This window comes from Triturus cristatus, chromosome 5_2, assembly GCF_964204655.1.
Source record: "Triturus cristatus chromosome 5_2, aTriCri1.1, whole genome shotgun sequence".
Lineage (NCBI taxonomy): Eukaryota > Metazoa > Chordata > Amphibia > Caudata > Salamandridae > Triturus > Triturus cristatus.
Window position 1 is genome coordinate 306,078,247 of NC_140588.1, and position 72,089 is coordinate 306,150,335.

Below are 72,089 nucleotides of genomic sequence, written 5' to 3' on the forward strand. Positions count from 1 at the left end.
TTGGCTATATATATTTCACTTGACATCAAAGGTAAACCTAGGCATATTAAGTCTAAATCTAAAAACTGTTTAGTGGTTGAATTGACTTCACCAAATTGTAACCCTATTTTACTTGTCAACTTTTATAATTCCCCGACCAGTCAATTTTTAAACGAGCACTTGTTATCCCTTGAGGACCTCTTATCCACTTATATCGAAAATAGTTGTCACGGGTATGAGGTGATCCTCATGGGAGATTTTAATATTCATCCCTGCTTGGCGGGTTGTCAGAGGGAAGCTGAGAACTTTTCTTTGTATTCCTCCTCGCATCATTTTGAACACACACCTAGCGGAGAGGCTTTGGAATTGCTCTTGGCTACCCTCAATCTTTATGAATCATGTACCTGTTCAAAAGATCTGATGTTACCGACATATGTGGGTAACGATTCAGGCTCAATCATTGATTATATTTTTGTTTCTTTAAGATTTCTACCTGAAATAGATGCTTATAAGGTAGAAACTTCTGTTTTTAGCGATCACAACCCCGTGATTTTAGAGGTTTTAGCTCAAGGCGTCTTGGGAACTAGGAAGATGGACACATTGTGTGCGACTGATCTTGTGCTAAGAGATCAAAATCGGAGGCTCAAATGGGAACAAGTTACCCCAATAACTTTCCTACAGGAAACTCTGGCCAAAGTCGCCGGTGAAATTGCTATCTGTCTAGATAATACAAACCCCAGTGTCACTATGGTCGAGGCCTTTGGTGTTATTTGCCATCAAGTCAACTTAGACCTGACTGTAAAGGCAAAACTTAATAAAATAAAAGGCCCTAAATGGTTTGACACAAACTGTTCTAGGGCCCATTCAACCCTTCTTAAGGCCCTAAAACTTAAACCTAGAGACAGAGCGCTGATAGCGCTACTGAGGAAACAGTACAATCTAGCTATTAGGAAGAGGAAATCTGAGATAAAAGACGAGGCCTGGAATGATTTATTACTGCCCGAGACACAGAAAGATAGCGCTAAATTTTGGGCAGTTATAAATCACCCATATTTTGTGGGATTAGATAATCAGAGAGCTGATTGTATTATTCCAGATGAACAGTGGGTGACACATTTTAGTAACATCTATAGTTATACTCACACCACTATAGAACGTGAAACTCCTCTCCTAAAATCGCTAACTCACATCTCACCTTTTACTCAGGAAGAGGTGAAACAAGCAATTAAAGACACACTCTGTAAAAAGGCACCGGGGCCAGATGGGGTCCCTGCAGACTTTTTTAAGAGCGCTCCTGAACTTAGCTCAAAAATTTTAACTAACATTTTTAATGCTACAAGGGAATTTATTTTCCCCTCTAGCTGGGCAAATTCGACCATTGTGCCAATCTTCAAGAAAGGACAAAGGACAGACCCGGCCTGCTATAGGCCAATCTCTCTTATTGACTCGAGCGTTAAAATCTTAGGGAGAGTCCTCTTAGGTAGATTGACCTTGATTTTAGAAAGTAAGGGTATTTTATCTAATGCACAATACGGCTTTAGAGCCAATAGAGGAACTTTAGACCAGTGCCTAAACCTAGAATTAATCCTAAATAAATATGTAATCGCCAAGGGGGGTTCATTGTACATGGCCTTTATGGATCTCTCCTCAGCTTTTGACCTGGTCAATAGGTCGAAGCTGTGGGGGATCCTTTTGGCTGTGGGACTTGACCCCCCTTTGGTTGAATACCTAGCTGAGCTACACAAGGACCTTATGACCTCAGTTAGAGTCACTAGGGAAGGAAGATGCACTTGTCATTTCAGGTCAGAGAGGGGGGTTAGGCAAGGGTGTATACTCGCCCCCCTCCTCTTCACTTTATACATAAATGACCTTGAGGCAGTAATGTCAAAATCTCATAGTGACATCCCGCGTGCAGGTGAGACAAAGATACCCGCCCTCCTGTACGCGGACGATGCTGTTCTTTTAGCACGCTCCGGAGTTGCGTTGAACAAACTTCTTACTTCCTTTGGAGTTTTCATGTCATCTTTGGACATGAAAATTAACACAGAAAAATCACATGTAATGATTGCTGGATCCGCAGGTAGGAAAAGAAAGTCGCTAACATTTTTTTGCGCAGGGAAGGAGGTTAAGAGAGTCCCCTCTTTTCCATACCTAGGCGTGACCTTCGATGAAAAGGGCACCTGGGGCCCCCAGCTTTTGGTTAAAAGCAGCGCTGTCGCTAGAGCGGCCGCAGGGCTGCTAGGTTTTGCTAAAAAACTGGGCGCCCGCCCCATGGAAAGTATCATCAAAGTTTATAAAGCAAAATGTTTGTCAGTCGCCCACTATGGCTCTGCTATTTGGGGATATACTAGCTCTGCCAAAATACAGAACGTAGAAAATAAATTTTTGAGATCTCTACTTTCTGTTCCCCAATCAACTCCGATCTTTTCACTACATACAGAGTTAGGTTTGGGCTACATATCTGACACCCTAAAATTAGCTCCAGTGATTGGCTGGTTAAAAATTTGGCTCAACCAGGAGCTTACTCTAAATCATATCATTTTAAAAGATTGTTTAGCCCTGGATAGAGCCCTTAACATTCCATGGGTAAGACATGTGAAAATCCAGCTTACCCTAGCAGGTCGTCCGGAGCTTTTCTCATCTCCAGATGGAATAACCCATGAAGACTTAAAATCAGTCAAAAACACTCTGTCAAACTTATATTGTCTGGAGAGGGAAGAAACAGAGCTGAAAAAAATCATGGTAAGGAAACACTGTATGCTTTCCTCTGCCCCAGGAATGGAACCATACCTTTTGTCGGTTACAAACCCTTACCACCGTTTTCTCCTAACAAGATTTCGTTTTGATTTAATTCATTTTATTCTGGGCGATTTTAGAACCTGGGCTAGACCTGATGATGCTGAACCATGTGACTGCGATCATTTTTCAACGCAGGACACAATGCACTTTATTATGTTTTGTGGTCATTATATTGAGATTAGAAAAAGATATTTGTTCCCTATTTTACGTAATCAGGGCTTCATTCAGGTAAAACCAGCCCTGCTGTTTTTGCAACTTCTTCCTAACACAAAAGTAGCTTTTTCAGTTGCTAGTTTTCTAGTTGCAGGAGCACGTTTAAACAAGCATCGTACAAGGCACAGGCACTTTATCTCTGAAAAATGAATTCTCTCTTTACTCATTCACTTAAATGAGCTTGTATTTTAATAAACCCTTCTTTTTATCTTTTTTAAATATTTATGCACATTTTATTGTAAAATTTAGTGTTTTTTTATATAATGATTGTTTGTAAAAATTTGTGATCTGATGAAATGGTGACATGTACTTTTGCTCGTTCTTTTATGATTTTTAATAATCGAATAAAGATAATTGACTGACTGACTGACCTCCCCATTTTATCCACATCTAACCCTAGAAAAGATTCTAACATGCATGCACATCAGGGTCCTTAGTAAAAACTGGTGAACCTTTAAACATGCAGGAGAGCCATAGAGTATGTTACCAGGGTATTATAAAAAAGTGAATTATAGATGGACCATAGCCAAGTACAGAGATAGCTTTCTAATTGGAACATAGTTCTCCATTGCTAAAACCTAGACCACCGGATCAACTGTGTGAACATTTTCCTTAAACCCAGCCTGGAAGTGCAAAAAATGTTCAAATGCTGAGAATGTTAGTCTCTACAGGATATCTTTTATGTGCAATCAATTAAACCAGTTGGTTGAGAGTTCTCCTGGTTATTTCTACTACCTTTTAAAAAATAAATCCCTTCAGTCCACTGAGGGTGGATTAGAGCTCCTCTCGTAACTGCCTTCAATAATTAACAAATGCAATGACCCCGAAATCACTCTTCAGACTTATAAAGGTCTGCAGGAATTTTGTCAGGTTCTTGTGTATTCCCCCCATGTTGGCTGTGTGGAGCTCTCAGCACCTTATCTAATGTGAATATATCATCTGGTTTGCATTCAGTGTACTGCAAAGGATATATCAGCTTCTTATTTAGTTCCTCTGAGGAAACAATCTGCTGTAAAAGTCACCTGCCACCTAGTTTCCTATATGTGAGTCTCTTGCTGTATTATGAAAAAGGCCTTTTCAATTAAAAATCTAAATAGGCATCTATTATTAATCCTGGCTATGGCCACAAAATCAAACACAGTCTATGTTCCCAGACCAAGTTCCTTTAATTTCTCAAAGATTTATAGGATTTTATATGCTGTCTTACATCTGGAACAGACCCAAATTGTAATGCTCCCAGTGGTTTCAAATTAGTTTGCCTGCTTTCTCATTACACCTTGGTGGAGGGCTAATCCCTCTTTTAATATTTGCTAAAAATGTTTAGACTTTACGAGGAGATGGGATCAACCAACAGATTGTGGGATAGTGTATACTGGATGGGTTCAATTGGGTTATAATGAAAACAATCCGAAATGAGGTAGGCCAGTTAAAAAATCAGCGGAAGAGATTTAGCAATTTCTCTAGAATCCTGTATTCTTTTTCTGTTATTGATTACTTACAAATTAGCCTATCTTTTAAACAACTTCCAGAGTTAAAAACAGGCTTTCTTCCGGATACAAAACGATAAACTTATGGTTGCTTTTAGCAAATGTATTATGACTCAAATGTCAGCCTGCTTGGTTTATCATTCTGTAATCAATTTGGGGATGGCAGGAACCTAAGTTAAAAGTGGGATGTGGAGTGCTATGGGATGCTTTGCTACCATTGCATGCTAATAGATCTTGGGCAAGAGTCATAACTGTTAACTGGAGAGAGATTTTAGAACAGCTAGATGTATAGGGCCCAGAAATTCCCTATACTCTGTATTCATCTTCTATTAACATGTTAAGTTCATGTATCTGTGGTGTTTGTTTTACTAATCGCAATTGTTGTACACTCAATACTATGGGCCATGGGCCTGGCTACAGGACCACAAGCTACTGAGATTAGTTAAAGTAGGTGGTTCCTCATTATGTCTACCCCCCCCCCGTTATACATTGAAAATGAACAATGTGCCTTATTTTCAATGGAAGGAGCAACATTTCACTATCTAGCCAATTGGTTTGAGCACACCAAATTTGAAATTTAAATCAATTTGTACTCAAATTGTCCCTCCACAAGGGGTGACCCTATGAACTCCAAATGGCATGAACACTGGAAGTGAAAACCTTACGTATAAATTGAGTCTAGTGCCCAGGGTTCTTGGGACTAGCAGATTGTATCACTTGAAAGGAATTAATTCAAATCAGGTTCATTTAATTTCACATAGATACCTTGCATATTCCAAGACTAAATTATTAACCTCCGAGGGTTATCCATAGCTTTCTGTTCTCCCGCAGTTAAATAGCTCTTTTTTTAGACTACTGACAAATACTTCTAATATATTTTGTCTTGATAATTTGCTTACTATTAAAGGGGTCTACAAGACCATTTACAGGTAGATCATGTCTCTCTACATTTTGTAGTAACTCCTTTGTTCCTACTGTATGAACTTCTCCTAAAAGAACTTTACTTTCATTAGATATAGTATGAAGACCTCTATGTCAACGTCTTCACTAACCACTAATCCACTAGAAATTCTGTGATTGCTGCATCACAGGCTGCCATATTCTTTGCTTGTCTCAAGCAGTTGATTTTCAGATTTAGATTTCTGGCAAAAGTGATGTTTCTGGGCTGCTATAATTTATAAGATATCTGCTTAGCATATCCTTGAGTGAAATTGGCTTTTCCTTCTCAACATTGTAATTATTACCTGACGATCTTAACAACCTTAGCAAGTTCAATATTTTGTAAAGGATTCTTACTTATTAAAATACTCTGATCCACCAAAGTTTCTAGGTGACCTTAGAGTCCTGCAGTTCTTGTGTAATCTATGTGTGAGACGGCCCTGCTGGCAGAACAAATTCAATTGAAGCAATGTAACTTGATACAATTCCCTCAAAGCCTCACAATATCTCAATAAACATAAAAAATACATTGCCTTTGTTTAAAATATTATGGAGAGCTGACATTTTTGTAATTTTAGGCACTTGTTTTTCCTCCAGTGCTTTTTGTTATCAGTACACTCATCACTAGCTTCATTTTGCTTTTCCTCAAGAAGAGACTGAGAAAAAAATCGGCGCTTTACATTTTTTACATTTAAATGTTGTTTAGATGCCACATTAAAGTTCACATGTGGATTGACTTACAGCTCTATAAGAATATAAAGGCAATCTCTTAGGCCATTTATGTTAATATCATCAATGACATACATTGACAATAGACCTTTGCTTGTGGCAGGAACTGCTACATTGGCCAACTGATGTGTGTATCGCACTGCACTTGTGACACCCCCAAAGATGCGCTGTTCCAAACTGCCTAATGATGATGACTTCATTTTCTATAGATAAAGTTGCGCACAGTGGAGGAAAACCCTGCTTTTAATACTTTTGATTTTTACAACTAGGAAAACCCCACATGGTCTCAAACTATTGGTAGCCCCTTCTTCGGCATGCAAAGCAGCAGTCAACATTACCATCTACAACAATGGCATCATCCTTATTCAGGCATCGGATGGCCACCTTAACCTATTCAAAGAATTCTTTCCACACATCAAGATATTGGTGCCGACCTCTGTCAAACCTCCACAAGGTGCCTTGACAATAATGAGCACATTGCAAGACAAAAGTCATGGCCCAAGAGAATGAATAAGGACGAGGACCAATGGTTGGACTAAGCTGAACCGAAAAAGGCACTCTAAGATGGCCGCCGCCTTCGAATCGGCGGCGGTCTAGTTTATTTCCCCACAGGTGTTCAGAGGCTGTGTGAAGCGCACGCGCTGAGTCAAACGCGCACTTCACTGAAGATTCAACCGAGTATGCACGTTCAGGAAAGGCTCCACAGAATTTTAGTACTAGAGAAATAATTAGTCGGGAATTCGTCCGGATATCGTCCGCTAGTCCCGTCTGGAGTAGTTTAGGTCAGCGCAAAGATTTTCCAGCTTCGTACCTGGTGTTTCTTCCTCAGTATTCTCGTCAAAGGGAGAAGGAGACCTGGTGGCTAGAAGTTCACTCAAAGTTATCCAGAGGAAAGAAAGAAGAGAACAAATAAGCTAAGTGAAAATACAGTTGAATAAAGATAGAATATTTCTTAAGCATAACGTAAATAGAAAGACTTGCACTAAGTTAAATGGCTAAGGCAGATACTTACCCACAAGGCGTATCCGGCCGTTCCCTGTTCTAAATAAGAGGAAAGTTTATCGAACCTGAGACAAAATGTTAGACGATGTATAAAGTCAAAGATTTATAACAGATACTTACCAGTACAGAGTTACAAAGCAATAACCCTACAAGAAAGTAAGAGGAGAGTTACATTTAAAACATTGGACAGTTTAGAAAAAGATACCTTAGAAGAATAGAAGCACCACTCAAGAAGTAAGTGAAGTAAAAGCCATTCAAATATACTTACCCAATGTGAGGTAGGAGGTTGAAGGGGCCAAAAGTATTATTTGTTTGATAGGTGAATTGGTCTGGTGTTTAAACAAGAAAACAAGAGCAAGCAACACAACGAAGATAGAGGAGAGGCACAGTACTTGAAAACTTGGGTAGGCATAGACTCTAGGAGAGAAAGGAAAGAGCGAATAAAAGTAGAATAAGTGATTAATTAATCTTGTTTGGTATTTAGATTCTCTCAGACAATATTCAGTCTGCAGTTTGGAAAAAGAAGCAGACGAAGGAGAGAAGATGAGTTTCAGGACCAGTCTCTTCTTGGTTTATTATTTTATCCACTCCCCCTTCCCCCCAGAGGGTAGTCTTGGAGTCTAGGTATCTTACTGGATCTCCGGAGTGCCTTTGAGGGGGAGTTGGGAACCAGCATCTCTGTTCCTGTGTAAGACTCAAGTAAGAATTCCTCTGCATCTTGACAACCTCTGACTCTTCCGCCGCTCCACCCCATCCCACCATATTTGACATCTGCAATACACCCTCTTCCACCATGGCTTGGTAACCATTGCCCACCACACTAGATCCCCTACTCTTCCCACACCAAAAGTAACCACCCCATATCTACACAATCAAACAACCCTCTCCATCTCTACCCCCCGCTCAACCTTGGTCTCCCCCGAATGCTGCTCCGCCTATAACACCCAATGACACTCAGTTAGCATGTCCCAGCACCCATCTCTTGAGCTCTCCCCATCCTAATTCAGACTGTCACTCAGCCCACAATCCACCCATTCTCATGCCTTCTGCCTCAATACATCTGCACCCCAGCCCCATCCTCACACCTATGCCCCCTTGTCCAATACCTCATGACCTGTCAACCAGCCCCTATACCGCAAATTGATTCCAAACTGGATGAGATTGCAAAAAGCCTGCAAGACCACAAATCAGACCTACACAGGTGCATTCACTTCACAGCTATGGCAACCAATTATCTGGAACATAATAAGAACCACATGACACATACCCCCACACATGTCCAACCCATCAACCATACCACCACAACCCCAACATGCCTTCCTACCAACCAGACCTCTCCCTCCACTCTGCCCTCGCATTGGATTCTGAGAACGAAAACCTACCCAAGCATACCTTCATGACCAACTAGTTGTAAAGCTCCCCTCTCCGACAGCGATAGCCAAACTCTACTACTATCATAAAATTCCTCTCACCCTCAGAACACGGATAGTCAGCAAACTATCCAGGTCATCACGACTAACCCTCTCAGAGCCCTTAGACTCAACCATACCGCTGACAACAAACATAAACTCAGACGAATTAACCTCACACATTCTAACCCATTCTAACCCAGCACTCCACAAAACCCAACTGAAATGCATGCTAATCAACTTCAGATCTGCTTAAAATCATGCTGGATATACTGCTGACCGGATCCTTGCACATGATCTTGACGTCCTTATCCTAATGGAAACCTGGCTAAATTACTCCTCAGCCAACCAACTAGATCAAGCTAGTAACTGACCCAAAAAACTATTTGATCTCATAAAAGCACAATAGAATTGTGCTCCCAATCAGTCACTGGTGGGAACCAATCCACTACAAAACTGGGAGGAATTTGCCCCCTTCTTTCAGCAGAAAGCAGAAACCATGACAAATGACCTGCCGCTGGCCTTGGAACATTCTCCTTTCCCCCTCAACCATGCTCATCCCCTCCCTGGCCTTTTGTTCCAGTATGCTCTCCCAGCCTTTTACCCAAAAACAACGCCTCAGGGGACTCTTTCAGAACCTTTGATGAAGCCACCTTCATAAAATCTTAACTAGGCTGAAACCTTCAACCAATTTCAATGACCCTCCTCCCTCAAAATTCTTCAATAAAATCATACCCGCAATACTTCCAATCTGGACCAAGATTGTCAATTCCTCCCTCCTTCAAGGCTCCATCCCTGACTGCCTAAAGTCCAGTCAAGTTACCCCCCATTCTGAAAAAAACAAAATCGAACCAAAATGACCTTAGCAACTTCCGAACTATTTCTAACATCCCTACCCTGGCGAAACTCCTGAAAAAAAGTGTTCACATTCGAATCTGTAACCATAGTAATCATTTCCACCTATTAGACCAATTTCTATCTGGCTTCCGTGCACATATTGTAGACAATGCACTAAAAATGCTAGACCAGAACGAAGCCTGTCTATTGGTCCTCCTATCATCAGCATTTGATATGGCTAAGCACGTAAATCACCCAGACCATTTAGAACACTGTATGGGCATTACAGGAGTAGTCCTTAACTGGTTCTCCTCATACTTCATAAACAGATCTCAAAGAGTCAAGCTTAATATCTCTCTCTATCCCAGTCCATGCTGATGACACTTGGGGTCCCACAGGGATCACCTCTTTTGCCCACCCTCTTCAACCTATTCATGGAGCCCCTAACGGAAATTCTTAACTCATCCATCATCCACTACAACATGTACACTGACGATACCCAACTATACCTAAAATTCTACTCCACAGAAGACAACAACTCCCTCAAGACAACGCTAATGGAAAAACTCAAAATTGACTAGCAACTAATCACCTCAAACTAAATACTCAAAAAACTGAGCTCCTTCTAACCGCCCCATCCAACCAGGCCCTGGTTGTCGAAGAATGGTTGAAACAGCTTACAGCCCTCAACTGCACTCCACAAATCATTGACTCTGCAAAATCACTGCATGTTACTCTTGACAAGAATCACAACATGCGGAAACACATCAGTGCCTCCACCAAAGCAACAAATCATCAAATGAGTATCTTAAGAAAATTAAACCTTTTCCTCCCCACAACGACTTCAAAGATGCTGTACAAGCCTTAGTGATACCCAGGTTGGATTATGTTAGTACAACCCAATCTGGACTGCCCAGATCCAAACTTGCTCCTCTAAGGCCCTCTGCCACTAGACTCATCACTGGTTCAAAAAGATACAACCATGTCACCCCAAATCTCAAATCCCTCAACTGGATCCCATTTGAAGCAAGAATCCAGCAAAAAACTGCCTGCATGATGCACAAAGGCCTCCACCACAATACCCCTATCCATCTCATCCAGAAGCTTTAACTTTCTGGTGGTTACAGAGCATTCAGAAGCTCCAACACTTTTCTTTTGACACCTTCGAGATTCAACAAGAAAAAAAACTACAATTGTGCCTTCTCGGGGATTGCCCCAAATCTGGAACTCTTTACCTCCTGAAATCAGAACAAATCCCTCGATCATATCATTCTAGAAAGAAGTCAAAGAATTCCTTATGAACACATTTCTTCCCTAGATCATCTGACTCTAATCTCCTCAGTAGCTCACATGACTATTTATCTCTAGCAACCTAATGTGTTCTTCCATGCAGTACCGACGTTACCCCCTGCTACTCAGCACTGCCTGGTATTTGCATTGGCCAACTATGACCATATGCTGTTATTATTGATGGAACTATGTTATTTGATTGTTAGTGAATTTGTAGTGAATGTGATGGTACTGCTTTTACTACTCTGCATGCTGTAATTCTTTAAAGTGTTCTGATACCCTCAAGGGTCATGTTCGAGCTATTATAAACTAATAAAATAAATAAATGTATCACAGGCCTTCCCTTTGATGGTATTTTTCTGGGTACCCAAAATACTTGAAACACCGTTTCCAGGGATGCTATTCTTATGGTTCTCTCTACCAATGGGGATTTTTTGTTTGATATAAAACAGCACGTGAATCCCTACTGTGACTACCTCCAGATTTACCTCTTTGTGATTCACATGATAGCCTGATAGCCCAAACTTTTTTAATTTCTTCTAAAAATTTTCATTTTCTTTTTACTATGCAATAAAATAAACCTGTGTTCCACAGGAATCACCTCATCATTAATGAGCATGTCATTTGCAGCTAACCTTGTCATTTGTGGCATGTGTCACATAGGGTCCATGGGTGAGGAAAAGAGAACTGCATCTTCCTTGAAAGAAAGATCCCCTTTTATGTGGTCCATTAACCTCATTTGTGACTAACAACTGTACATGAGAGCTGATATTATCAGTCAGGATCTGTGAGTCTGCTGTAGCGGCAGCTTTCTGCAAATATGTTATCTCCACCTTCCGTTGTGTTAACTGAACACACCATTGCCTTGAGGTTCCCTAAGTTATGTGGGACCAAGAGGTCCAGGATAGGTGCACTTATATATGGATACCTTAACTTGACCTACATCGAACATGTCTCTTCTACTACACTAGCAAAAACTATCATGGAAAGCTTTAACTATCCTATTTCCACAGTTAGCTGAAGATGTCCTTTGTTATGGTAAGCTTGTATTATTGTATAGCTGATCGAACTGCAAGTCTGCCTGCACTGATAATGTCTCTTCCACTGGTTCAAGCATATTGAAAATAGTGTTCATCTCTAGCACACCTGGCTGGATAGTAGGGGTGGGCGGAATTTGCGTAGTCGCGCTACGTAAATATCCGCGAAATGGTTAGAAATTCCGCGAACACGCGGAATTGCTTGTTCGCGATGCTTTTTTCCTGTTCGCGACCACTGTTTGCGTGCTCGGGGGGAAATATCTCGCGAACACGCATATTGAGATCGCGAACAAGCAAAAAATTCCGCGAAGCTGCGGAAAGCAGATTTTTGGGCAATTTCGCGTTCTCCGCGGAACGCGAAATTACTCACATTCCACAAATTCCGCGAGCGGGACGGAATTTGCTGCCCAGGCCTACTGGATAGGGGATAAGCAGGGCCACTACTGTTATGTGATTCTGTGGCCATGGTGTTTTCTGAATAATTATGCATTTTGCGCATTTGTCACATAATCCGTTATCCTCTGCATAATTTGCAGTTTTTAACAAAATAAAAATAGTTTCTAGGTCAAACCGATCGAAAAGATTACAGTGAAGATACATGGCACCTTTCCATTACCGATTGTTGCATTTAGGTGATAAACTGATACTAATGAGGTGCTACTAGATGCCAGATAGTATTAACAATGTACAAATGTAAACATAATGGGTAATACTACCACAAAATGTTCTGTGTTACGCCCCATAATTTGTCTTTTTTGTAGCATAACCTTGTCAACCGTGATGCATAATTTGTTCCTCCGTGCCGCATGATTCCAGTGGCCCTTGTGATGAGTGATCATCAACCTAAACACAAATGTCACATTTCTTTAGCCGTGATGCTTGCTCAGCCAAGATTAATGTATATCCTAGCATCAATTCAGAACAAGCTTTGGTTTCTGATAGCATTTATTTGCAAGGCCTGTTTGTAAGTGATCGATCGCGAAAGCTGGGCAGGAGCAATTACACAGAGGTTGACCCTAGAACCTCTGTCATTGGTTTAATCTATGATCTTGGGTAGAAAAAAGGTTTGAAGGGACTACTATTCCCACAGTAGCAGAAGCACTATTTAAGTTAACCTGCAAACTGGAGACAAAATAAAAAGGTGTATCTATTAAATTTGCATCTAGACTTGTTTTTCTGTTGGATGCTTCCATTGCTACCGACTGTGAAAATATCAACAGGAATCCTCATGTTGAGCTTTTTTTGTCCATTTATAGCCATGAAAAATGTATGGAACCTCCCAAATAATTATCATTTCCAAAAATAGTAAGTAATCCCAATCGGCCAGGCTTTTACTTTTCGCTGGATTCAAGCCCCTGTTCTCCAGCATTGTGTGTGAAAACTGGGCACACCGATGTGCCCAAAAAGCAAAGAACAGTTTGTCAGGTTTAAAGTGTAGGACATCAGCTATGATTCAATCTAATGTCATAAAGCAGGTACAAGTGTGCCAGCCCTTCATGTCCTCAATAGCAGGTTTTTGTACATTTAAAACATATCGCTGTCTCCTCCTTTCAGGTTAAAAAAAACAAGGAGGTCTATTCACAAAGGTAACTTTGCCACATAAGTAAATCTCCACCTCCAAAGGTATTTTAACACTTTTATTTTTACACTTGTGAGTAACTTTATACATTTATTAATCCCCATGTATGAATGAAAAGTTACTCAAATGTGTATACTTACATGTCCCTGGTCACTGAAATAGGCGATGGTGTCAGTGAAACACAACAATAAAGTTACTACTAGTAATGACTTTACAACCATATTTGAAGTTCCGCACACTTAGCGGATACCTCAATAATAGGAGCGGGGATCTGCCTATGGTAAAATAGAGGGAACTTAATAAAAATGTACTTAAGTATAAAGAAATAATTAACATATGTTGAATGTTAAATGTTAATTATAACTACTTTTATATATGCATTTTAAATTTGGAATATTTTAATCTTTAAAGTGACTGCACTATTAACAACATTTTACATTGTTTTTTAATGAATGTAATTATATTGAATACCATTAAAACTATTTAACATTTTGTTTAATAAAAATTAAATAAGCCTAAAGCAAAATGTTTGCATTTATTGAATATAGATTGAAATGAACTAACTGTATGAATAAAATTATTTCCTAGTTCTACTTTTGAAGTGAAAAAAGCCATTCAATAATTTTAAAATAAAAAAAGATTTATTTATAAATGTATATTTAATTTTCGGCAATGCAATAATTTTATATATGTATTTTTAAAATGAAAATATTTATTTTAACACTATTTCCCATGGGGTTCTATTTTGCGTACCTACATCTATTTATTTTGTATAGGAGATTGTTGCAGTGCCTGTGAGTGGCTGTGGCTGGAGCTGGACATACACTAGCTCTTAATGATAGTACATTTGGGACTGATTTGGGGTCTTTGTGGCTGTAGAACTTTACAAGTGTAGTTTGACAATAGAAAGGAGTTTCCTGTTTTTATACGTGAGTGAATGTCCTTCCCTAAATTCCTGACTAGCCTTCCTTTAAATCCTTCCTTACTCTTCCTAAACCCCTCCCCTTTAGTCATTAAAGTTCCCCATTTGCCAGCCTCTCCCCAATATATACCACATTTATTATTAATATGTATACCTACGTGTGCAGACATCTCATCAGTCGGGGCTGATGCATAGACCTTTGCATGTAGCTTAGTGAATAGCATGTTGTACTACATTTAGTAGTATAATTGTAGTATTTGTAAACATACTACACAATGCAGTATGTGAATGGACCCCCAGATGCATGTGTGCAATAGCTTTAAAGAGCCATACAAGGAGACCAAGGAGCAGAATGAAAAAGATGAGGCTCAAAGTGCTAGAGTGCGGCAGTACAAATGCCACATTCAAGTTTTTTCTAAACATGTTAAAAGCAGCCACTTTTAGATTTATAATCAATAAATGAATTTGGGCCACAGGCCACCTGGAGGTGGTAAGGCCTGTAATACCTTGTTGTTGCAGATATTTTTACCAGACAAAGTTAAATAGACTGCATAAAAGACTCCTTAATTAGGTTCCTTAATCAGCTAAGCACTCGAAATCCAAAATCTGCTGAATTGTAGGAGGAGAAAATCCCTACATAACTTCATTTACCCCTGTATCATATGCCCATGCCTTGATCCAAGCTCTGATGTCAGCCATTAAACCGCTGGATGGCTGTGATGGTGGCAGTAGTGGAACCCAGTGCTGAACTCGAGGGCATGTATCCATGTACATATGATGGCTGCAACAAGGAAGGAGTCAGAACAGGGATGTCATAGTACCATTTTAGGAGTCAAATCTTTTCTTCAACAGACCTTGTGTAATGATGGTAGTTTGTGGCAGCAATTGTATGACAGTGCCTGTCAACTTAGGGTCAGTGGTGTGGGTTAATGGGATGAGGGTACTAAAGCCTATGGACTGTTAATTTTTTCTGACGATGCTCAAAAGTATTATACCACGTTGAACATTGAGTAGCAGGAATATATGAATTACACTTATGTCTGCCCCTCTAAATGCAAGTGGAGGCTTCAACAATATGAATAATGGATAGAATGAGCAGAAATCACACTTTGAGGGTTGAGTGTGTATTGAATGAGAAGTTTGAATGCACAGTTATATAGAAATATATTTTGTAATATATAAGATAAGGAAATATTAAAGTGCTCTGACAGTACGGAATGGTGCACGTGTCTGATCTGCAACTGTGTTTTCTGTTCCACAGATTGTGTAAGATATCGATTACCCTGTGACAAAGAGTTCCTTGAAACTTGAAATTCTTTGGAGATTGCATAAAAAGAAAAAATGCACATGTACAAGAGACAAATCAAATTATAAATTGGTTGTGAATAAAGTATGACTTTAAGAAGCTGCATCAGCAATGCATGGTAGAAGATTCATTACAAATTATAAATACCAAAAATTGCTTGAAATGTAAAGTTACAGCCAGTAGTTGAATTTGCTGACCTCTCCTTATTATCCTCAGTTAAAGCAACCTGCATGCTGGCTTATTTCTCTTATCGGTGCCCTATTCTCCTTTATCTCTATCTTCAATCCCCCTACTAACGTTTCTTGTGTTATTCACTTTGTGATCCAGGCTAATAGCTTCCTACATCCTTTCCATACTCATGATGGGCTAACTTACTGGCCTCCCATTTCCTATGCCAAATGCCTACCAGATAATTAGCAAGCTCATCCCTTGCCTCTCTAATCTTGGTGTTGAGAGTAGCTGGTTCCTGTATGCCACAATGGGCGTCCCTAGTCTTCTGCGTTTTTGCAATTTGCCCCTCTAAATTACTATGTTTACTCTTGGACTCTTTATATTTGCATACAGCTTTACTTATAATACTCCCTCTAAAAAATAATTTAACGGCATTCTAGATTATGTGCAGGGGAGCCGATCCATTGTTCATCTCAGAATATGCCATCAGTATCTTGTATCAACTGACTAATCCCCTTCTGGTCAGGCAGTAGTGTCCTATCTAGGTGCCATCTGGGAGGATAAAATCCCTCACCCAGGAACAGATCTAACCTAACTGCTGAATGATCAGACAGTGGTGACTCACGACTTTCACTCGACTGTGCATTCTACCATCTAAATGAAGAAATCAATTTTGAAGAAATTACCATATTATTTGTTGTGAAAAGTGAAACTTTTAACACCACTGGCCCTTTGTCTCCACACATCACATAAACCCAGATCCTTCATCAACTGCCTCACTTGTGCTAACATCTTTGGGGAGTTAACCATTTTCCTCATGGTGGATTTGTCAAATGCAAGATCAAGTATTACATTAAGCCCCCCTCCCCCATCATTATTGGTACTGCTACCTACAAAAATTGGCAGTATAAAGCCTGAAAGCGCCCTGGGTCATCAATATTCAGGCAGGAAAAACCTACTTTGCGTACCATGCACTGTGTATCTAAATCTTAGCTTTTAGCCATCTCCTGCCGAGATCTGCTATATAGTCTCCTAAAGTAAAATGAGCGGAAGTCTTAATCAAAATAAACACCCCTTCCACACAACACATCTGGTACGTACATGCATAGTCCCTGATCCGTCTTTGTCCCCTCAGCACTTCCTCACGCTCCTTCTTTAGTAGATGCGTCTCCTGTAATATTACTACTCAGGCTTCTGAATGCCTTAAATGCTCCAAGATCTTCCTCCTTCTACTTCTTACTCTAAGCCCATTCACATTCCATGACAGGACTTTCAAGGGGTATTCCCTATTGACGCCTATCATTCTTGTCAGATTCCTTACTGCCACAATATCTGAAAGGACTTTATAAGTCATCCACAAGTCACCATCTACTTTTATGTGTTATGTCACAATTTTATGCAAATGAAACCTTTTTTCCCCCATTGCTTTCCATATCTTCCTCACACCACTCACATGTGCCAACCACCCACTCAACCCCCCTCCTTGGGAACCCTCCCTACTAACCTTTTGATTCGCATTAGATCCATTTGCGCCCCTCCTCTAGAGCCAATATTACTTCTTATGTGCCCTGATTAATTTAATTTAGCTCTCCACCTCTCCTGGCTCTCTCAAATTATGCATGCTATTATTCGACACAACTTGAAGAGTTGCAGGAAACGTGTGTCTGCCAGCTGCCTAATTTCTTGTGCATGCTTCTCCAACTCCCATAGACAGTCCTGTGTGACCCTTGTAATATCTGATCTAATACAAAAGGACCAGCCATCTGTCTTGACGCTACCTGTTTTAAGAGAAACTGAAAGGATCTGCTCTTTAAGGGTGGAGGCTTAAAGTTCATAAAAATTCTCCTTGCAGTCTTCCTGTCTGTATTATTCATAAGAGGAACTCAATGAACACTCTGTATATCTGAGGCCAACTCGCTCGAGTCTACTGATGGAATAAACTTTTTAAATAGATTGATCAGAAATCCTCTGAGATAATCTCCTTCAGCTCTTTCAGTAATATTCAGTAATCTCACATCATTACACTGTGCATTGTTCTCTGATGTTTCTAGTTTATCTCAAAGCTCTTTCTTGCCTTTTCACAGTACTCAAATCTCCTCACAATTGACCTCAACTTCTCCCTTAAACTCATCCAACGAGACCTCCAACATACTCATCCTTAGCATTAACGTCCATTTTCTCTTCCATTGCCTTACAAGTGCCTTGTATGGTTGCCTGATTCCTCTCAGAAATTGCAAACTTTGACTTGACCTCTTCTATTAGACTTATTAACAGCATCTCAAAACCTGACTGTCCCCTAGGGTTTGTTGTGCACTCCTTTCTGCTGCGAGGTTGCCATTCTCTCTCCTGGTCAAAATCAGGGCCCTTCTCCGCCAAAACCTGAAATCTATTCTCTGTGGGCACCACTGCTGTGGTCTCATCTGTGCTTGCAATCTCTTGCATACCGTCTCTTCCTGCCTCCATTGCAGATCTATCCTTATGCCTAGTGTCTACAGGCATTTGTGAGCGGGAGCTGGCTTACCTGCCTGTTGTGGATGTAACCTTAAAGAAAGACCTCAGAGATGGAGTAAACTGTGCACTACATTGAGCGTTTACTCTCCCTCCCCACCCTGATTCTATTCCATTTACACTATGTCTGCTTTCAGGAGACGGCAATGCTGATGGAGCTAGAGGGGACTCCAGAGTGTGTATGTTGAAAATAGTCATATTTCTGGCAGTAAGATTTGCACTTACAGCGGTTACAGCGGAATCAGGGGACATGGTAGGGGCTAACACACCATCTGCACCTAGTTGCCTTATACTGCCTTTCAGGTTTGTCGGGGTCTCTAGCTGTGTTTAACTGTTCCTTAGTGAGTATCTGCCCCTCACCCTTCCTAACCTGCCATTCACTGCACCAGAATGCACTAATCCACATCCTCTAGGTTTTTCAGCTTGGTTGAAGGTGAAGGTGATTCCCAGGCCCCCCTTGATGCAGCTGCTCTCCATGGGCCTCACGCTATATTTATGTGGTGGCTGGCCTAAGTGACAATTTTCCTCCCCCTCACAATCGCAAACATGGGGCTATCGCCCCTGTTGAATCCACATGCAGTCGTCAGCCCGTGCTTACGCTACCTACCACTCACCAGCGAGGAATCCATGCTAAGGCCCGCTGATCCTTGCGGAGTCTTAGCGCCACCTCCCTCCAAAGTGTGACACCCCCACAGGCTTCGCAGGAAGACTCGGGGAACCCTCCACGGTGCCTCCTCCAGCCATGCACAAACCCCAAATGCCTGCTCCAAATTTCTCCTGCTATCTGCAGGTAATCTGTACATCCAGCGTGCCCCTACCTCCGACACTGCAGGGCACTAGAGGGGAGCTCACAGCCAGCTCATTTGTATGTGGTTGAAAAGAAAGTGTAAATCTCATTGTTACTATCAGTGATAGGTCTCCAGAGGAGGTCTTCAGGCCAGGAGTTTGATAGTGTCCACCCCACCCTATCAAAGGGTGGCCCACTCACTTCCAGTGGGATAAGGGGTGTCTTGGCCTGACCTCTAAACTTTTCATAAATCATTCAAGATGGTAAAAACTCATTAGTAATAGTATTCTTTAAAACATTGTGAATATTTGTGGTAATTAATTTGATTGCACAACACCTGAAAAAGGAACATTTGGCATCTAAAAAAGGTTGCACATAAGCGTACATGGCCAGTAACATTAAATATTACATTTAGGAGCCCCTAGTCCAATGTAACGATTGAACTCTGTCTATTCTAGTTGGGTGGGACACGTACACAGGCCTTTCATAGGCACTAGTCATAATAAATTGCGCTTATTGTCAGCTATCGCTATCATTTTCAGCTCTGTGAACGCATAAAGGCCGAGTATTTTGTGCAGGCGTCTTTCGAAGAAAAAGAAAATATGTGAACAGCTACAGGTACTATTTCTGTGGACTGTGAACTGACTAACCTTGCAGTAATTTATCAAATGGAAGCGGACAGAATATTTTAAATTACGATAAAGTATTTGGCTAATGTTACATTACAGATTAAGTAGGATTAAATTAAACAACAGGAACAAATTTATTGTGAAAGACTCAAAATTACTGCGTGGGGTTGTGTGTTCGAACAGTGCCCAGGGAGAGCAGAAAAGCAAGACGAGGTTGTGAAATTACTAGTAATCAGAAAAGAAACTCTGAGGCAACCATGGATTTTTGGGGAAAATAATCTGACAAGTGTTCAAGAAATGTATGATGGTGCCTCGAGATTTATGCTGCAAACTACTACAGCAAATGTTGCAGTTTCGACCACTGTTATCTGAGTGCATGGCATCCAGCTAACTAACCTCAAAATGTTGGAAGTCTGAGTTAGTTCTGTTTGTACAAAGATTTTCACACACGACACTTAAACCACTAGAGTATCTTTACAATATATATACAGAGCAGAGGAGCTTGCATTCCATCCTGGCACGGCCTAGATGCAATAGTAGAAACGTACGTCTTTGCACATGAGAACTCTCCCGCCTTTGTTGCAGTAAAAGCCCTTTTCACTTTAGAGAGACCGCCTGGCAGGATGGCCCATTACGTTGAAAACACAGAGTGATGTGAAGGTCACGAATTTGAATCCCTGCTAGGTTGGTAAATGAATGAATCACTAAAGTGGGTAATAGAAACACAAAAACAAAAATTTGGGTAATAATAACACAGCTGTAGGCTTAAATATGTCACAAGTGTGGTGCAAAGCGCAATATATTAAAAAATATATAATACATAATGAAAGATACTTGTCAGTTATTTTTGGGAAACCGTTTTTATTGATTTTAACAACGACAAAAACAAAAAAACCTAGACATACAAAACGTCAAGAAGACACATCAACAGACAAAATGTGTACTCAGTTCAAAAGCAGGGATTGCCTATCAACATGTTCAACGAGGAGAATGTGACAATGGGGTAGTTTAATTGGAGAAGCACAGCACACAATAACCACACGCAGTCACATCAGGGGGATAAGTCACATCAGGGGGATAACCCACATCATCTCTGTCCTCTAATAATCTCATATATGTGTCTCTCCAGCAGTGGCGTCTGGTGATCTTTGAAAGTGGTGGGGTGTAATGCTTCCCCCAAATTATGCAAGCCATGCTGCCCATATAGCATGGGTGCTCCATATGTCAAATAATGCCAATACACCGTCACAGCCACCATTTCTCATGGATGCATCCTCTAGTGCAGGGGTCTTTAAACTGGGGGATGGACCCCCTAGAGGAGGCTCAAGTGATTCCGGTGGGGGGGGGGGCACCAGACTCTAGAAAAAAGAAGCATTATGTTGATAACAGTGCTTTGTTTTCAGCTGAAACAAAGGAGCAGCAGTAAGCCGCTCTCTAATGGGCTATCACTAACCTCTTTTGCCATTCATATCCTGGCTGGGAGAAGGTGTCAAAAGAAAAGGGACTCCAAATATTCTTCAAACCCCCAGCCCCATTCCTAATAATTACATTGTGGATATTTTTACATGTTAGCAATGCCTGTCTGACCGGAATAGTATGTTGGTCAATCATGAATTCGATTGCAGTTTTAAAACAATAACAGAACTTACCTGCAATGTTTAAATAAGTATAAACATATTTAAACATTGCAATGTTTGAGGGGGGCCCAGATGATTTTTTTTTAATAGGGGGCGCGGATTAAAAAGTTTGAAGTCCCCTGCTCTAGAACTATATGCCATGGTTGCCCTCTGATAGGCCAATAATGGCCTAATATATGGCGCCATCAGCATGTTGCCACATGTATCCTCCCTTGTAAGAATTACCTCCAGTAGGCCGGTGCCATTAGGTGGACATATGCACCTCCAAAAGCGAAGAATTACCTCAAGTATGCCATAGCCAGTAGCAGACTCGCAGGCATAACACACAGAACGAGGTTGCTGGCCTTCTTTTCTTGGACCATGCTGCAGTTTTTGACACAGTGCATCATGACACACTAATCAAAGGAGTTAAGGATGCCAGAATAGAGGGCACATGTCTCGCTTGGATCACATTGTACCTACACAATATAACAAAGTTTATACATACTCCTCCATTTTCTTCCAAACCATACAGCATTAAAGCAGGAGTCCCTCAAGACTCAATCCTCTCGCCCATGCTTTTCAACATCTATATGAAATCTTTACCAGAGCTGATCAATGGATTTGACTTCCCCCGCTACAACTATGCAGATTACATGCAGAAACTTCTTGAAATTTGGAAAACCCAAACAACTTTGGAACATGCAAAATCTTCAGTTGCCTCCGGGACATTGACCAATGGATGATATGGTGCCACCAAATACTGAGTACCTCCAAAACGAAATACGCACCTGTGGTGACTAGAAAACCTTTGACCCTCTCTGCGCCTGTGCTGACAATCTAGGCCCACCACCAAAATTATCTAAGGAGGTATGGTGGCCAAATTCAGCTTTCTCACATTGAAAACACTGCAATGCATCTTACCACACCTAGGATTCCCTCACTATCATCTCTATTGTCCTATCTAAACTGGATAACTCTAATAGTATGTATCACGGCTCACCTTTGTCAACTATGAGAAGATTACAGAGTATTCCAAATGCTGCTGATAGACTTCTCCTACATATAAAGCCACAAGCACACATCTGCCCTGCATTAAGACCTCCACTTGGCATCAGTTGCCAGAAGATCTACTTTCAAGCTGCTTTGTATCACACATCGTGCAACACATGGCAAAGGACCGCTCTTAATTAGGAAGAAAATCAACAAATACATACTACAAGGGAACCTGCGCTCGAAGTTTGCTCTCCATCTCAATGAGTTTTACATACAAGAAAAAACCATGGGTGGAAGATCTTTCTCTGTTCAGGCATCAACATTATGGAATTCACTACCCACATACATATGATCCACTGACAACCATCTTACTTTCAGAAGATTAGTCAAGAGCTGGCTCATACCCACATGACAACTATACTCACAACACAACAGTATAACACAACAGAATTCATGAACAAGACTAACTATGTTTCTTAAGGTATAGAGATGAAGTTGTCGTTATACATGTGTCATAGTACATTGAGCTGTGCTTCCTGTTATAAGCAGATACATTTAGAAAATATATATTACACCACAAGATACATGCATGTTTAAGACAATGTCATGGTTGCTATTTCTATGTACATATAGGTGGATATATCGAGTTTATACCAGCTAGCAAAACTTTAAGGAATATTATTGTTGGACTTGGCCCTTTTTGGCAGGTTCACCCCTAAACTTTTTGCCTTGTCCCTGACATGGTATTGGTGGTTTTAGGCCCCTGGGCACTTTAGCACTGTGGTCCAGTGTAAAGTGCGTGCGCTGTCTGTGTTACATTTGTAAGGTTGGCCTGCCCTCCCATAGGAATGCATTGGGGATTCCCTGATCAGCGTGTGTCAGTGGTAATTCCTGTTATGAGAGGAGCAGTGTGGTCAAGTCTGGTATGTATGAAATTGTGTGAATAAATGCTGTGCAATGGTGTGTGCAGATTTATTGTGGTTATTTTAGAAATGCCACTTTTAGAAGTTGTCATTTCCGTGTGCTATGTGTCTGCCTGCCTGATGTGAATTGCATGTCTGGCTTGTGAGTCACAGGAGGTGTGTGTGACTCCAGGAAGGACAGGATGAGTCAGCACTGGGCTGAATGGGACACCTGGGCTAAGAGTAGTGGGAGGTAATTTTCGGACTCTGAATAGGATGGTGCCTGCCCTGTACAATGCTGACCCGCCCCCTGTGGTGTGTCTGATCACCTAGCCCCCACCTGACAAAGAGGAAGAGGAGCTTGCAAAACAAAGTGCTCCAATTCCCCCATGAACCAGTTGCATTTGGTTACCCCATGCACTAAAGACAAAGGATTGTGTGATATAAATATAGGGGCTGTGACCCCATGAAAATGTTCTCTTCCCTGATGCTGTGCTGTTCCTAACTTGGGGGCTGGCTGCTGCTGGGGCCCAGGAGGAACCGCCATGGGGGCTTACCTCCCTGCTGGAGGGCCTTGTGTGCTGGCCTCCCTGTGCCCAGCTATGCCCCATGGACCTGAAGGAATTGCTGGGGCCTTTTGCGCCCTGTGAGTGCTCTGCTTTTGGTATGCCAGGACCTTCAGGACTTCTTGTTGCATCATGCGCCCTGTGAGCGCTTTTATTTTTAGTTATTCTGAAAGGGGAGTGCTGTGCTTTAAATTCTCCTTAAGAGAGGAGCACTGGAGCATTGCAGAACTGGGCAGCGCGTTGCTGCTGAGGGAATCCCCATCGTAGAGATTTCTCCGTGATGCCAGCATAATAGCGGGTGCCCACCCCGCTTTATATATTGATTTAAATGCGGGTGCCCACCCCGCTTTAAATTTTAAATTAGGAGGGAGCCTACCCCTCATTGTCCGCTTTATGTGTATTTATTGAGCAGGTGCCCACCTCGCGTGTCAGCACTGCGGACCGAGCCGCTAAAGAATTTCTCTCTGGGCCGCTCTCAGCGTGACCCGGAAGTCAGGCAACCTTGCCTGGGACGTGGGCGGAGCCTGTTGTGTGCCGGAGAGGAGGAAGTCTGGTGACGCGGGGCTCCCGTGTGGAAGGGAGAGCTCCGCGTGTGGGAGAAGCCAGGCAGGAGCCCACCCCACACTGGCCAGCCGCAGGAGAAGTGCTGCCGGCCGGTGGGGCTCTCGTAATCGAGAGAGAGACCCTCATAGTGAGGGACACTCCGTCCAGGGCCTCGCAGGCACGTTGAAGTCCCGGTCCCAGGTAGAGGGACTGTGTGAAGAGAAGCCCAAATGAGGAGACCGGTGAGTGGGAGCTCCATGGGTGAATGGTTGGTGCCTACCAAGGCACGTTGTTGGTGCTTCCATGAGCGGACCCGCTTTTGTGGGCCGCTCCAATGTTGGGGGCGCGTCGAGGCATATGGCCGATACCCGTCCCCCGTGGCCACAATGTTGTTGGTGCCGCACAAGGCACCGGACCAGTTCCTACTTTGCTGAGTGGACGCGCTGTTGCGGGCCGCTCCTATGAGGGGGCATATTTGTTTTGAGAGGGCCCAGATGGGCCCGTGCCCCTACCAGTTTGGCCATTTTCCTGAGTGGGCCAGCCATTGCGGGCCGCTCCCACGTTAGGGGGTAGTCTTTCCCCTGATTACATATGGACCAGTGGGGGCCTCCCTAATCGGAGCACATTGTCAGTGCTCGTGCTCCTGCCCCAGCTGCCCCGCCTGACAGTGGGCAGCTGCAACGTTTTTGCCCGCATTCTTTTTCTACAGAGTCCCAGTGGGGACCTCAAGGGCACAGTGAGAGCCCAGGCCTTTATTGGATCCACAGCTGCACAGCACATAGTGCCAGCTGCCACGTTTAGGCCACAGTTCTTTGGGGGCATTGTGTGAGATAGGCGTGAGAGACACTCCTCTGCCCCAGCGCAGTTGCACGCTTTTGGATATTGCTGCATTGGCAGCACGCCCTGACATTTTGGACACAGGGCATTTGAGCCCCTTTGAGAAGGCCAGTTGGCCAGTGGGACTATTAGGTTTGTAGGGCGCCAGGTCCTAAAGTTATTTATGTGGTGCTAGGAAATGTGATTTATGTAGTATGATTTACACACCCTGATGTATGCCTCTAAATGTGGTTTTATGATTATGAGGTTTTGCATACTGTGTTTATGGCTAAGTTACTCTCTACTGTGGTTTATGCTAGTGAGATTATTTCATAACATGAGTTATGATTAGGAGGTTATGGTCTAATATGTTTAGGTTTATGAGGTTGCAGGATATATTTCACGCCTAATGTGATACTGTGCATAACATGATTTTTGTTAAAGATGATGCTGAGTACAGTGTTTGCCAGTAGTTACTGGTTGTGTTCTGCGCTTATTATATGTTCTACATTTACTATCTTTACTAAGTGATGGTTCTGACAGTGGCCCAAGTGGCCCTGTCATGTGTATATAATCCCCTGTAAATATTGCCCAATGCCAGTTGGCACAGAGTATATTGTCTGATTACTATTCTAATGTGTTTTATGGTAATACAAAGACTATTTTTGATATAACCTTGTGTGGAGTTCCTTTTGTGGAGTGCCTAGTATGTCGTTGCACAAATGCTTTACACATCGCCTCCGGGAGAAGCCTGACTGCTCGTGTCAAGCTACCAAGGGGGTGAGCAGGGGTTATCTTTGGCGTGCAACTCCCTTGCCCTGACTAGAGTGGTGGTCTCTGCCTGGCTTTGGCGCAAGCCTTAGCCAACCAGTGATCCCATTTCTAATAATCATGAACAATGTGCACATTTCCCCACAAGATAAATGTGCACATTCGACAATGTAGATATTGATGCTTCTATGCAAATATGGGTATTTATATAGAGCGTTTTTCTCCAGCAAAGAAAACCTTACCAAGTGTCATGCGCACATATATATATATATATATATATATATATATATACATGGTGATGGGATGTCTGGACTTTATCAATGTTTGCACAGGAACAATGTTTAGTGACCCACCGGAGGTTTTCTGATTGTTTTAAACTACTGGAATCACAATGCACCGCAAATAATTTGATTGTGGAATCTCAATTAAGGGCATGAAAATGTTATAAAACTGGTGTGAAGCCTTAGATCATTTTGATGAACTGCCGTTTGTACCAGTGAGCAAGGTGGATGCACCGAAACGCGTTGGGGAGGCTGACATTGTTGTGCTTGCATTAAAAGGATTATATCCAGTACATGAGTCCACTCTCTTCTCTTTCTCAGGGCTCCGTGAGAAGAAACTATAAATATATATATACATATCCCAACACTCCGTCACTCCTCAGCATGCATACCATAGACGGAGACGGACCACGCTGTCGTGCTACAGTATTTTATTGCTTTACTCGGTCTGACGTATTTCTGCTCGAAAGAGCCTTAATCACATGACATGGAAGGGATTAAACTTTTCATTTTTAAAGTGACAAGTGCTCAATGTGATACATCATGTGTGCAAACTCGGCAATAGACATAGAAGTTAAAAAAATGCCTTGATCAAATAAATACCTATATACATGGTGTTGTTTGTTCATCATAGTTAATGTGCAAACTTGATTAAAATATTGACAGGTTAAAAACTGATAATCTAGAATCCATATTAAAGTACTTAAAATACATTTAGTACATTTTGATTCTACATGCATCAACCTGTTAACCCATGTGGTTCATGTTTATGCGCACCATTTCTTTCCTATTTGTTCTTTTGCCGGTTAATGCATGAATGGATGTGCAAAATTTGCTAATTATCTCTACAAAAAAGTGTAAAAAGTAGTGCTGATTCCTTAGTGCGTAAAGTGCTGATGCTGAATTTTTTAAAATGACTCCAATTGATTCAGTCATATATGTGAATTATTACGATATAATACCGTTTCTCCTCTATTCAGACTGCTATCTATACTGTCAGTACCTAGAATGCTCATACATATTTACTGTATAACAGCAACTTTCACGTGCTACGTCCTTCTCTAAATGGCTGTGGTCCTTGTTTCATCAAAGTATTCTGTGAGCCCCTGTCCCTTATGCCTATGAGAACTGTTTTGGTTTGAATACCGTATCGTGGGCATCCAACTTTCTATCAGTCCATAGTGGTATAGAGGGGGTATACGAGTGCTTGATATCTTTTGATGCCCCCGCTGGAGCTAATTAGCTGCCACGTATATGTGTCAGTGCTGTCTGTAACTCCGTGCATCAGATTTACATAGTGTTTATACACGACCAATGATTGATCCTGGTTTAACCGTAAATCTGTATACTTCAAACCTTGTGTGTGTGCCCAAATGTATAAATACTCTTGTAAAAAATATATAAATATATATCTCTATTTATAATAAATACTCAAGTAAAACACTAAAACGCCTAGAAGTTAATAAATGTGTGCTAGTTCAACAATGGCTGAAAACCTCTAAGACAATTAAAATGTCTCAATACATTTTGTAAAAACGTAAATTGTTAAAATGTACTGTCAAATAGGCACGTCACATTAATGGTTCTATAGATCATGCACTGGTCATAAGTACAATAAAATCAAAAGTTAAACAAGTGTATAGATCTTCAGATATGTTGTGCCCCTTTGGTTGCATTGGGTCCAACTCAATAATGTACCTAGTCTCTAGTTTTCTCAATGTGCTCTCTCTGTTGCCTCCCCTGGTACTGCATCTATCATATAGTATTTCAGCCCCTTGCTGTTTGATTGGTGACTGTCTCTGAAATGTCGGGCTACTGGGTAGGTATTGTCTCGATTGCATATGGCCCTCAAATGTTGCAGTACACGCTTATGTGCTTGTAAATTAATATTGCCAACATATGACAAATTGCAAGGATAGGAGAGGACATACACTGCATGGACGGTTTTGCAGGTTAACAATTTGGTAATATTGTGAACACTGGAACTAAACGGTGTCTGATAGGTGGTTCTGTTTTCACCATGCTGACATGCCTTGCATGTTTTGCACTTGTAGAACCTTTTATGTTTTTGGAGCCAACTTGATCCCTCTATGGACTCAGGGCTTGTTGCAACTAGCTGATCTTTCATGGATGGACCTTGACTAAATGTGAAAGATACTCTTTGGGGTAAATCCGGCCCGATGACTCGGTCGCTCATCACCAATGGCCAATTCCTCTTGATGATGGCCTGTAACTGGTTGTGCTGGTTGCTATATTGCATAATGAGCCTGAAGTCCTTACTGGTGCCCTTGTTGTTGTCCTTGTCCACTCCTGTACATTTAGGTATGTTATCAGACCTGTCTTGCAATAACTCATCTCTAGATCAGGCCATAGATTAAGTAATGGCTGCCTCAATAATTTTACATGAGTAGCCCCTTTCCCGTAACCTACTGTTACACTCTGCTTGTGCTGCTAGGAGATCCTCCTGTTTGATATGTATCCGCCTCATGCGCAGCATCTCGCCGTAAGGAATACTGTTGATGAGATTCTGGTAATGGGCGCTGCTGGCATGTAGAGTAAAGTTCACTGATGTCGGTTTTCTTAACAGTTTTGTCTCAATTTTGTTGTCTGCAATGTAAACTTGTGTGTCTAAGAATGTTATTGTACTGTTTCTAATAGTCGATGTGAAGTGCAGATTGAACTCATTGATGTTAATATCTGACACAAACTGCCTGGCTGAATCCTCCGTGCCATCCCACACCATGAATCGATTGTCAATATAACGTAACCATGATTTTATGTTGTTATTGATGTAGTGTGAGTGTGTGGTGTTCAGGACCAGCTCCTCCCACCGCCCCATGTGCAGGCAGGCGTAGCTGGGGGAGAAGCTGGCCCCCATAGCTACACCCCTTGTTTGATGGTACAGTACACTGTTAAACATGAAAACATTGTTGTGTAAGCAAAACATCACCATGTCTAAAAGCATTCTTTTATGTTCACCAGAGTGTTCACCGTCTTTGTTCAAAAAATGTTCCATGGCTTTTACACCATCTTCGTGCCTGATGCTTATATACAAAGACGTCACGTCTAGTGTCAACATGTGATAGGTGCTTCGCCATTCAATTACTTTCAATTTTCTCAAGAAATCACTTGTGTCTCGTACAAATGATGGCAGTGATTTCACGTGTGCTTTCAGAAAATGATCCACATACTGAGAAGTATGCTCTAAAAGACTGTTGCGGGCCGATATAATTGGTCTGACCGGGGGCTTGACTGGGTCTTTGTGAGCCTTAGGGATAAAATAGATAGTGGGTATAACGGGATTGACATTTAAAAAAAAAAAAAATTCCTGTGTTGTGATTAAACCGTCTCTTTTCCAGATATGTAGCCTATGATGAAATTCTGTGTACACAGCCTTATGATTCACACTGCTGATTCTCGCATAGCAAGACCTATCATTTAATTGGGCATATCCTTCCTTAGTGTAATCCGTTTTGCTCCAAATCACGATGTTGCCACCTTTATCTGAGTTACGTATCACAATGGCATTGTTGTCTTTTAATTTTCTCATAAGTTCATGGTACTTGCGGTCCTGCCATTGGTATTTGTGTCTTGTACCTTGTACTTTAAAATTTTGCTCTTTGATTTGTTCTGTCACTCGTTCGTGGAATACGTCAATGGAATCCCGTGTTGTCAGTGGATTAAAGGTAGACTTGGGTCTAAACGACGTTTCATATTTATTTTTTGTGCCTGAAGCTGTTGATGAATCAGCTGTGTTATTCTCAACTGGGCTGATTATTCCATCACTTATATCTTGTGGTTGCATCCACAATTCTTGTAGAGTACCCATTAGCAGCAAATCTGATTGTGTTAGGTTTCCTTCAGACGCGCCGAGAGTAAGGGTGGCCTCCGATGTCGTAGTGCTTAATCTGGTTTTATTTGCTATCTTTGAAATTTCTTTAGCTTATGTTTCCTTACATTTTTGTATATGTCGAGTCTGGTATTAGTATAGTTGAAATTGGTATTAGGGCAAAAAGATAGACCCAGGCTCAAGATACGTTTCTCTTCTGTATTCAAATCAATGTTGGCTAGATTCATGATGGTTTTATCTAGTCCTCCCATATCTGCTGTTGTTATCTGTTCTGCCATCATCACCCTCTTTGTTTCTTTGGTTTTACACTGTTTTCTGTTTGCCTTCCACCTTTGTCGCCTCCTAAAGTTGTTGCTTGTTCTGCGTTGTGCCTTGGTATTCTGGGGCGGAGTGTTTGTCGGCGATATATATATATATAATAATTAAAAAAAAATATTAAAAAAATCCTCCTTTGTCCCATCCCTCTTTTCTCTCATTCATCCCAAACCTTTGTGACTTCTATGAACTCCCAAAATATCCTTCTCAAACTTCCACCTCATTACTAATTCACCTTTCAAATCCTTTTCCGTCGCCCTACTACTTTAAACTCTACTAAACACCCAAAAATGTCAAGAGCACAGACCTAACACAACAGATGCAAAGAAAATCTTTTATAAATCTATTAACTATTGACCTCTAATCTTGGGTTCCAGAGTAGCATGCTTCTCACCGTAAAGTGTGCCAACGCCTTGTCTGGGGTCATTAGCATTATATAAATATCATTTACAATTTACACACAAATGTATACACACACACTCACACACACACACTTGCTCCCCCTCACTCATTTATTTTAGCTCACTTACATCGACACTCCCTCACCCTCATTCTCTTAATTCATACTTACTCCCACCCACATCAACAGATATACTGGCATATTCACATACACTCACTCACTCTCACTTTCATTCACTGTTTTTCATTAGTCCACCCACACTCTCAAGACACTCACATACACTCTCTCCACGTCACTCATGCTCACTCACAGTACCTCACTTACTTTCACTCTCTCAATCACCCTATCTCACTCACTCCTGATCCCTCTCACTCTCACTTACTAATTCTCACTCATATTCAGTTTAATCCTCTCTCTCACTCACTGTGTTACACACACTAACATGCTTGCTCACTAATAAATACACTTGCAAGTACTTTCACACGCACTCACTCTCACTGACTAATTCTCATTCACTCTTGCTGACACTCACTTTCACTCTCTTATTCACGCACAGTCACTCTCACACATGCTCACTTTCACATGCTCATTCTCACACATTAACTCACTACTTCCCTCTCACAAATGCACTCACTGTCTCTCACATGGTCACTCTCTTATTCTCAATCACTGATTTTCACTCAGTAACACACACTCACAAAGATACTCAAACAACTCAACTGACCACTCATTCTCACTCTTTCACATTTCCTCTCTCTCACTCCTTCAATCACTCATTGTAACTCACCCATACTTACTCACACTACCTCATGCATTCTCACTCCCGCACTCATCCCATCACTTACCCCCACTCCAGCTGTCTCCCACTTACTAATTCTCACTCGTACTCACGTTCACTGACTGTAAGGCACACACACTCTCACTCAGGCACATACACCATGACTCTCACTCTGTCACTGATTTTGTCATATCTCTCACACATGCACATACATACTCACTAACACACTCACTTTCACACATTCACTCTCAAACACTCTAACTCACAAATGCACAGAACAACAACTTTGGAATCATTTTTTTACTTACCTTTCCTCTGCTGGTGACACCTCCATTGCAGCTTCATGGCAGGAATCATGTGCTGGACATAGGAACCAGCAGGGCATGGTTCAAACGAGGATCCAGACAGGGCAGCAGAGGCACAAGGAAAACCTACCTCAGGTTCTGTCCCAGATTCTGATGGTGCTGGAATCCAAGCCTTATCAGGGGCTGGGATGGGGGTTGGGATCCAACTCCTGATATTCTGTATGGATTCTCATTGGGCATAGGGATGCAGTGATGTGGGCACCAGCTGCCCAGTTAGCAGATATACTGTGCTGCCTGCGGATTGTGCAGCATGTCTGCTAAATCAAAGTGATTATGCCTTTGTGAGGGGACCCTAGCTGAATTCCGCTCCTTACACATGTGCAATTCAGACATCTACCTGAAGAGTGCTTGATCTTAAACTGAACTATGTAAATGAATTATAGCCTTCTCCCTTTTCCTCCTGTCATTGGGAGTCTGTAGAGTCATAGAGGGCTGAACTGGTCACTGTAGTGTTAATGAAAACTGAAACGTTGTGCTTTGAGGGACACTACTGAATTAAAGAGCAGTGTTGGCAGAGGCAAGTGGCAGTATGTGGCCGTTCACCGGTGACAGGTCTCTGCATTCATACCCCTTTTCATGAGCCACAACTGCTCTCCTATCTCTCGGGCTTCAAGCCACCTGTCATTCATACAAACTCTGGCCATGCATAACTCCTTTGCCAATTTCCACTTCGCATACTTCCATCATCAGAAAGAGGGGACGTCATTCTGCAACCAATATATGGTAATCTTTCTCCTCATTGGAATAACAGTGCCAGATATATGGTATTACCCTGTCATGAGATATCTCAGTGTCACCTTAACCAGTCCTCCAACAACATCTTGCAGTCAAGTTACAATTTCAATTCATTTCACGAAACAGCCAAATCTGTGTGAATGATCAGCGCTGCCTGTGCTGCTCGTTTTGCAACTATCTTAGTGTTCTCATCGATTTTGGTAAGCACCGCTGGGGTAAGATAGGCCAGTGCAGAACTTTAAGTGCGTATATTGTGACCTGGCACTGCTGATGACTGAACGAGTATAGGAAAGGACCCATCACCAACTCAAATTTGACAGCCTTTCTCTTAGGCCTCTCCTGCACTTAACCCTTATGCTATATGCAGCACACATAGAAGTTGCAACTCATTATTTTTTAATGATTGTTTATGTGCTGGAAGGGACACCTTCCTCACATGAACAATAACTAGTGGCGATTTGCTGTTTCTATGTGTGCTGCAGAATACAGCACACCTTAAAGCAACAAAAACAAGGTGAAATTATCTATTTCTCCTTGTTTCGCCAGGTGTTCCCCTGGTCTTATTTTGGCGCTGCCTCCTATATGTATGCCACCCTAATAAATAGGGGGCAGTGTAAAAAAGCAATCGGTGTTGCAGCGGGCACCCATTTCCCGCCCCTTTCACGCTAAGTGCTGTGTGAAAGGGGGCCTTATTCACAAGGCGGTGTTAAGCCGCTTTTGGGTGGCTTAACACCACCTTGAAATAAGGGGAAGGGCTTATTGCCACCAGAACATCACAAAAAGTGGCGTTCTGGTGGTGATAAGCTCCTGTAAATATGGCCCTTGGTATCTTCACCAGAATAGGCTTACCTGAGGAAATCACTTCAGATTGAGGCGCAACTTTATGTCGATTATCTGAAAGCAGTGTGAGATGAGTATGCTGTTACCTACAAGTTCACCACTCCCTATCATCTCCAATGTAATGGTGTGGTTGGGAGATTCAAGAAGACCACAAAAAGCATGATAACGGGCTCGCCAGAAAAACTGAGAATGAGATGGGATGTTCTTCTTCCACGCCTACTGTTTGCCTACAGGGAGGTATCCCAGTGAGGACTGGGAATTGCGCTCAGTGCCTGTCTATTAGACCTGTTAGCCTTAGGATTCTATTCCCCAAAACATTTTTTCTTCTCTCCTCCAGTTTTGCTGATCTCAAATTTTTTTGGTTTTAGGACTCTGTGCACTTTATCACTGCTAACCAGTGCTAAAGTGCTTGTGCTCACTCCCTACAACTTGGTAAAATTGGCTTACACTTGATTGGCCTATAATTTACTTATAAGTCCCTAGTAAAGTGGTATACCATATACCAAGGGCTGGTAAATTAAATGGTACTATTGGGCCTGCAGCACTTATTGTGCCACTCACATAAGTATTCCCATAAAAAATGTCAAAGGCATGTCATTGCATCCTTTGAGCAGTTCTAAACTGTCAATTCAATTTGGCAAAATAAACCCCTTTCCGGGCTTAAAACATCTGTTTTAATACATCTATGTCACCCTTAAGGTAGGTCCTAGACATCTCTTAGAGCAGGGAGCATTGTATTTCAAAGGTTTGTTTGACCTGTACTTTTACGTTTTACATGGCCTGTTAGTGAAAAACTCACAAATTCATTTTTCACTACTGTGAGGCCTACCTCTCTCATAGGATAGCATTTGGTTCCATTATCACATGTAATAAGTGATAACGTTTGTTTACGAGCATGTAGAAAAGTCATGTTTTGTATCTAAGGAATTGCAATTTAAGACCCTACTTAATTGCAAAGTTGAATTTTAAGTAAAGTTGGTATTTTGTTGCCTTAACATTGGGTGCCTGTTTCCAGGGGCACATAATTAGATGTAGTTGTATATTCCTCCCAGACAGCCACACAATAGGGGAATTAGATGTTGGCCAGGCGTCCATTTCAAAGCAGCTACCTCATCACAGACACAAAGAACTTCACACTAGCTTATTGAGACTACAGACAGACTGGGACAAGGGCAGGGAGGCAGGAAATTTCAGGCCCTTCTGGGGGGGGAGTATTCCAAAGGTTTCTTCCACTTCAAAGCTGACACCAGGTAAATATTTGTGACCTTCCAACCCACTCTTCAGTTCACTTCTGGACCTGCAGAGAGCTCTCAGAGAACTGCCCTGCCCCCTGTGGCCTGCTGTGTACTTCAGAGGACTGCCCTGCTGCACCAAGAGAACTGCCAGGTGTGGACAATATATTTTGGTTGCTTTGCCTAGTCCACAGGTGAAGAGATTCTGTGCCTTGGTGCCCAGAGCAAATGTGCTGAAAACGGGTACCAGAAGAAATTTGGTAACAAGGCAATTGAGGGCAGTTTAGTAGAGCACTTTTTAGCTGACAGAACTAAAACATGTCAATAGGCATGGACTGAATTTATCACTAGTGGTGCTTGCTATGGACCACAAGAGGGAACCTTTTGACCAGGAGTGAAGTGGTGCGGTTCATATTAAACAATATTAACAAAGGTATTTCAGCTTCCACCATAGCATTCAATTATTTGAATTTGCCTGTTATGGCAAATTTGTCTGGGGTTACGACCCATCAGCAAATGAATTTAGCAGAAGAATGTTGCAAGGTTTGGCCAGAGAAAAAGGAAAGGTTACCATAATATGGGATCCTCTGTTGATAACACATTTAGTGTTACTTATAAAGGGACTGTTCTCTGTGTGTTTTCGTTTCTTGAGGTACTATTGTCCAGACTGTGCATATTATAGATGTTTTTTGGTGCGTTCACAGTTTCTGAATTGTTAGGAGGAAAGGCTGAGTCAGGTATCAGGACAGCAGATGTTCATTTTGATGACAAAAGTTATGGATCCAAATTTTAAACACTGATCGTCTTTGTGGCAGGCCCATGTGTGGCAGCATTCTTGGTGGGGTTATTCGGTCATTCCTTCAAAAGATGGCCATCTAAACGAGTTGATAAGAGGCCATTGGGGAAGAATTTGGGTTTTCGTTCCAATGACTCCAAGACTGAATGGTAGGGAAGTGGTAGGGAAGTGGTGAGATGAAATGGGGATAGCTGTTGCCATGGCTATCGGACTTGATGAGCACTAGACTGTGCCTAGATGCTCTCTTAATACACTTAGGGGAAAACAATTTAATAGAACTGTCAGGTAGGGTCTAATAAAGGCATTGAAGAGTGATTTTTAAGCAATCGGCCAATTTTGGTCAGGCTCATATATCTTTGGACTGAACTAGTGCCCAGGAGGGTATGATGGAGTACATTAAAATATAGGGCAGTTGAAGAGGCTTAACAGAGAAATGTGCCAGTTTAGCGCAGGGAAAGGTATTGGAGTTATTAAGCATAGTAACATTTCTGAAGAATATTTCACATTGTTCAGGCAAGATGGGGTACAGCTGTTGTTTTTGAGCAACAAATACTACTTGTTGGACATAAGGGAGCAATTGGCAAAGAAGCTGGCAGTAAGACTATGGTGTTCATTGTGAAGATGGCTGCTTGAGGGGCAAGCCCAGCGGTGAGTTAGAGTGCAATAATGTTTACTTTGGGGTTGCAGCCACTGGTAACATGCACAGGAGGACAGGAAAATACTTTGTCAGGGTTTTCCTGGATGGCAGAGAAACACAGGGCTCAGGCACTGAGGCTGAAGATTTTGGGGCAGTACATGGGAGCAATGCTGGGTCAGGTGCAGAAGGATGGTGAATGGAAATAAGGGGGTGTACTGAACATTTAAATTGTTTTGGTGGGTGAGCTTTTGTGTTGAAGGGAGGTTTAAGGATGGGGGTTAGGAAGTTCAATGTTTTAGTGAGGTGGGGCTTTTCCTATGATGTAATATGAAAGAGGTTCAACTGCATGCCTGTCCTAATAAAGGGGCCTTTTACTCTGTCACAGGTCCTGGTGTTATTGTTCCATCTTGGCGATAGTACTTTTCCATCTGCAATTCAGGGCTACGACATACCTTAATAACAGTGGGAAACACAGTGACCTGCAGCTTGAGGTCCCATCCATCTTGGGCAGAATATATAGCTTCACGGAATGGGTTGAGTGAAGTGAAACTTTGCCTCAAGCGAAGTTTAGAAGCTTTGCCCTTTTCTGTAAAGGTCCAAGTTTCTTGACTTTGCCAGACTTTACAGGCCCGATTCACAGAACTAACTTAAGACAAAATCCTAAACTTACTACTTTTTGGTATTCACAGAAGGCATTTTGTAGTAGTAAAGTTAGGATTTTGTCCTAAGTCTGTCTTAAGTCTGTCTTAAGTCTGTCCTAAGTTTGTCTTAAGTCTGTCTTAAGTCTGTCTTAAGTCAAACTTAAGACAAAATCCTAACTTTACTACTACTAAATGCCTTCTGTGAATAGCAAAAGTAGTAAGTTTAGGATTTTGTCTTAAGTTAGTTCTGTGAATCGGGCTCTACGGGCCTAAGGCTTTACTTTGCTTCCATCCGGTGAATATGTGGCTAAGTTCCTTAGGGTGTCCTGCCAATTAACAGACCCAATTTAAGATCCTGGGCCTACTAACAATGGCGGCCCCTCCGCTAAGGCAGAGGAGCGTCACCCCACTGCTCACAGAGCATTGTATACAAAAAAATAAAATGATAATATCTGAAGTTATTATCATTTTATTTTTCATATCATCAGGCTAGGGTGGGACAGGGCTTGGCTTCCCTGATGTCGGGGAGGAGGAACTGTTGTGCACTCTGTAAAGTGCGCATTTATATTTGACAGGTCTTCTCAGGCCGGCTAAACAGTCATGCACACTTCGCCTGTATCCATGCAGGCTGCATTACAGGTTGCATTCAGAACATGCTCAGGCCCCCATTCCCTGGCTGAGCACCGAACCATGGCACTCAGACCAATCACAATGCTGCATTGCAGCATTGTGATTGGCTGTGGGGAGCCTGGGTGCTTCCCGGAAGAGACTCACTCGACGTGGAAGAGACAGAGGAGGGACAAGGCGAGATCAGGCAAGTGATTTATTTTTAAATTCAAACCCCCGCATCTGCCCCCGACTTCACCACCCCGTACCTTACCAGCCACCACTATAGTGTATTTTTATATCCATAAGATATTCTTTTTAATGGCTAATTATAGAAGTTGTATTGGAAAAAAATCCCTTAATGTATGCAACCATGTGAACATTTTATGTTTCAAAGTTATATAATAGGTGTCAATGCAAGATTTTCAATGTGGTCGTTTACATGCAATATTACTAGAATAAACACGTAAATTAACCAAAGGCTATATGTCTCGTATGCACTTCTGATGATGACAATATAGGATGAAATGGGCATACATCTAATAAAAAAAATAACTTTTGTAGAATTGTGACACCTCTGCACCGAGGTCACACGTTTCATTTTACAGGATGCCATCGCTTTTTAGCTTGAAAGACAAAGACAACAGCTTATTCATGACAAAAGTTGCAGGTGTCTAAAAAGTTAAGGAGCATTTGGCAGTCTGTCTTCAAACACAACTCAAATACTAAAAAGAAAAAAACACTTTGAGTGCCTCAAAGTTCACAGTTAAACAAATTACAATGCTTGCTTTACCAACTGTCAATGCTGTTTTGGTTTAAATGGCCTACATGGGCCAATTCTTTGTTCACACTTTTGAGCCATACCCACTATCACTTATTTGCATGTGAACAACCATTTCCTCTTCATTTCTCCTGCTATGGGTTTGTGGGGGTAATTTATGGTAAATTGTACATTTTAAAGCACAGAAGTATACTATTTTTTCTAAAGCTGATGGAATTCATACACAACATGAGCGGAGAATCATGTTTTACAGACAATCAAATCAGTATCATTGGTCAAAAGTACAGCAGTGAGACATTTTTTATATGCTGAGAAAATGGTAAAATTTGTGAATTTTACATTATGTGAACGTTGGTGCCAAATATTTTCTCCTCAAAACAGCCCACATAAGGATTCCTCAAGTGACTTTTGAATGACAGGCATGCATTTGCTTTAAATTTTCATGCAAAATTATGTGTAATTTTTGCTAAATTTCATGACAAAACAAATTAATTTAATGCACAGAGATGCACAGTCATGGCACAGAAACAGTGCTCACACAGGCATGTGCATACAGACACAAATATGTGACCCTACCATTCAGAGTCAGGAAGTACAGGTAGACAAGGATAGTACATTAGTTTGGGAGTTCATAGGAAGAGTGCACCCTAGTATGATGGTGCTGATTTCATTTCTATCTCTAGTGTTAGAAGCTGGGCATGCAGCTACCATACCCTTGTGAAGGATGCTGATTCTCTGGAATTGCCACAGATTGGTCTTGGCACCCGCTCTGTTCTGTGGTCTCTGTTTCTCTTCTCTTTGCTTATTCTTTGGTTAGACGGAATGAGTACCAATAATCCAGGGAATAGCATGCTCTCTTCTTTGAATGTCCTCGGTGTAGCACCTTTCAGGTAACTACATGTCTTTCCTTGGACAGGCATGCACTGGGCTGTATGGAGCCTCTTTTTGTGCATGTGACAGCAGAAACCACAGGAATATCTGTATGATTTGGGCCACGGATTGGGCAGACTTGTTTAAATGCTGTACATGAAGATCAGGCGCAAAGAAAGATCAGAAACTAAGGAGAGAGAACTGGAAAAGACACCAAGAGTCCAGAGCAACCTGGACACTGGACAGTGTTATTCATGGTATACTGTGAGAAGTACCCAAGGAACACTGTCACGTTGGCCAAGTATGTAGACATGGTGAGCATGGCCATCATCATTTTCAGAAGTTTAATATGCCTTTAGTGTGAGTTCCAGGTCAGGGGAAGCCTTAATGTTTATAGGTTGTGATGGAACAATAGACAATGAGCTGTGGTTACAGCTAACGACTCCAACTAGGCTCCTACCATTAGTGCACAGTGCCAGCGGACTATAATTGACATTTGTGCCCTTTCTATGAGCTTTAACCACAGGAGGGACAGGAGACCATCCAAAGTCTGCCATAGATTCTGATGCCAATTTTGACACAAATATTCAAAATGTGGTGGACAGCGCCCTATCAAACAAGACTTCAGCAACCAGGTTGGGGTGCCGCTCGCAGATGAGGATTGTGAACTTGGGACAAACGTTGAACGGAAGGCACGGAGGACTAGCTGGATCACATTTTTATGGCATTTTAATTCCTGGAGGAAGTCTTTTATATAGCGCTATCTATCCCTGAAGGTCGGCGTTCACCGGGACTGCGAGGCCCAGGCTGCCCTGCAACGCTCTAGTGCAGCGCACCTGGTGCCTCTTCCCGGCCCCTCCCTTTGCTGTTTGTGCCTTGAAAACGTCTCGCGGCCCCCGCTTCGCGGGAGCCGCTCGCAGATGAGGATTGTGAACTTGGGACAAACGTTGAACGGAAGGCACGGAGGACTAGCTGGATCACATTTTTATGGCATTTTAATTCCTGGAGGAAGTCTTTTATATAGCGCTATCTATCCCTGAAGGTCGGCGTTCGCCGGGACTGCGAGGCCCAGGCTGCCCTGCAACGCTCTAGTGCAGCGCACCTGGTGCCTCTTCCCGGCCCCTCCTCCCTTCCCTATTTTAGCTCACGTCCACTCTCGCGATAGCGGGACGCGAGCGGGGCGCAGACCGGGGCTAAGCCCGGGCAAAGGGCGGGCCCTCTAAGGCCCTCCGAGGCCGACTGGGGCCGGGCAGGGCTCGGCTATTTACATTTTCTGATTGCCCTGATTGCATCCGTTCCCTGGGATAATATTGTTGCCATGGCCCTGATCTCTGACAAAGTGTGTGGGGTAAAGCCGGGGGGCATACCAAATGGCCCTCTAGATATTTATTTCAAGAAGGTTGTAATGGATGATGAGAGGGTTATTACTATGGCTGAGCGTAGGACTGAGCGTCGTCGCTCTGTCGAAAATATGAAACGCAGGGCTCCTGATGATTCTATTTTTGAGGCCCCCTTAGATCCTGGTGGTAACTGTAGTGCTAGTGATGTCCCTATTTCTCAGGATAGCATCCCTTTTTTATTACGTGACTGTTCTTCTACTAATTGTGCCCCTATAGTCCATGACATTAGTGACACATCTCCTTCCAATTGTTTAAAGAGCCCTATGGTTTCCAAAACTCAGTTCCCTAGCCGTGGCAAACCAATCGGGAAAAAGCCCAAGAAACAGGATAAAGGAAAAATTCATGGCCCCCCCCCAAGGAAAATAAGACGTAAGGAGGGAGCGGGCCTGGTTAAAACAACTAAAACAACAAAGATTAATCATTCTGACTTTGGGCAACATACTAAGGCCGTAAAGGGAGATGCTTCAGGGTTGGTGGCTGGGCCAGTTACTAAGTTAAATCTGGGCCCCTCTTCCCTTCTTGTAGGCTCTGATCCAGCTGTGAACAATTCTGTGACCGACTTGACCCCTGACGTATTAATGCAGTCGGCCGCTTTCTCAACTGCTCTCCATACCAAACTGGGAGACTTGTTTAGTACCCTTATTTTACCTATTACTGATAGTTTGAGGAGGATGGAGCAGATATTGGCGGACATTGAATCCGCATTGAGTAATAAGATCGGCTCGGATAGGGCTTCAGTGCATATGACAACCTCCCATGCCATGCTATCTCCCACTAATGCTTTTAAGGAAATTCCCCATGCTAGTAAAAACACATTACAGGCTTCTAATCAGCAGATGCCTGACCATAATAGGCAAGGGCCCCCAACGATTGGGAAACAATTAATTAGCAAGCCTATTATTGAACCCTTGGAAGGGAACGCTACAGTATCAAAGGGGATCATGCGACAGGAGCAGGGAAGCTCTCTAGTCGGAATGGAGGCCTAGGGAACTATGAACCACAGGTAGATTTACCTCCTGAAGCTGTCCCTTTGGTGGTGGTCCTGACGGGGGTACCCGCATTGGCAGATAACAAGAGAGAAGGATTCTTTCAGTTAAAAAATAAAATTATTCATTGGCTAAGTATACATAGACCAATAAATAAATATATCAATGGGGAGATATTACATGTCAGGCGTCTTCCTTGGCTTGGTGGTAGATGTAAAGATGTCGAGGGAGATATAGTCCTGATTAATTTTAGAGATCCAGGTGCGGTTGATTACATTCTGAATTTGCCCCCAGGGAAGGGCAACAGTTGTATCATCCCACGAGCCTTGACTTATTTTTACCCTAGATCTTTGGTGTTCCTTCCAAACCATGCCAGGAACAAGGTCAGAGCTCACCCAGCTATTCCTATAGTGCCACTTAGCAGGAATATGCTACCTGATCCCCAAGGCTGGAATGTGATCCCTCCCAGATCTACTAGGAATAGCAACTGGAGAATGGAGCATTCGAGGCCTTTTACGCCTCTGGAGGAAGTGAATAGGTTCGATGTGCTCTTGGACATGGATGAGTGTGATTGAAGTTTACAGTCCAGGATGGGTTCCCGGGGCAGTCCTGGTGCAGTCAGGCTAGTGGGAAACGGAATTGAGATTTCCGATGAGGCCAGGGAACTTCCTATTTGGGTTACGGCCCCTCAGGATCCTAAAAGTCTGGATGTTACCAGGTCCCTCGCTATTACTTATCCACGGCCTTTGGACTGTAGTGGCGATGGTTGTCATCTCTTAAATCTTACAGATCATCCTGAAACTTCCAACGACCATAACCCACGGGAATTGGGTGGTAATAAGGGAGTCTTCCTTACTTTGCCCTCTAGCGTTAAAGAGGTTATTCATCTGGTATCTTGGAACATAGCTGGTTTGGGAAAAAAGTTGGCCCTTCCAGAAGGGAACAACTTCATCGAAAAATTTGACGTATGTATGTTCCAAGAGACCTGGAGTCTATCCCCAGTATTTAAATCCGGATATGTAACCTTTTGGTCACCCGCTTATAGCTGTGGTAAGGGTAGACCCGCTAGGGGCCTACACGTATGGGTAAAAATAGATTTAAACTGGAAGATCTTAACTCATGATTTGGGAAGTAGGGATATTCAACATCTTTCAATAGCAGGCCATATGATGGACAGTGGGATCGAGTTATTTAACATTTATGATAGAGGGACCCCGGGAGATAAAATGTCTGGCACTTTTACGCTCTTAGAACAAACATTAGGTAATTGCCCCATAACCTCTAAAATCCTTGTGGGTGGGGACTTCAATTGTACATTTGAACCCCTAAGTAGGGATGCTCTCTTGGGCACAGAGGAGGAGGACTCTAGTTGGTCTATTCCCGCTTTGTTATTACCTCCTATTAAAAAATGGTCAGCTAAGGCATTGCAGATTAATGCTCTTACTGTTGATTTTAAATTAAGAGCATTGAATGGCAGATCACCCTCTGATCGGGATGGAGCCATGACGTTTAATAGACTAATAGGCACATGCATCAAAGCTATTTGCGATCGCAAACGGCGCGAATCGCAAAAATCGGCCGTTTGCGATCGCAAAAATAGCTTTTGCGATGCATGAAACAACTTGCCACTCGCAATTTAAGAAATCGCAAATTATTGTGATTTCTTAAATAGCGATTGCATTTAAGGAATCCCTAATTGAGATTCCTTAAATGCAATGCATTACAGTTTCCAAAATAGCGATTTCGCTATTAGCGTGAGCAAATTACCATGAGGCTGGACCTCATGGTAATTTGCGAAAACTCAGAAAAATGCACTTATTTGCATTTTAATAAGTTTCATGTTGCCCACACACATGCCCTTAGAGCATGTGTGTATGCAACATTTGTGCAGAGTGAACATACATGGGTGCAATAGGGTGTCATTTTGACACCCTTGCACCATCGAAATTGCGGGAGCAATTTGCGAGTACCTACTGGTACTCGCAAATTGCTCCCGCAATCTCTAATTCATTCCAATGGGCCTGGAGGCCCATAGGAATGAATGGGAAGACATTCCTTAATTGCGACTCGCAATTTGCTAGTCGCAATTAAGGAATTTGTGGGAATCGCTATTTCTTTAGCGATTCCTACATGCATAGGGTTTTGCTATTCCTTAATTGCGATTCCTTAATAATCGCTATTAAGGAATCGCAAAACCCTATGATGATGCATGTGCCTGTTAGTGGCCCGTCCCGAATTGACTACATCTTACTGGATGTCACTATGTGGCGGGACCTAGTAGACATGGAGGTGGTCCCTACGCAGGACAGTGATCACAATCCCTTATGCTTGAAATTAGGGTGGAATAACCAAAAAAGAGGCCCGAAGCTAGCCCCACTGAGGTTAACAAATGAGGTGGTCCCATACAATGGCAATCGAAGATTGAAATGGGACAAGATTATTTCCCACCCAGACAAATTGGCAAAGATCAAGGTGCACATTGAAGAACTGACTAGTGAGCTGGCGGGATTAGCCCCAGGAATAGGGGTTGCCCAGGAGACGCTTTTTCCTCAGATATATAAAAATGCCATTGAGGAAGTTGGCAAACACTTTTTAATTCAGAGCTCCAAAACAAAACCCCCTAAATCTGGTAATCCCTGGTACTCTGCAAAGTGCTGGGCTAAAAGACGGGAACTTACTGCTGCCCTGCGTAAAAAGAATCAACTCTTAGCCAGAGTAGCTAGGAAGGAGTACGCGAAAGAACAAGTGCGGGCTAAAAAAGAGTGGGAGGAACAGCACTGGCAGGATCTTAAAAGTGCATCCAAAAGGAAAAACGCCTCGCTGTTTTGGGAATTGATTAACAAGGCCAGACAGTATAACAGGCCTCTATTAGTTAATCATATTACCAGCCAACAATGGCATTCCCATTTTTCAACCATATATGGCGGTTTGGATGCAGCTAATTTTATCTCTTCTGATCTAGCCAGACGGGCCCCTCCTTTTTCGATGCTGGAGGAGCCATTTTTGACTTCTGAAGTAGTACTGGCTATAAGACATCTAACCCCGAAGAAGGCTGCTGGTCAAGACGGTATCCCGGGGGATCTTCTTTTGGAAGAACCCACAGCCTGGGCTGCACTTATTGCATTAATAATGAACCTAATCTCCAAGGGTCACGCTATCCCAGATTCGTGGAAGGGTGCGGAGGTGATTACTGTTTATAAAAAGGGTACTAGAGATGACACTGCTAACTACAGACCGATCAGTCTGATTGACGTGATCCAGAAAGTGGTTGGCAGGGTCATCATCTTGCGGGTTGGTGCATGGATGGAGGAGGAGCAGGTTCTCTCCCATTTCCAGGCCGGTTTTCGGAAAAAAGTGGGCACGATGGACCAGGTTTTCCGCTTTTTAGCGATCTATTGGAAGTCGGTGACAATTAATCACGGTAGTCTTTACCTGGCATTCATAGATCTTAGGATGGCGTTCGACCTGGTCCCCCGAGCAAGGTTGTGGGATATTCTGGAGAAGATGGGCTTCCCAGGTCCATTGTTGGATTTCATAGTGAAACTCCATGAGGGAAACTATGCGAGGATCAGATGGGGCACCCAGGGACAACTGACTGAGAGGGTGCCCGTGAGGAGGGCGGTTCGCCAGGGATGTGTTATGGCGCCGACCCTATTCTCCCTATTTATGAATGGTGTGGTGGATTACCTGAGGGAAGAACCGGCGGATGCGCCATCCCTGGCAGGGGAAAAAACTCCAACCCTACTCTTCGCGGACGATACCATTCTGATCTCGAAAACTCCAGCAGGCCTCCAAAAGCTTCTGCACCGCTTTAGCGAGTTTTGTAATGACAGGGGACTTACAAGTAACACCTCTAAAACTAAGCTTATGTCCCTTTCACCTTCCAAAAGATTTAAGAACAACCTCATGCTAAATGGCGAGTCTTTGGAGATGGTGGATTCTTTTGACTATCTGGGTGTTAGGGTGAACAGCCGGATGAGCTGGAATGACCATCTGGCCAAAATGTTATTAAACTTCAAAAGAGTTGCCGGGGCGGTTTTGCGAGAGCATAGGGTGTCTACGAGTAAACCTGTGGCACCTACTCTCGCAATTTATGAAGGCCAAGTACTACCAACTGCCCTTTATGGCTCTGAACTCTGGGGGTTCGAGAACATCCCGGAGTTAATCACTTTAGAAAATAAGTTCTTGAGGGATTTGGTTGCCTTACCAGTTTCCACCCCATTAACCCCACTACGTTTAGATATGGGCAGGCGCCCTCTTAAAGAAATAGTGCGCCTTCGCCCTTTACTCTTCTGGGTTCGATTGAGAAGGACTGAAGAGCTTAAAAACTATGCAGCTGCCTTAGATGAACTTATCTTGCTTGATAGAGGTAATAGGATTAAGTGGCTGTGTAATCTGAGGCAGCTGGTTGGATACATAGGCTTGAGTGACCTCTGGAAGAGTCAATCCCCGCCACCTAAGTTAGTTATTAAGAAGTTGTATTGGGATTGGGTCCAGCGGGAGGCCTTAAGCAGAGGTGCAGGGGGTTCTCTCACTGAGCGATTCTTAGAGTTTAAATGGTTTAGATCATTCGAACCACTTCTTGATTTTATTGAGAAACCCTTGGACAGATCACTGTACTTAAAAGTTAGGTTTGGGATTCTCCCTGTAAATGATTTTATTTTCGGGTGGAATAATCAAAGTGGTTTATCCAAGGCTTGTCCATGTTGTGCAGCCCCTTTAGAGTCTGTGGCGCACCTCATGTTTGCTTGCCCAGCCTATAGGGTGGCTAGGAGGTTATGGTTAAAACCTCTATGTAAGGGACTGGGCCTTAGATGCCATGTAATGGCCCTGCGGGTCCTTTGTACCGATACGTCCTCTTCCTCGATGGTGTGTGGCGTAGCCAAATTTATTGGAAGTGCTTGGAAGATACGTATGAGGAGACTCAAGTCCCAACTTACTTTATAGGACAGAGGGCCCTCAAGAAAGAAGTTCTTATGGTTATGTTTGTTGTTATAGGTATATAGAACAATTTTGGGAAAGTGTGTAGTTTATGATGTATATTGTACATTAAGTTTGATGAGTTTTAACTGCATTTCCTTGCATTGTGATATTTTTATATGTTATGATTATTGTTTACTTTTATGATGAAAAGATGTTTATCGAATAAAGTTATACATTCATTCATTCATTCACATTGTTTGAACAAAACACATAAAGGAGTTGAGGAAAGGCAGCCTGACGGGTCCACTTGATGGCTTACAGTCCTGATTATGATATCCCAGTTGGGCATCTTACCCAAGAAAATGAAAGGAAAATTAGGCTGATTCACAACCTGTCCTGACCAAACGGTAGATCAATAAAATAAATGATTTCATTGACAGAGGGGAGTATTTAATAATGTAGTCTAGTATTGAAATTGTGGTGGATATGGTGCACAGATGCTGAGTAGGGGCCAGGATGGGGAAGACACCTCATCAAATCAGCTGTTCAGTTCTTGCTAGTCTTCCTAATGATTTTCAACTGCTGTGTATTAAGTGCCAAAGGCAGATTTTTGTGGACAAGGTAATACTGATGGGGTGTTACATGACATGCACATTATTCTAACCATTCAGTACATTATTCGAATGGGCACTAAAAAAGGTGGACATTTTCAGAGCAAGTGCTCCTATACCTTTTAAAACGTCTCGATGATGGAAAGGACGGGTAGCAGAGGTGAATGTCAGAGGCAGATGGCTGTGTTGAAGCAGGAGGCAAGAGAATTTGGGATTCTGTTGCATTCTTTTCATTTAGAAGGTTAGAGCATGGGGATTCTAGAACACGACTGCAATCGTGTCAGTTGACAGGAAGTTTTCCTCGCGATTAGTAAGAAATAAACGTACCTCTTTTTGATAACCCCAAAAGAATGGTGTTGCCCTTTTCACTGGCAATGAGAATGACACTCTAACCAGGTGGAGAGCCACATCAAGATCTGCAGTGATTCCCTCAGTTGAATCAACAGGAGCAGCAAGGCGAGATTTGGCGTTTTGAGAGCCTTGTTCCCCAAGGAGCTGCTCTCTAGTGTCACCACTTTCAGATAAGTAGAAGGGAGAGAAAGGAAATTTCCCCAAATATGTAGTATTTCATTACCCTGCAGTGACATGTTATTTAAGGACGAGGGGCTCACTATGTCAGAGTCGGATTATTCGGTTGCCTAGCAATGACATGTATACTCCAAAAACCTGATCACCATGGCGTGTGTCAGTGACATTCTGTTGCCCAGCAATGACACGATAACTAATAAAGCTCGCTCACCACTTCGTTTGTCAGAGCAAATGTAATGTGGGGTATCTGTACGATTATAAATCAGTGACACACACTGTAAGATATGCAGCGTGTCGGATTTTTTCAATTTCATATTGGAAGTCAGTGACATACACACTATCTTTTTACAGCACTGAGCAATTGTGCGACTAGTAAATTAAGTGGATTTTTTGTGTGCAGCGTAAAAAAAAGGAGCAAGGGCACTTATCTTTAGGGAAGTGCTTGTTATTGCACAAATAGATTCTTTGAATAAAAACCTTGAGAAAACATAAAGAGAAACATAAAAAGAAAGAAATACACTAAGAGATATTACAGTACAGTACAGTTTTACACCCAACTTCTGTTTCCTACACATGCTCATGACACGTGAGAGGTGAAGACTTTGTAACCTATACTATTGGAGGAAGAGGGAAGGAGAGTGTTGAAATTCTTTCCTTCTTTGTCTTCAACAGATGGAGAAGAAAATGAGGAAAGTAAAGAATTTGAGATTGCTATACTGTAGTTGGCTACGAATTTTGGAGGGGGAAACAAAGTAGTGGATAGATTTAAATTTTTAAAGAGGCTTCAATTCCCAGGGGAATCAGTGCTTTGAATTTTTAAAGAGGAGTCGATTTTCAGGAGAATCAGTTGAGAGTTACGTGGCCAGCCTACGGTCACTCACTTCGACTTGCAACTACAAGGGCTTTTTTTGGACAAAATGCTGAGAGATCAATTGGTCTTGAAAGTCAACAACAGTTAAATGCAAAAGAAACTGTTAAACACTGAAGTACTGACACTTCAGATGGGAATTGATTTAATGAAGAGAGCTGAAATTACAGATGAAGGATTGAAGGAGCTGATATCCAAAGACAAGAGTGTTAATATGTTACAAATGTGGTTTGAAAGGTCACGTAGCAAATGATGAGTCATGTCCTACTATTGGACAAATATGCAGTAAGTAAAAGACCAAGGGGCATTTTGCGAGGGTGTGTAGATGAAAGATGGTGGAGCGAAGAAAAGTAAAGCTTCGGGGAGTGTGGTGATGGAGGAGAAAATGAAGATGAATGGCACGATGTCATTATGGAAATTCAACAGATTGGAAGGGCTGTTGAAGACAATCATTTCTGCACCAACAAGATTGACAAGGTGAGTGTGAAAATAACGGCAGACTCTGGAGGCAGATATACTCTTATGGGTGAGGAACATCTAATCATGAGCTCAAAATTCTGTGTAAAATATAAAGCTAGTGGCATATTACAATAAGCCCATTGAACTGGTGGGTTTCATTGAAGCTCATTTAGAGTTTCTGTAGGCGGTGGTGACATCTAAAGTTTATTTCACCAAGGATGGTTTGTGTCTATTGGGATTGCCCCAGCAAAGAGAGTTATGTATTAAGGTAGACCCCAAACATCTAGATCAGGGAACGAAGTCTGGTGCATGTGGGGTGGATGTGACTGTGCCGTATGATGTGGAGTATTCTGAAGTCTTTGATGACCGCTTAGGGACCCACAAAGGGTTCATGCACAAGACTGTTTTGAGGGAAGAATTACTCTGAAAGTCCATAAGCCACGTTGTGTCCCACTTGTCATGCGGGAGCCGCTAAGCTAAGAACTACAAAGGTTGTGCGGTGAGAGCATAATTGATAAAATAGAATTATCAAGGTGGTTAGCACCAGTGGTGATTGCTAAGAAAGGAAATGGTAGCCTAAGACTTTGCGTAGACTTACAGGATTTGAAAGCAGCAAACTGTGTGGCTATACATCCCCTGCCCAATATAGGAGAGATGTTGACCACCATAGAGGGAGCAAAAATCATTTCCATTTTAGATCTATCCTCGTCATGCCACCAGATTATACTACACCCTGAGTCTTGCCCATTAAGATTGTTTGTTACACATGACAAATTTGTTTGGTGTGAAAAATACGAGCATGAGTTCAAGGAATTGAAAGCAAACATTGAATCCTTGCCAGCACTCAAACATTTTGACATCCATGATCCTATAACAGTTAACACTGATGCTAGTTTGGAGGAGTTGGGCGCAGTGTTGCGACAGATAATAAACGGCATCACCTTTGAATCCAGGTGATTAAGAGATGCTGAAAAAATGATCCACTGTTGAGAGGGAAGCATTGGCTGTGTGGTGGGGAGTGAACCATTTCAAGACGTATGTGTGGGGAACCAAATTCACTGTAAGGGCTAACCACCATCCTTTTGTAGATGCTTTTTCAGCAAGTGGGAGGCAATGAGTATGCTAGAGTACACTTTTCGCATGGAGTATGTCCTTGGGAAGAGAAATGTTTTAGCACACTGTTTGTCTAGGTTGCATACCAGGAGTATTGGTGGCCTGGACTTGACCATGATGTAGAGAGGAGTCTTAGAGTGGTGTTGTGGGTCAATTGCATGTTATCGGTAACTGCCTCATGTAGGCCATAGTAGCAGTAGACTATATCTCTAGATAACCTAATGTGAAGTTTGTAGGGGAAGTCACTTCTGAGACTGTGATTGGATTCCTGAGGGAATTATTCATGAGAGTGTCCAATTAGTTTTGGGGCTCATGAGTCTATTTCTCAAAGAACAGGTAATAGAGCATATTCGCTCAACAGTATACTAACCTCAAAGCAATGGTCTGATGGAGAGGTGGAACAGAACTTTGAAAGATGAGTTACAGTTAGTTTTGAGTGGAGGAGAAGATTGGGGGTAGGCAATGAGAAAGTTGGTATGGTCTTGTATTGTATTGTGTCGACATTTATAAAGCGCGCTGTAACCCTACGGCATCCTGGCGCTAAGATACGAGTAAGATGCTGGCGGGTAAGCAGTGTGGCTGAGCCGAATCATTATGCTCTAGGGAAGAGCCAAGTCTTGACTTTCTTTCGAAACAACAATAGGTCCTGCATTTGCCTCAGTTCCAAGGGAAGACTATTTCAGGGGCAGGCAACTGCCACTCCGAACACTCGTCCCCCCATTGTAGATCTCTTTATCCTTGGGATAAGGGCAAGATTGGCTGATGAGGACCATAAGCTGCGTACCGGTGCATACCATCGGAACCTACCCTGAAGTAGTTTAGGTCCAAGTCCATTTAGTGCTTTTAAAACAATGCACACTTGAACATTATCCTTTGGGTCACCGGGAGCCAGTGCAGCTCCGCTAACGCCTGGGTTGTTGATGACCGACGTGGTCTTGTCAAAGCAAGCTTCGCTGCTGCCGTCTGAATTTTCTGGAGCCTTGTGATCAAATAACTCGGGGACTCCAGTAACAAGGCATTACAATAATCCAGGCGGCTCACAATGACACTCCTAACCACTGTAGCTCTGGCCTGAGAAGGCAGCAATGGCAGCACCTTCCGAAGACCTATAATAAGAGTGTAGCAGCTTCCAACCAGCTTATTAACATGAGATTCCAGATTCAGCTTATCATTGAAGCTGACCCCCAGATTGCGTACCGTGCTCACGGGTACAAAGGGGGCATCTGTGGGGATAGGCCAGAAGTCAATAGGTAAAACTGGCGGCACTCTTCCCACCCCCCAGTGCAGAATCTCCATTTTGTCGTTGTTAAACCTTAGGGAGTTGTTTCTCAACCAGTTCACCATTTACCGCATACATTTGTGAAATGTTTCTTGGGTATCAGCGTGGTTGCCTTTCATGGACACTATAAGCTGGGTGTCATCAGCATAGTTAACCACACTAATGTTATGAGCTTTGATGACATCCAGAAGCGGCCGCATGTAGGCATTGAACAAAATGGGGCTGATTTAAGACCCCTGGGGTACCCCATGCTCATTATTGACAACTTCTGATTGAAAAGGGGGAGGTCTACTGCCTGTCATCTTTCAGCCAGATAGGATTGAACCCAACGCAAAGCCATATCCACCATCCCCATCTCTTCCTGCCTTGCAAGCAGGATGGCATGGTTCACCGTGTCGAATGCGGCGGACAGGTCCAAAAGAATTAGGATCGCTGACTGTCCCCTGTCCGCACGCATACGAAGATTATCCAACACGGTTACCAGCGCTGTTTCCGTCCCATGGCCTGGGTGGAAACCAAACTGCTCATCCTCCAGCTTGTTATTGGTCTCCAGAAAAAGGGAAAGTGCCCAGTTCACCAGGCGTTCCACTACCTTTACTGGGTATGGTAAGAGGGAGATTGTTTGATAGTTTCTGCAGCAGTTTGGGTCCAGTGAGGGTTTTTACAGGAGAGGTGTTATTATTGCCTGCTTCCAGCAGAGAGGTACCACCCCGCTACTGAGGGACTGACCACACAGCTGACGTGGGACAAGAAAGATCTCGGGACCTAGCTCTTTCCATAGTTTTTGGGAATGGGGTCCAGTGGTGAACCAGAGGAGTCTCTCAAAGCCACCCTGACAAACTCTTCCTCCGAGGGCAACTCAAAGTGGTCCAGGGTGGTCTCCTGCTTCAATGGCCCGAGCCTCTTGTCCCTGGCTCCGTTAGTGATTAATATTTCTCTTCCATCACTTTCATTAGTGCCGTTTAGGGCCTCTGATTTCAGTCCTTCCACGATCTTACTTATCTTATCCTGTAAGAAGGATGCCAGTCTATCACATAACTCTTGTGAAGGCACAATCTTATTATTAGTACATTCAGGGGTGGTCATGTCTCTTACTATTTTAAAGATACATTTAGTACTATTGGGTGATTTCAGGATAAAGTCCACAAAGTATTCACATTTGGCGGTTGCTATTTCTTTTTTGTAATTAGATAGTTTCTCCTTCCAGATAGCTTTTTCATTCTCAGCATAATGCTTTCTCCATTGTCTTTCTGCCTGCTTGCAGTCCATCTTATGGTTCCTTAATACATCAGTATACCATGGAGCAGGAGGTCTTCCCCGTTTCCTGATGTTCTAAAGAGGGGCAAGCTGGTCGATTTTTCTAATTAGTTGCCCACAAAAGACTGTGTAGTTCTCCGCTACCTGCTTCCTAGGGTCGAAAAATTTCTCTAGGTGAAAAACAGGGGACGTTTTTGCCCTCTTCAATAGACCCTTCCAGTCCCTACCTAGGAAACTCCTTTCTTCCTTGGGCAAGGCCCTGGTCCTCCTAGCATGAACCACTCTAAATTTGACCAGGTGATGATCAGACTATCCCACCGGTAAGATTTTGTCGATTACAATCGAGTTTTCCCCGGCCAATATCTGATCTAATCGTGTCCTTCTTTATGAGTCGCGTCAAAGACCCATTGCAGCAAGTTCAAGTTTGCGCAGGACTGAATAACATTGTTGTAAGCTGTATCCATTTTCCCATTAGACCAATAATTAAAGTCTCCCAATATTAACAATCTATTGTGGGTGAGGGCCATATTACTGATCACATCAACCAGATTCTGCTGTTGTTGTGTATTGGCTGCCCCCGGAGGTCTATAGCAGACCAAGCCAGTCAAGACATGCCCCATCCGGTCTTTTATAGAAAAACCCAATATTTCCATACATGCAACCTCATCTATATCTAAAGGGATAATGTCCGAAGAATCCATAAATATGATCCCCGTCCCTCCACCTCTACCACTGGGCCTGGGTTTATGAAAAGCTTTGTACCAAGCTGGGCATGCCAGCCCCAACTCAAGGTCCAGCCCTGCCTCCGTCCATATCTCCGTCATAAACAAGGCGTCAAGATTATGCATTTTTAACAGGAGTTGGATCTCCGTGGAGGGTTTGGGGAGTGACCTCATGTTAAGAAGGCCGCAATTCAACATATCATTTTTAGGATAGCCAGGTCTACCCCCACTGAATTTTCCAGTATGGGATCACTGAAGCCATTTCCCCACTTACCTATGTCATGAAGTTGCTCCCCTGAATATCTATAGCTGGGAGGGTCGTGAGTCATATTGCAAAAACCGGCAGTATGGCTAGCGCTATGCGCGGCCAGTGCGCGGACGGGCGCAGACGGGCTTTGCTTTGGCGCGCCGTCAGCACGGTCGCTGCAGTATGACGTTATATACGCGACACCGTGCGACAACTAGAGCGCTGACCCCACAGCACGACGGGCCCACTCTGACAGGTGGACACGGCCGGGGTTCAAATGCTCTTTGGATTAGACAATTAAAACACTTGCATTACCTACCAATTCATTAATTTCAAACAGTTAAAACTATTTGACCCTTGCATTTTAAAAAGCACGTAGAGGTGCCGGTGCAACTGCGATATGTGTAAAAACGCTAAGGAGGATGAAAACGTTCATCACTGCAACACCCCCGATCAGGAGCAAGTTACCAAGCATCTTTAGCTGCGCGGTCGCTGCAGTATGACGCTATATAGGCGACACTGCGCGACAACTAGAGCGCTGACCCCACAGCATGCCGGGCCCACTCTGACAGGTGGACACCTCCGGGGTTCGAATGCGCTTTGGATTAGACAATTAAAACACTTGCATTACCTACAAATTCATTATTGCACCACACCCCATTGTGTGACAGGGAGATCACCTTTTCAGGTGATGAGAGGTTGCAGGGCCAGAGCATTGATGTCCAAAGTAGTGCAGCATGACAAGCCTGTTTTGTAGAGAGTGTCAGCAAAGTGGGGTGATTATAAAATTGGAGATTGAGTCTGCGTGATGAAGGGATGCAGAGTAATGAAATGTGAGTCTAGTTATTCTGATCCTCTCCAAGAGATGAAGGTGAACGAGTACACGCTTCTATTGAGTGATGGCAACATGTTGCATCATAAGAAAGTTGTGAAGCTCTGTTCAGGGTGGAAAGGAAAGACAAGAAGATTATTCAAGACGTATGTTGAGTGATGGGAACAGAGCCATAACTCTTAAAAATCACAGAGATATCAGAATTTCATGGAGAATTCATTATTTTTTGTGTTGAAATGTTTCAACACGCTTGTTATACAACTTAATGCCACTGATTGTAGTGAAATTGTGTTATTGTCTTCTATATATATAACTATTGGGGTATCATTGCATTTCCTTTTGACAAAACAGATGATGTCTTCTTTTGTTTTAAACATTTTGTAAATCTATGTTTTAGAGGTATATTTTTCTTTCTGTTGGTTTTACACTTTAATCTATATTGTTGTTATAGAATTATGTGTTTGCTTTATTGTGAATGATAAAGAAGGGGAATGGGTTGCATTCTTTTCATTCAGAAGGTTAGAGTGTGGGGATTCTGGAATATGACTGCAATCATGTCAGTTGACAGGAAGTCTTCCAGACACAATCTCACCTTGTTTATTTTTTCCGAAGGAGTCAAGACCGAGGACACGCAGAGTAGTCCTCACCTTTCTATCTGTCAAAAGGGCTCCACAGGGTCAAAGCCACGATTCGATCAACGGGGAAAAGGGGAAAGGGAGGTAGAGAATACACAAACTGCCCATAAAGTAGAGCATTGTACTTCTATTTGGGATGCTTGCTGTTCTCCTTGTAGTGAAAATACAACATAATTAGTGTAATCTATTACATACAAAAATTCCTTCCTGTAAACCTTACGTCGGGGTCTTCCTCAGGACCAAGAAAGGGGCACCAAAATCCACCCTTGACTGGGTGGAGGATTTAAGGACACAAACAGCCTACATACCTTTTGGGGTTAAAACGTCGACTACATCACTGCCCCATGCCAGTTTGATCAACAGTTCTTGTTTCACTGTGATAGTGTATTGCAAACAATGGCTTTTTCATGTTTTCATGATTATTTTGTAGCAGAGTGAAGCCGGCTCTAATTGTAATGTATTTGATGTCACTACCTTTCTCTCTCACTCCCCCAATCCTCACAAAGCACACCTTACTATTTCCCCTTTCCTTTCCCCACCTCGTGAGGCTCTTGATATAATACGCTGTCCCAGATTTATTCTGATGCTCATTATGATTAAATAATATTAAACAGTTTATTGTGTTGTGTAATTTGTGTAATTTGAATTAATGCTGGCTGGCATTTCATTACGTGTTTTCTGAATTGTAAGACTGGGACCACCCCCTTTCTGTACTGTATACAGGATAAGGCAGGACTGACACATGTGGCTGCAATTTCTGGAGGACTAAAACAAATTGGCGATATAGCTATTGGTTGACTCGATGGCATGAAAAGTGGAATTTCTTTCGGGCGCATCTGGGTCAGGTAGCCTTTGTGGCACAGACATAAGTATCTAAGGATGTACAGTTCTGAAGATATGAAGGACCCGCTTGTCCCTTATGTCTAATGGACCTTTTTTAGGGTCAAAAACTGCATAACTATTTAGGAGGAAATAGCCTCAGACTTGGTGGCATGCTTCATCATCGGGCATCGGCTACTCGTAGGGCTGGCACTGCAATGCCTATAAGCCCCTCTGAGAGGCTCTTTGCCAGAGATCTTTTGTTGTTTGTCCAAAGAGTCTGCCTAAGTAGACTCCGTGTAGAATGCAGACTGGCTTTAAAGATGTGTGAGACTGGTTCAAATTATCTAAAGAACCCGAAATGTAATATTTCATATGTAATGGCCTTTGTTAAGGTTAAAAACAGAACTGATGCTAGGGAGATAATGTTCCTTTGAATATGGTTGTGGTCAATATGTTTCTTGCCCGTTCACAGTCTCAAACAGGATTTAATGGCAGTTCTTCGGGACCTATGGTATTATGCCAAATTTACTTTGGGGGCCTCTATTCAAGATAGTGTTATTCGAGAGTGCCCTAGTGGGTGACCCACAACTTGTGTAACATATACAAATTGTAATTGTCTGAAAAAAAATATATTTGTATATATATCCCTATTCTCGAGGTTATGATGCTGCTGTGGAACCTAAACTAAAAAGCAACACAAGACAAACAACATGTAGGTACACATAAGTATTGCAGGTAGTTTCTTTAGAAACAATTGTGCTGGTGTTGCGGTTGCTCAACTGCAAAACTGTGTGTTACATGCAGACATAGGTTGCCTAAAACTTTGAAAAAACATGGGCATACAGGTGTCCCAACTGGGACTTTTTAGAGGTGTAGCCTCATCGGTTCAAGCACAGCAGTAGGATCACCCTGCTAATCCTCTAAATTCAGTAGAGGAAATCCCATCAAGCTCAGTCCCTTTACAATGAGCACTATGAAATTGGAGTAAAACACTGGCAAATGCCACTTACTTGTCAGTCTGGATGATCTCTGCTATTAGCCTACCCATCTCTGATGATTGGGAATGGATAACTGCACTGAGATGTGGTGGACTATTTGAGGATGGAGGTACCTGTGAGGATAGTGATCGCATCATTGCATACCATGTGTTTGGGAGGGCCTCGAGGAGAGGGTACGTCATCGTGTTCCACATAATCACATGCCAAAAGAACTAGAACGTTGACAATATTTATTGATTCCTTAGGTTACACAGCAGCGATGGTGGCCATTTTGAAAAGATAGTGTTCTAAGTGGGTATCGTTTTGAAAACCCAAATTCTTTACTAGGGTTATAAGGTGTTATATATAAAGGCCTATTGGTGGCTATGGTGTATATTATTCTGAGCAACATAAATTCCCAATAGACCTTTGTTAAAACTTCGGGGGAAAAGATGGGTACATCGCTCATGTACTACATATATGGACTTACGCAGGATGATGGTATCAGATCTATTTTTAGGGGGCCCATGTTTGTAGCCATACAGAAATGCACAATGTGCCCCATGTGTTAAATATTCTTATATTATGGTCTTTAGTGGTCCTATAAAAATAAACAATTGTCTGCAAAAAGTGAGCAAATTGAAAATGGTGTGCAGGTATATCTCTATATATATTCCTTAAAACTAAGAAAATGTGTTCTTTTTTATTGAGGATCCCAATCTTAAAAGAGTGGATTGTTGCATCAAATTCCGATACAGAAAATATGCACAGAAACTCAACAAGTAATGCATACATCATGATGGTTTGTTTTACATGGACCCTCATAATGTGCCTTAGCTGAATGTTTAGTCCCAGAATATAGAGAAAGAACCAAGCACAACTATGTGATTTTGTGATATACGCATCTAGTTCACATAATTGGTGTATAATAGATTTCAGCAATGTCTCGTTTCAAAAGGAGTATCCAAGGTATATCATTGTTGAGGCCTTTGAAATGTGAGCAAAGTTTGAAAACTCATCTTTGTTCTTTCTCAAAGAGTTTATCTTTTGTGATGTTGTCAGCTACCTCCAAAATCACCCATGCCATGTTATCAGGACTATGTCCAATTCCAGAAAGTGGCTAGTCAGTTTTGTAGTCAGCCTGCCACACCGGATGTTACTCCTGAGTTGGTTAATCCATGTTTTTACTGGTCTTGTGATCATGCCCACATAGTGAAGGCCACAAGGGCGGGCAATCATATACACAATTTTTTGTGTTGCACTTAACATGTTTAGAGAGGCGACATGTTCTCAGTAGCCCCAGGTCAATGTCTTTTAATTGGATTGTCAAATTGCACACATTACAGTGTCCGCAAGGGTAGTGGCCTATGATCGGTGGTAGGCTCCACAGTTGTGTTAAACTGGTAGTAACGTTCGCTTTAAATTGTCTTGTATGGACCAACGTATCTCTTAAATTACTTGTTCTTTTAAAGGAGAAAATATGTTTCTCCAGCGGTCCTGTATTTAAGATATCCCATCTTTTTTGATATATCCTTTTGGATGTTATTTGATGAAGGGGTCAGGGCCACATTAAAGAAGCATTTTTGCTGTCAGAAACGGCCAATCAGGCTGTTTCTGACCGCAAAAATGCTTTTACATATGTACAAAATACAAATTGTGATTCAGTAATACGTTACTGAATCGCAATTTGTGTTTACGAGTAAGTATTTGGAAGGGGGGGGTGATTCGGGCATCCCTTCCAAATGCGGAATCTTAATGGGATGGATGAATGTTTTGCGTCCAAATTACAGTCCCAAAACATTCATATTTTTTCAGACTCCTTGAAGGAGGTGGTAACCCATTCGCAAATCGGAAGAGGCTCCCCATGGGACCCCTTCCCCTTTGAGAATGGGATACAGATATTTTTCAGAGCAGGCAGTGGTCCCACGAACCATTGCCTACTCATTAAGAAAATTAATCAACAGAATGTTATTTTTTCCTTTTAAACATACCACATTCCAAAGAATAAAAGATTGCTTTATTAAAAAGCAATCACAGACATGGTGGTCTTCTGACCTCAGCAGGCCACCATCCCTGTGATGGTTGCGGTTTCTAAAGGGTTGCAAATTGCGACCTACCTTATTAAAACGCATGAGGTAGTTCTATTTGCGAACCACTAGGGATCACTAATGAAACCCATAAGAGTTTCATACATTAGGAATACCGATTTCCTATTTGCGATTCAGAGAGAATAGCAATTAGGGAATCAGTATTCCTAATATTAGTACATTTGGTCCTAAACGGACTAACACTTGCCAGATTTGGTGTTTATCTTTGTGCTTGTCGTCTAAGAGGCCAATCCTGTTGGTTTTTGCTTGTTTTTTGCTGTGTTGATGATGGATTTAGGGTCTTCTCTTGTTTCCAATTTCTTTACAAGATCCTTGGACTGTTTCTAATGCCTGAATTGTTGCTACAGTTATTGCGTAGGAATAGAAATTGCCCAAATGGTAAATTCAACCTTAGAGATTTTGGATGATGACTTTCATAGAGACTGTTGCGCTATGTCTCTTTGACATTGGTCATTGTTATCAACATACCATTCTCCATCTTGATCCAGAGATTCATTAACGTAATTTCTTCTGATGAAGAAGTATGGGTAAACATAAGATAAGGGTCTCAAGAGTGAATCCATATTGCAAACTCCTCTGAATGGTACCATGGTCCTTTCCATATCACCTAGATATCATCAATGCAATAATCAATCATTAATATAGAATAATAGAATATCATAAGAATATGGATTGGAATCTGATAATATGATTTTTTTTCAAAATGGTACATGAAGAGACCTGCCACACTGGGATCAAAGGTGCTGCCCATGGAAGTCCCTTGGGACTGCAGGTATATGGTGTCTACAAACTTGGAAAATATTTCTCCCTGAGAGCCATATTTACACATTCCATGAAGCAGTAAATTGGTGTGCGGGAGTTCCATTGGCCTTCTTGTAAGGATTCCTCAATAACTCTGAGTGTCACTTCCTGCAGTATACCTGTGTATCATGCTTCCACATCGAGAGTCATGACTAGTTCAATTTGGCCCTGTTAATTAATGTTCTCAATTAAATTCAGGACATGATTTGTATCTTTTACTTATGTAGATACCTTCTGTATCTGTGGTACAGAAAATGATCACAGAATTCGGAAAGGGGTCCCAGGGCTGACTCCATCCCAGAAACGATGAAACGGCCTGGTGGTGGTAATTTACCTCCATGTATCTTAGGCAATATGTAAAAATGTAGAAGTTTTGAGTGTATGTAAATCAGGAATTCTGCTTCCTTTCTGGTTATCCATTTGTTAGTTTCAGCTTCATGGACCATTCTTTGAATATGCCCAAGTAAATTTTCTGTGGGGTTTGGTCAAGAATTCTATAACTTGCAATATCCTTTAGAAGGTGGAGGCATTCATTTCTATAGTCATCTTTAGAAAGACTGACCATTACAACCTCTTTGTCCGCAGGTTTGATTACAATGCATGCATCCTCGGTCAGGGTTTTGATGACTTCTGTCTCAACCTATGTGACGTTTTCAAAGGTTTTTCTGAGTCCGTTTTTTAACATTAGTGAGAACTGCTTTTCCAAAGGTTCACAGTGTAGAGTATTCGGGGGATGGGTGGTTAAATGTGGTTCGAATGTTCCACCTGGGCTCCCATCATCCTCTTCTGATGGTTTTGTGAAATAAGATGCAGTTCTTGTCCTAGTGCGGGCAAGCTGGATGCAAACATTGCAACATTTTGGCAATTAAAGTGTCAGTTTTAGGTGGATTTACAATTAAGGACAAGATTGTTGAATTATTGGAGTGAATGGAAGGGGTTCAGAATACTTAGGGGTGAGAATGAACTAGGAAAGGGTGATTTATTGATGTAAGAAAGGTGGCAAAGACATTTTAGATTGTGCGGCAGAAGCAAAAAGATGTTTCAGGTATGTGAGCTATAATTGCTTAATACCAATAAAAGCTGCCTTTTATACCTTACAAATGAGTGGTGGCGATCCGTGCTCCACTTGAGAATGTAATCCTACTACTGTAATTCAGGGCTCATTAAATTGCACACACAGTTTACACAGCCCTTCATGATTGCACATATGATTGGGAAATTCTGAGAAATGTGATTGTATGTATATAATGGAAAATCTCCAGGATACCAAGCCTAAAAGGCTAACACCTTCTCCTTTGAGCACCCTTGAACAAGTCCTCTTGAATGCTAAAGATACATTTTGTAATTATGCCTGATGGCCTCTAAGTACATGAACCACAATTATGCTCATGAAAATGTCTTTTTGCCTACTCAGTGCTCATGCAGGCCAGCATTTCCATGAATTATTTCCATAATTACATACCGTATCTCAAGCACGCTTTGCTGGCATGGATAATTGACGATGAGCAGGTTATTTCTGAACGCTTCTGTGGGGTGAGGGACAGCTGAAGGGAGATATGTGTCTGTTAGGCAGCGTCCTCGCAATCCACTCACTCACACAAAAAGCCCACATTCTGAATTAGTTATCAGTAAGGTGGGACTAGGACACCAAGGGCCATATGTATCACAATGTTCTTTTGCGATTCTCAAATTGCGATTTTTTACGAATCGCTATTTGAGAATCGCAAAACGCTATGTATATAGGATTTGCAAATAATATTGCAAATCCTCCATATTCCTTAATTGCGAATTGCGAATTGAAAATTACGATTCGCAATTAAGGAATACCTCCCCATTCATTCCTATGGGCCTAGAGGCCTATTGGAATGAATGGGAAGACATTCTCAATTTGCCATTCGCACTTTTTCTGTGCTTCTTACATGGCATTTAAGGATTAGCAATTTGCGATTCCTTAAATGCGATCGCAAAATAGGGAATCGCAAATTTTGTGATTCCTTAGTTTGCGAGGCAGTTTATCTTTAATACATACCACTGAGCCCTATTGCGATCGCAAATGCTGAAATTCTGCGAATTTCGGTGTTTGGGATCGCAATTTGGAATGATACATATGGCCCCAAATAGCAACACGCATTGTTTTAGGCAATAGGTTTTGCTTTTGTACGGTGCATGCGCTCAGAAGAACTCATAGTGTGGGGGCACATGCATAAAATGCACACAGACCATCACACACACAAAGATCTATTTTCAAAAAAGTTAATTAAATATTAATTCATGCATAGACGAAGGCGACAGTCATCCATAAAGGCGATATGAATTAGTGGAGCAGATCAAAATTAAGGCTTCCAATTTTCTGTTTTACTGATTTTTACAGATAAATACAGACAGAAAACAATTTGTCAATCATGACGGCCAAGCCAATAGCTGTGAGGGTTGATAGGTAAGGGAGTAAAAAAAGAGGGAACGTTTCTTGATGAGGTTTAAACAGCTGTAGATTTATCATGTACAGGTATTCATATCATTGGCTCTTGCCAGGTCTACGAGTATGAGTGTACATTGGTGAAATAAGTGTGGAAATATAGTAGCTTCAGCTTATGTTTTTCACGAAAACCATAATAAATTTGTATAAATACAGATAAATTAGCAAAAAATATATTGATAAATACAAATGAAAATGTCCAAAAAATAAATACCATAAAACTGGGAGCCTAATCATAGTAAACAGCAAAGAAGGACAAGGTGAAGCAGGTCAGGTGACGGCAGAGTGATGAGCAACAGGGGAGCACTGGGTGTCATACCATAAAGGCAGGGATGGCTCTTCTGTAAAGGCGGAAGAGAGTCACTCCACTAACCAAATTGCCCCCAGATATGGAAAAATAAAATGGTAATAAACTTCATTTATTGTCATTTTGTTTCTCCAAACACTGTACTGAGCTGAGCGTCAGGACAGGGGGCGGGGCTTTCTGGTTCCTGCTGCTGCCAGTCAGGCAGCAGCAGAAAGCAGTGATAGGCAGGTTACTTAGTTTTAAACTGTGCAGGTTTTTTTGGCCACCCGTCTTCCGACGGCCTGTCAGACATGCGCAGTTTAAATCACTCTAAAACTCAGCTGTCTTAGACATCTGAGCTAGAGACAGCTTAGGGCTCCAGTGCCCTCGGTAGCGGCGAGAGAAGACACTTCCCTCTATCCTGGTGCTACTTTCATTCTGCATGAAAACATCACCAGGATTGGTGACTGAAACCTCCCAGTCCCACACTGGAGCCTGCCTTCCTGCCTGCCTGGCCCGAGCAAGGAGGATTTCGCGCCAGGATCAAAGGTAAGTGTATTCTTTTTTTATTTATTAACTTTTATTGTTTTCCTTCGAGCCCCACTACCCTCCTTACATGCCAGCCGCCACTGCAGAAAGTAGCTCTGGGTAATGTGCTTCACCAGATCCCTGGGTGCTAGGATGAGGGGAGCATAGCATGACATGCTTCACTGTCACACTGAGTGGGATGCTTCAGCAGAGTGCTGAAAGCTGAGCATGAGGTGAGCACTGGGCATTGTGTATTAGGAATGCAGGGAGTAATCTACAGGTTAATTTTAAAGGTTGGTTTACATAATGGCCTGTGTACATTATGCTATAGACAAACACAATTGGTATGCTGTGGGAATGAATTCTTACAAATGTAATTTACACAGTGAAAATCTAAATTAATTACTGGTGATGTATTTGATTATACAAAACATAATTTATTCTGACTTTTTGGACACGCACACTAATCTGCACTTTGGGGAAAAGTCACTAAAGGTGTGCATAATAAAGTAATCTTGACAATACAAATATACATATATGCACTAGGAAACAGAGGGCAAATTTGTCCTCCATCTGTGCACTTCTTATAGACGACCTCCTGTATGCACTGTCCGAAAAAAAAAGAGCACAGTCATATTATGCAAGAAAAACTGGAAGACTGAAGAAAGTTTCTATTTGTTACATGAATTGTAACTAGTATTTCATTCATAATTTGTACAGCACTGAATTGGCTACTATTGTTTTTGTCCTTTTTCTTTGTTACCTTTTGTTATATATGAACCATCACAATCTTAGACAAGTTCCTAGGGAGGGCAGGGGCACCACATTACAGTTATTGTGGGAGAACTTATCACAACTTTTGAGCCCCTCGAAGTAACTAAAAACGTCACTGATGAAGAAGATGCCAAACTAGGAATTCCATCCCTGAGCTTCGGGAAGCTAGCAAAGAATGTGAAGGTAGCATTCCAAATTACTACTCTTACTTATAAATATGGGCTGAAGGCTGTAAACAGGCGTTCAATTTCCGATCAAAGACTTAAAAACACACAAGAGGGTAAATTGTAAGACAAGAATATCTATTTCCTTCTTTAAATGCAACTATGGCCAAACCTTGTTGACATGTGGGTAGTAGAGAGATATGATAGTCACCATAATGTCATATTTTTAGAATTAACAGAAGTACTTGGGTTCCTTCAATCACCTTCAAAACCCAGTCCATCATACTCCATTACCCTTAGTAATAACAAAAGTAGGATCAAATGGCCCTCAATTGGAAATAGTGCTGATACTTTGGCGCAAATTTACACAATAGTTGCCAATTCACTGGTCACTATGGATGGTAGAAGATTGGAGATACAACCCCTGGCGGACACATTCATAAATCTGCTCAACAATATCAAAAATGTTTTTTACAAAGATAGTACTAGAAATAATAAAGTGAGGACCGCCAAGAATGAATGGTTCGACGAGACTTGTATTCAAGCTCCGAAATCCCCGATGGGGACGATCAAAGCTGGCCACAGAACATTGGTAGCTTTAAAAAGGAAAGAATATAGGAAAGTCCAACATGCGGCACAAAGGAATTGGCACATACGATCCTGGCAAGATTTATTAGTGGCAGCCCAAACTAAACACACTAAGGAATTTTGGTATCTGATTAAGAATGGTACAAAAAAATCCAGTTGTGGAGGATAATTTTCACATCCTCCCACAGATCTGGGAAGAACATTTCTCCAAACTATATGCAGGACCAAAGTTAGTGGTGGAGTAACATATGGCATTCTGATTTAGAAACAGGCACAGACTATCTTACTTTCACTATGGAAGAAACTTCAGGTGCAATAGCGACTCTCCAGTGGGGGAAAGCTCCTGGCCTGGATAGAAAGTTCCAATATATATAGTGTTTGCAGTCCTCCGTGCTGCATTTGATTTTAGTTCCCTGTGAAAAACTGTGGGCAGCACTCAGCAAAATGGGGATTCCGGAAAAACTCCTGCCAATCATCATAAGATTGCATACGAATAACTATGCCCGAATTAGATGGGGGAGTGAGGGGGGATTACCAATTATTGCTCCTACTCTCTTCGCCCTTTACATCAATGGTCTGATCGAACCACTCCTAGACTGCAGGGGTGACCCGCCCAGGCTTGCTGGGCAAGTAGGGCCCGCACTTTTATTTGCAGATGACACCCTGCTCATCTCCCAAACCCTGCTTGGGCTCCAAAACTCAGTAGACCAGTTGAGGAAGGGATACGATGAATTTGGATTAGAAATAGACTGCATAAAAAAAAATTATGTTTTTAAATAGTCACAAGTGCTTCAATCGTAGTATCAGGTTGGACTAGACAGCACTAGAGGAGGTAAAATAATTTGATTATCTAGGGGTAAGGCTAACTAGCACACAATCATGGTCCCCAAAAATAGTTAAAAGCCAGCTTTCACTACACCACACAGGGACAACACTAGTTAAAAACTTAAGGAAGTCAATTCATAGACCGCTGACGCCAGTAATCCAAGTCTACCAGACACAGGGTTTAGGAGCCACACTTTACGGTGCGGAGCTATGGGGCTATACAAATGTGACTCTCATTGAAAAAAACAAAAACGTATTAATTAGATCGGTCTTGGAGCTCCCCTGAAATGCACCACCAATACCAATGCGCTTGGACTTGGGCATGGAGAATGTCGTTCATGCAATTGCCCTTAGGCCGCTTACATTGTCGATTTGCATTTGGTCGAATGACTCAGCACTCCCCATGAAAGAATCACTCTGAGATATACTATCATTAGATACCAGAAGGCGTGTGCAGTGGCTTATTTACATCAAGGGATGGTTGGCCAAATTGGGAATTAGTGACTTGTGGCTCAACCCTGACAGCATTCAGAAAAGGTCTTTAAATATTCTATAAAAAAAAGATATTGGAGTTATATGGATGATAATTGGCCATGCAAAAGAATAGCAGGGACATTGACAAATAGGTTTTTAAGTTTTAAGGATAATATGCAACAGGAAGATTTTTTGAATTGCATAGAACCACCACTTGCGAAATCCTTATATCTAAAATGTAGGTACAGTATCCTGCCAATTAACAGTCTCTGCAGTAATTGGAATGGCACTAATGTCTCACCCAGTTGTCCTGTATGTGAGGGTTGTATCTGAGACAGTAGTACACTTTTTATTATTTTGCCCCAGGTATAAGTACATCAGAAAAACATGGTTAGTTCCGATATGTCGGATCCTGGCCGCCAATCGATTCATTGAGATTAACAGGATTTTAAAAAGTGATTACACAGAAGTTTTTAATTTTGGATTGTCCGGATATTTGCTATATGCATGGAGATTAAGAAATGGGATATTGTTAAAACCGAACTGATTTAAAAACATACAAAGCACTTTATACCCACTTTTCATTAGTAAAATACACACTAAAGATTACACATAAGATTAGAAACGTCAATGAGATTTTTAGCAATAATAGCACTGAACTATCTTTTATGAAAGTGATGGTGAAATCATACTAATTTCTTTTTTTTTTAAAGACACAAATGACTCAAACTTACTGTACATGAATTGGATATAGGCAACTGTGGGTATAATTTTATTGTAATGGGCATTTTATTTTTTAGTATGTTTTAAATAGTAGTATCTTCTGTATTAAAATAATATAATATAATTACTTAAATATAATAATGTTAATACTTTGAAATGATATGAAGATTTAGTTTTTGGTGGAATTTTATATATTGTCACATCAATATAGTTTATTCTAACTATATTGATGGAGCTATGCACCCGACACTTTATCAAACTCAAAATTGGTAGTTATGCAGCATAGTCGCCTTGTGAATTCTGGAGTATTTTAGTAACTACAACAACCTGGAGATGATAATATGGATTGTGATTAAGCTAAGCGTCACACATATCATTGTACTTTTATAGTACTGTGTTATTGTGAGGATGGGGAATGAGAAAAGTCTTTTTTAAATTATTCAAATGTTGTTGTGATTTTATGGTTTTCTCTAAGAAAAAACAAATAAAGATACTAATATTCCTTTTATATGCACACTTAAATGTTGGCATCTATATTTTTGCTTGCCCAGGTGTTGTGGGATTATATGGGCAAACCCCTATATGAGAATAGAGGTTGTTAATATTATGCGGCACATGGCGTCATACATCAAGGGCCACAACGTGATGTAAAATGGGAGCACATAGGTGCTCAAGACAATGTACAAAAGGGGTTTTATTGATGGGCCCCATAATATCTGTGACAACTTCAGCATCTCCAGGGCTTTTAACCAGCTTATGTTTACATTTACACCGATACTCCCGGTATATGCATAGCAGTAAAATCATACTGCCAAGAATGAAAAGTGTTATTGGCAAAAAAAACTTTGAACGAGTCATGCATGACATGGACCACTTGGAAGTTAATGGCTGAAAAGTTTGCAAAATTTCTGAACTATTTGCATTTCAAAGTAACGCACTTGGACTGAAAAATGGAACCATGTTGTTGTTTTGCTGAAAAACATGCATTTGCTATTCAGGAAAATCTGACAAGTATTTGAAAGCTTTTTCTGATTTTAGCGTCCGCATTCTGAAGAAGAGCGTCTTTTAAGTAACATTTTTTTAAATATTCTCATTTCCGCACTCGTCTGAAAACGAGTCTGTCTAGACAAAAAGGGTCCCATCAGATGATTCATTCTAATGGTACAGTCGAAGGTTATTAGACATTATACAATTTAAGCTTATTTGGATGCTTCTTTTCAGTATTCAAAAAGCCAGACATAAAAAAGGTACTCATTCTCCCACCATCTAAAATAGCTATTATGTAAAGGGTGCACACACAAATAACATGCAGATTTAAAGTACGTGTTAAACAATTACTAACGTTTCAAAGAGCACTTGAAAAACATGCTCATAAGCAAACTATTTTGGCAAAAAATAAATAAAAATGTAAATATAGTTCGCATTAGGGTGAAATCAAAATTGTCTACACAAACGTCTTAGTATTATTTGAATTTTGTAAAATTTTATATAACAGCAGTGCCTTATTGAATATTGAGTGGCAATGAACATATGGATATCTTTAATTAGTTCTTTTGCAAAAAATACAAAACTACCTGTCAGTATTATGTTTTTTCACTACTGTAATGGAAAGATGCGGTTTTAAGTCACACAGAAAAATACGATGGATTCTGTTGCCTGACAGAACAATCCCCGCAGCTCAGAAAAATACCCAAGGCCTCATTACAAATCCCATGCAACTTTCAGAGGTAATTCTTTCCACTGAATACTGATATTTGCCATGTTTAGCTGAATTGTGCACAGTATCACTGCAACGTTTTGTGTTTCTCACCTCGCAATAGGGGTTACTGCAATAATACTGTCTTTTTTTCCACCTATCAAAGGTGCAATACGGGTAATGCGATAATACTTTATGTTTACAACCTATCCGAGATGAGAAAAAGTTGGAATGTTGTGTTTTGCCCTTGCAAAAAATCCATAGATTGGGTGATGTCTGTACATATCAGTGGCGTAACATAAGCCTCCGCAGCCCCGCAGTACGAGGGTCCCCCTCAGGCATTGCACTGGGGCAGCGGACCCCTGTCCAGAGAGCTCCGGTCTGTGTTGGGGGGCATGTACTTTATAGGGGGGGCCCTCAAGTTTTGTTACGCCACTAGTACAAACTGATAACTCCTATTTGCAACTCAATTATATTTCCACGGGGCTTGAAGTGAGGGTCTTAAAGGATAAAGAGCAAGGTCCTCATTATGATGGCTGTCGGAAATGCTCTGAACCGCAATCGGATTTTCCTAACCCGAGTCGGAATGCATGTTTCCGACCAATCGGAAACATTTCCGACCGACCAATTTTGATAGAAGGTAACTGTTTGGTATTTCTGACTCTGTTTCAACTGACATTTGAGACTCCAAGTTGGTTGGAGCCGAATCGTACAGGTCTATGGATGGCGTTTCTGACCGACGTATTAAGATTTTGTATTTGGACAGTCTTTCCAAATCGTTCTGTCTGACATTAAACAGCTGTCCGAAACTGACTTTGGGGGCCTGTTGCTGGCCCCCCTTAACCCGAAGGCCTCGGGTTGAGGCGGATGTATGACGTTACAACGCATACTTTTACAACGCATGCACTTACAATGCAATTTTTACAACGCAACATCCACTACAACGCATTCCATCACATCGCATGACACTACAACGCATTTTTAAAAACTACCTTTACAACGCATTCCATTACATCGCATACTACCTTTACAACGCATACCATTACAACGCATAATATTACATTGCATTTAAGGTAAGTGTTGGATACGTTAATTGGGCGAAGCTGTGGCAATCCATGAGGGCCATGGGGGTGGAGGATAACCTGGTTAATTTCCTGGAGGATTTGCACAGGGCCACCAAGGCTAACATCAGATATGCTCAGGATCTCTGTGTATCAAGGGATTTTAAAATTGAGAGGGGTGTTCGGCAGGGATGTATTTTGGCCCCTTTTTTATTCAATTTATATATCAACAATTTGGATAAAACTTTGGTAAACACAGGGGTCGATTTCCCATACGTGGGGCAAAGAGGTCTACCTGTCCTGCTTTATGCGGACAATGCCGTCCTCATTGCTAGAACTGTAAGGGGACTTCAGTCCCTGCTTGACACCTTTCTGAGTTTTATGGATGCCCGTGATTTGGAAATTAACAACTCCAAATCCTATATCTTGCAGGTCGGGACTCGGTCTAAGATACAGTACCCTTTTAAAGTGGGTAAGGAGAAAGTGCCAAAGACTTCAATTTTCTCTTATTTGGGGATTTTAGTAGATGATCGCTTGAACTGGGGACCCCTTATACAGAAACAAAGGGGGAGGTTACAAGGGTGAATGCTGCTATTTTCAACTTTGCTGCTAAGATGTGTAAGCGCCCAATTGCGGCGATGTTGAAAATATACTAGGCTAAAAGTGTTGCTACTGCCAGCTATGGGAGTGAAATCTGGGGGTATAAAGCTACAGGTGGTGGAGAACACCTTTTTAAAACGTCTCTTAGGGGTGCCTAGTGGCACATCAAACTTGGCGGTTCGCGAAGAAATGGGGATGCCGTATTTATGCGATATACTGGCTTTGCATCCCCTGGTGTTTTGGCTTAAGTGTTGGTTAAATAAAGACTTAGCTCTTAACCACCAGATTTTAAAGAAGAGCATAAGTCTCGATCACATACCATGGCTGAAAAACATCAAGGGGTGTTTTGAAGAGCTGGGGCGTCCGGATCTCTTTTCCAGGCCTGATTCTATCACTTTGAAAGACGTGGAGTTTGTAAAGAAAACTTGTATTAGCTTGAAAAAGATTAAAAGAGATGAGTAAGAAATTGGAAAATCGAGTGTCCGTAAATTTGTGATGCTTAAAATAATCCCTTCTATAGAGCCATATCTTTTGGGGTCATTGTCGACCTATGAGCGTTATTTATTGTTCTGGTTTCAACTGGACTTTTTTCCACTTACTACTTGCTGTTCCAAAGGGAGCTGTAGAGGCCAGGTGTTAGCATTCTGTGGCTGCGACGGTAGGTCTCCACAGGATTTGCTACACCTCGTAGATATTTTTTTAACACCTCTTTTAAAAAAGTAGAATTTTATTCAGGTCCGCTCAGCTTTTTTTTAATCTACAGTTGCTGAAACCAGAGTGTATCCTTTTTATAGTGGGCTTCTTGAAATCTGCATTGAGACTTAGGACTTGTATGGATAGTTAGTTCCCCCTCAACGATGGTAGGCATCCCCCGTCACCATTTTATGTGGATGATTTTTAGCCATTGGGCATTTGTTCCCTCTTCTTCTGTGTGTATATATCTTTTTAATGGGCGTTTTCCCTTGAATTGTATGTTTTACCTGTAATATGGAAATGTGTAACTTTTATGGTTTTATCTTAAAGCCGAATAAAGTTGTTTTTGATTTGATTTGAACTACAAAATGCATTTTTTGTATGTACTAAATCCATTCTGTGAATCAGAAAAGCATTCTGTCCACAAAAAAGTTTTTCCAAATCGCAATTAGAAGGAGACATGAAAGAGGCATCCTCCCCTAATTGCAAGTCTCAATGATTGCATCATATTTTTTGGCAACTGCTTTTGATCAGGACCTAACACCGCAAAAGAGGTGGTAACTGATTTGTAATGGGGAAGGTGTCCCGATGGGACAGCGTCCCATATGTGAATAGTGGTGGCAGCCTCGGAGGAGGAGGGAATGATCCAGGGAACCACAGCCTGCTGTCCCTGATGTTTTCCATAACTGTTTTTTTTTTTAAAGCAGCACCCACGATGAATGGACATTTTGCATGCAACTAGTTGCAAAACATTAGTGTACAATTTGTGACCACATTTGTGTGACCAGCCTTTTGATACATCTAGCCCCATGTTCTGTTGCCTGAAACCCTGAGAATGAAAAACAAACATTGGCAAAGCCAATGGGTCTAGTCTTTATAATGTGAGTGCCGAGCTGTTGGCTTTACCAATGTTGTCTGGAAAGCATTGTTTATAAACAGTAAAAGAAAAAAACAGGTCAAAATACCAAAGAGAAAGCAAATACGCATCTTATGGAATCTCAAATCCGTACATTGAATTCAATGTTTTGAATGTTTATAAATGGCATCGTTTCGTTTTCAAATACTTTTCATCACAGTAAATTCTGAACAGAATTAAAAAATGAATAAGGAAGTGTCAGAGTGTAAAAGCGAGGCCATACCTAGGACTAAATTACTGTCCACAGGATTCAGACATTTGCTCTTCTGCACTAGCCCAGGGAGCAGATTTATGTGCCTCCAGGAGAAGAGTTATGCTTAATACATCTTCTGCCTCAGATACCAGCTGAGTGCAGCAGATAGCCTTCCCTCAGCACCATAATACCCTTTGTGTGCAAATCTTGGGATTTCATGCATATGTGAAATGAAGGAGATAAATCAAAAACAACCATTAAAGTCTGCTTTTCAGTCATACCCTCTTGCTGTGCTTTTCCAGACATGCTGAGAGAGGTGGGAAGCAACACTGTTCGAGGCAGGGTATTTGAGGGGTGGAGCAGCACAAGAGGGAGAAAGCTAGGAAACACATGCACTTCCATGGTGTGCTGAATGAAAAAGAAAAAGTGCTTCCTTAAATTAGAACATTGGAAGGATACAAGTCAGCCAATCAAAAGCGTCAAAAAGAGGCTGTGCGCCGGGGGTGGAGGAGAGTGGGCACAAGAAGGGAAGGGCAAGCCATTGCATAAGAGGCAAGAAAATTA